Source organism: Gasterosteus aculeatus, chromosome 2, assembly GCF_964276395.1.
Source record: "Gasterosteus aculeatus chromosome 2, fGasAcu3.hap1.1, whole genome shotgun sequence".
Classification (NCBI taxonomy): Eukaryota; Metazoa; Chordata; class Actinopteri; order Perciformes; family Gasterosteidae; genus Gasterosteus; species Gasterosteus aculeatus.
The window spans coordinates 845,691-914,371 of NC_135689.1; the positions used below are offsets into that span (position 1 = coordinate 845,691).

At 45.4% G+C, this 68,681-nt stretch overlaps 6 protein-coding genes and 1 long non-coding RNA gene across 20 annotated transcripts in view; 4 read left to right on the forward strand and 3 right to left on the reverse strand.

Annotated features, from left to right (window-relative positions):
- Window positions 1-19,606: 19,606 nt before the first annotated feature.
- Window positions 19,607-24,205, reverse strand: mrgbp (MRG/MORF4L binding protein). 2 transcript variants are annotated; one of them, XM_078081471.1, is made up of 5 exons: window positions 23,924-24,205; window positions 22,453-22,574; window positions 22,288-22,369; window positions 21,021-21,095; window positions 19,607-20,871 (listed from the first exon to the last, which is right to left on the reverse strand). In XM_078081471.1, exons 1-5 carry the CDS (start codon window positions 24,063-24,065, stop codon window positions 20,651-20,653), a joined length of 642 nt encoding a protein of 213 aa, XP_077937597.1. In that variant the 5' UTR covers window positions 24,066-24,205; the 3' UTR covers window positions 19,607-20,650. The 2 variants fall into 2 exon arrangements, with proteins under 2 accessions (XP_077937597.1, XP_077937586.1); XM_078081460.1 differs by having other exon boundaries at window positions 22,288-22,375.
- Window positions 24,206-24,818: 613 nt separating this feature from the next.
- hm13 (histocompatibility (minor) 13) lies at window positions 24,819-34,593 on the reverse strand. Of its 4 annotated transcripts, none has more exons than XM_040194118.2 (13): window positions 34,252-34,480; window positions 33,676-34,123; window positions 32,398-32,433; window positions 29,759-29,857; window positions 29,590-29,672; window positions 29,134-29,222; window positions 28,891-28,976; window positions 28,608-28,733; window positions 27,848-27,905; window positions 27,638-27,758; window positions 27,456-27,558; window positions 27,289-27,374; window positions 24,819-26,159 (listed from the first exon to the last, which is right to left on the reverse strand). In XM_040194118.2, exons 2-13 carry the CDS (start codon window positions 33,907-33,909, stop codon window positions 26,090-26,092), a joined length of 1,191 nt encoding a protein of 396 aa, XP_040050052.1. In that variant the 5' UTR covers window positions 33,910-34,123; window positions 34,252-34,480; the 3' UTR covers window positions 24,819-26,089. The 4 variants fall into 4 exon arrangements, with proteins under 4 accessions (XP_040050052.1, XP_040050054.1, XP_040050053.1 ...); XM_040194120.2 differs by having other exon boundaries at window positions 28,608-28,778; XM_040194119.2 differs by lacking the exon at window positions 32,398-32,433 and having other exon boundaries at window positions 34,252-34,593.
- A 3,394-nt stretch (window positions 34,594-37,987) lies between these two features.
- Window positions 37,988-46,064, forward strand: LOC120829751 (deoxyribonuclease gamma). Of its 6 annotated transcripts, none has more exons than XM_040194128.2 (10): window positions 38,000-38,201; window positions 39,321-39,483; window positions 39,713-39,795; window positions 40,990-41,001; window positions 43,210-43,296; window positions 43,454-43,551; window positions 43,843-43,955; window positions 44,156-44,313; window positions 44,396-44,492; window positions 45,264-46,064. In XM_040194128.2, exons 2-10 carry the CDS (start codon window positions 39,328-39,330, stop codon window positions 45,375-45,377), a joined length of 918 nt encoding a protein of 305 aa, XP_040050062.1. In that variant the 5' UTR covers window positions 38,000-38,201; window positions 39,321-39,327; the 3' UTR covers window positions 45,378-46,064. The 6 variants fall into 6 exon arrangements, with proteins under 6 accessions (XP_040050066.1, XP_040050062.1, XP_077937535.1 ...); XM_078081409.1 differs by having other exon boundaries at window positions 38,188-38,242; XM_040194129.2 differs by lacking the exon at window positions 38,000-38,201 and adding an exon at window positions 39,059-39,180.
- LOC144383551 (uncharacterized) lies at window positions 40,259-40,653 on the forward strand. Its single transcript, XR_013450997.1, has 3 exons — window positions 40,259-40,377; window positions 40,416-40,484; window positions 40,515-40,653. It is a non-coding gene; the product is annotated as an uncharacterized LOC144383551 (long non-coding RNA).
- Window positions 46,065-47,293: 1,229 nt separating the features above from the next.
- LOC120829648 (putative C-type lectin domain family 20 member A) lies at window positions 47,294-50,090 on the forward strand. The gene is made up of 6 exons (XM_040193943.2): window positions 47,294-47,466; window positions 47,679-47,866; window positions 48,291-48,504; window positions 48,794-49,126; window positions 49,240-49,340; window positions 49,491-50,090. Exons 1-6 carry the CDS (start codon window positions 47,427-47,429, stop codon window positions 49,629-49,631), a joined length of 1,017 nt encoding a protein of 338 aa, XP_040049877.2. The 5' UTR covers window positions 47,294-47,426; the 3' UTR covers window positions 49,632-50,090.
- Window positions 50,091-51,860: 1,770 nt separating this feature from the next.
- Window positions 51,861-57,451, forward strand: snx21 (sorting nexin family member 21). Of its 4 annotated transcripts, none has more exons than XM_040194039.2 (7): window positions 51,861-51,995; window positions 52,626-52,803; window positions 52,878-53,158; window positions 53,256-53,467; window positions 53,866-54,007; window positions 54,081-54,246; window positions 55,710-57,451. In XM_040194039.2, the coding sequence occupies exons 3-7, from the start codon at window positions 52,885-52,887 to the stop codon at window positions 56,173-56,175; spliced, it is 1,260 nt and encodes a 419-aa protein (XP_040049973.2). In that variant the 5' UTR covers window positions 51,861-51,995; window positions 52,626-52,803; window positions 52,878-52,884; the 3' UTR covers window positions 56,176-57,451. The 4 variants fall into 4 exon arrangements, with proteins under 4 accessions (XP_040049973.2, XP_077937504.1, XP_040049974.2 ...); XM_040194040.2 differs by having other exon boundaries at window positions 51,929-52,062; XM_078081385.1 differs by lacking the exon at window positions 51,861-51,995 and adding an exon at window positions 52,111-52,252.
- Window positions 57,452-59,430: 1,979 nt separating this feature from the next.
- Window positions 59,431-68,681, reverse strand: part of LOC120829633 (uncharacterized) — an 11,665-nt gene continuing 2,414 nt past the window's right edge. Inside the window, exons 2-6 of one of the 2 annotated variants that reach the window (XM_040193929.2) lie at window positions 64,226-64,452; window positions 63,595-63,781; window positions 63,419-63,514; window positions 62,840-63,338; window positions 59,431-62,238 (exon numbers count right to left, since the gene is read on the reverse strand). In XM_040193929.2, the coding sequence (XP_040049863.2) occupies window positions 61,298-62,238; window positions 62,840-63,338; window positions 63,419-63,514; window positions 63,595-63,781; window positions 64,226-64,452 (1,950 nt within the window). In that variant the 3' untranslated portion in view covers window positions 59,431-61,297. Of the gene's footprint in view, window positions 62,239-62,839; window positions 63,339-63,418; window positions 63,515-63,594; window positions 63,782-64,225; window positions 64,453-68,681 lie in introns of those variants that run through there. The other variant, XM_078081356.1, reaches the window with a different exon arrangement.

Here is a 68,681-nt window from a genome sequence, read left to right on the forward strand (position 1 = left end):
AGAACGGTCATTGTACAATCTACACGCTCAATGTACTTTTTAACTTGGCCAAAAGAGGAAATAATCGGGATTTTGAGGATGTTACTCGGTTAACACGTCGTTCACCGACAGGGTTGCAAAATATTATGGGCGTGTCAAGGAAACTTGGAAAATCCACTCGGCGCATGCCCAATACTACAAAGAAGCAGTTCTCGACAAGTAGCACAAAATGATAGAGCGCCGGCAGATCGGAGCGACACCGGGGGGGAAAAGTGGTCGGTGGAAAGTTAGTATTTAGCGACACGGAGCCTCCTCCTCTTCCTCCTCCTCTTCCTCACGCAGAGTCCATGTAACGTTAGAGGAGTCTCTTCATGACCGTGGGTTTGTCCTAAATGTTTTATTGAGAGTCTGGCACAACACAGCGACTTGCAAGCGGCGTATTAAATAAAGTGATGTGTGTCTTAATGCGGCTTTGGAAATGAACACAAAGGGATTCTGTATTTGCTCATGAAGCCTGAACATACTGGTTAACCAATTGCTTTGTTGAAAAGTGTGATTAGTTGTACACTGTTTCACTAAAGAGATTATGTGTTCATTGCTGGATTACATGTTGCTCTCATAGGCAATTATTTGGATCATGGTAAAAGTATTTCAGTATCTTAGGCCTGCAGTGCAAAGAGTACTATGATTTGTAATGCTCACCGCATTGTTGGATCTATGTTCAGTGATGTTTTATAGCCATCAGTACGTGACGTTAACTCTTCTGCAGGCTGCATAATGAACGTGCCAACTAGAAAATTCTGACAAGATATGTTGAGCTTTGCATCCTAACTGCACCTGAAGCCAAGAAGGAAGAAAATAAAGAGCTGCAGCTGTAATTAAACAGAGAAAAAAAGAGAAAAAGCCAGGCAAACAATCGTGGACCGACTGAATGCGAAAGGATGTAAAAACATGTACTTGCCAGGAAAGTTGTAGACTGTTTTATTGGCTTTTAATATGATTTTGCTATGTGTTGGTGTTATATATGTGTTTATGTGCTAACTGTGCTGGTTTTGTTTGTATAACAGTGTGTGTAGTATTTACAGTATAACAGTGTGTGCAGTATTTACAGTATTTTCACTATAACAGTGTGTGTAGTATTTACACTATAACAGTGTGTGTAGTATTTACAGTATTTACACTATAACAGTGCGTGTAGTATTTACAGTATTTACACTATAACTGTGCACAGTAAATTTGCCAGTGTCAAAAAGGCAGTGTCAAACTATTTTAATTCCTCCGGAGTTCTTCCAGCAATGGACAGAGTAAAATTGAACCAGAAAACTTCCAATGTTGGTGAAAATAATCACAGTTAACAGAGGTTTTACTCTGTCAGTGTTATTGACTCTCTCAGGCCCAGATTCAACACTGATTAGAGCAAGATACCTTCCAGAGTATCACAAAAAATACTCTGGAGAGCCCCGCCCACCAACTTTCCCGGTCAAACTGAGAATGTGGATTCTGGCATCGCCATCTTCCTCGCATCGAAATACTGTGGTAAGTCTTTCTAGATAAACTATTCCCGTTGTTTTTTCTTTATTCGAGTAGAATCTGTATAAGAATAAAGGGACGTATTCATTCACCACACTAGTCAATGTTGGGTTTGTGTCTTCAAATACTGAATTTCAAATGGCTAACGTGATTATCGGGTCGGCGGTTAGCTTAAATGTAGCAGCCACATGTCTGACCACGCAACACCAAACTGAACAAAAACGACACGAGGTAACGTTAATGTCGACGAGGACGAGCTGTCGTGGTGTGTTATGTGTCATGCTTGCACATTTATTACAGTAAAATCACGACAAAAATTCGTTGAAGCAGTCATATTTATTATTTCTATTTGAGCCGGAGCAAATCGCTTTAGCGTCACGTCACAATTTGGTCGAGCATAGCGGGACATGTCGCGGACATGCGGACGTGCTCATAGGACCCGCTAGTTCACCGGCAGACGGCGGAATGCACCGAGTCGACCCAGTTAACGTGAACGGAGCCGCGGCTCCGAGAGGCTCGGTTCACGTTAGCTGCTGCTGTAGCCATAGATATATAAAGAGTAGACGCTGCATTGGCTGCTGAGGCGCAAACAAATATTTATTATTATATTATATACCAGAATATTATTACTGTTACAACTACTATGAATATTAAAATACGCCGAATCATGTTTTCGGTGTCATGCCTACAAAATCCCGTGAACATCCGCTTTTGTATTCAGCGAGTGACGCGCTGACACTTCGTTGCGCCAGCTGGCACTGAGTGGAGCGGGTGACCGGTCCAAGCTGGCGGCCCCGCGGCTCGTCAGCACCACTAGGCAGCAGCGGTCGATGTCTATTCTTTATGTCTATGGCTGTAGCTGCTGTAAGCTTAATTTATGCTTCCACGTTACGGCGGCGGCGGGTGTGGCTGTGTGTTTCTGCGGGTGCCGAATCCTTGGTGAGCCGAAGCTCATATTGAAGCGCAGGCTACGGAGAAGCGTGAATTTACAACACTGGTTCACCCACTGAGGGACCTGGACGAGCAAGTGCACTTTCGATACTTTCGAATGTCAGCAACTGCCGCAAATTACGTTCTGAGCGGACCAATCACAGCACTTGCGGTCCACGTCAACTCGACTCGCAGTTTGATCTTTTCGGAGGTGCACGTCAGGCTACGGCGGAGGGGTCTACGTAGTTACGTAGTTACTTAATATGTATATTTTCTTTTTTCTTTCAGATTGTTCTTTAATGTACTGTGGTGCTCTGGTGATAAGTAATAAGTTGATGTACTTGACCGAAAATGTAGTTGTGTTTGTGATTTTTAAAGCTGAAATAGGGTATTTTCAGGTTGTCAGCTTGTATGGGGTTGTAGACCATAATGTTGATTTCAGTTTGCTGTCTTTGCAGATACCATCATGTTGATCAAAACATTCCTGTCATCCAGCACCAACCAAGATCTTTGCCACTGTGATAAGATGTGAGCTTTACATGTTTTAGGTTTACTTTTGATGCCAATATTTCATGTTTACTTGGAATAAATATGTATTACAGTATGGATACAATTGTCTGTGTGTTTTTCCCCCTGCATAGATATGCAACACTGGTAGGAGTTGGTTAAAAATCAACACTCTTTGGAGTGATTTCATAATCAACATAGTGTAAAGTAGGTTTAACACTGGAAAGGTTATTTCTTTTATAACTATTTAGTGTTACATGTGAATAACACTATGGGTGTTACTTCTTACATAGTGTAAAACTTGATTGACACTTCTTAGAGTTAATATTATTACACTACACTGCACCTAGTGTCACATTTTAACTCTTACCAGAGTAAAATTGACTCTGGAAATTTAACTCTGTGTTCAGTGTACATTTTACACTCTGTGTCGATAGGGACCATATGTTCACTGAGGTAGTGTTAAAATTGACTCTTTAAGTGTTGTATTGACACTGGCAATTTTGCCGCTGCCTTTGTAAAGTGTTTACACCTGATTGGCATGTTTACCATCACACACCCGACCCGGTTTGATCAATGTGTTCATGTGCGGCTATTTTCAAGGCAGCGTCTAAAAAAGGCAATAAAGTGACATAATTCAAAATGTCTGTGTCTAATGTAGAAAAGTGTGTGTAGTATTTACACTATAACAGTGTGTGTAGTATTTACAGTATTTACACTATAACAGTGTGTGTAGTATTTACACTATAACAGTGTGTGTAGTATTTACAGTGTTTACACTATAACAGTGTGTGTAGTATTTACACTATAACAGTGTGTGTAGTATTTACAGTATTTACACTATAACAGTGTGTGTAGTATTTACACTATAACAGTGTGTGTAGTATTTACAGTATTTACACTATAACAGTGTGTGTAGTATTTGCTGCTCTTTGCACGTCAGGCTCAAATACACTTGAGACCCGGGTTTAGCGCAAGACAATGTTTTAACATATTTTACCATTACATGCATCTCACAACATCAAACACAATCACCCATTTACACAGAATATGTGGAGTGTCTTGTGGAAATCTTCTTTGATGTGACACATTCTTCTGGGGCCAGGGAAGGTAATAAAGATGGACTTCAGCGCCAAACACACACTTCTGACAGTACGGCAAATAGTGCCTTTATTTACAGGTTCGGCATATAAAGACATGCCGCGCCATACGGAGCATGTGTAAGGGATGGTGAGGTGCTTCATGCTGGTCTGATCTGTATCACTCAATATCAGTGCTTCTTCATCCAAAACGTGGTTCAGAAATGGGCATCACGGTGCAGGAAGAAACAGAGGTGAATGAGACTTTATATATCGGCATCATCACGTTGTGTATGTATAAAAACCACACAAAGTGAGTTTTGTTGTATTTTGCATTCCGTTGTCAGGGAAACGCAGCCCGTGTCATAGAGTGGACTCCATTCCGTTGTTATGGAGTCCACTCTATGACACGGGCTGCGTTGTCAGGGAAACGCAGTCCGTGTCATAGAGTGGACTCCATTCCGTTGTTATGGAGTCCACTCTATGACACGGGCTGCGTTGTCAGGGAAACGCAGCCCGTGTCATAGAGTGGACTCCAAATTGTGACATCATCAACAACTCCTTTGATGTGTCTCGGAACACTAGATCATTGCGTTTCTGGTTCCAGAAGAGTGCAGTTGGATATTTTCCCTTGAAAGTATCTGCGATATTTGTCCTTTACAGACTTAAGTAGTTTTTTGGAAGATTCATCACCATCTTTCAGAGGTTACATCGAGTCATTTAGCGACAAATAAAACAAGTCTTTTTCAAGACTACACCCCTTTTCAGGGCTGACCAACAGTCTTTTTCAAGACTACACAAGTGTCATTTAACATGTACCGTAGAAACAACCAGAGAATTGGAGCTGGCGCTTCACTTCTCGGGACTCCTCCCACCGGATACAATGTGAACATTGCACTTTCTCATGCACGGAATGAAGTGCACTGCCTGAAAAGGCAAGTGAGCGAACTCACCGCTCACACTGAAACTGTGAAGTTCGAATTGACCAACATGTTAAAAGGCAAAGATCTTGCCTATGAGCAGATGGTTGACAAGAACAGAAAGAGGTTTTCAGACCTTATCAGGGAGAACGAGGGTTTATCTCTGAAGGTCACCGAGACCACAAAACAACTTTCTGTCAAAAGTGCTGAACTCACGGTCAACAACCAGACCTGGAAGCAGAAATATGAAGATCTGGAGAAAAAGACAACCAAGAAACTGGATGACCAACAACAGTCATTGGAGTCTAAAGTAACAGGGTTACTCTCCACCAACATTTCTCTTCAAGAGAAGCTGCACAAGCAGCAGGCCAACAACCAACAGTTGGAAGCAGAACACAAACTGCTGAAGATCAAGACAGAGGCTCTGGATGAGACTATCAGAGAGAACGAGGGTTTATCTCTGAAGCTCACCGAGACCACAAAAGAACTTTCTGTCAAAAGTGCTGAACTCACGGTCAACAACCAGACCTGGCAGCAGAAATATGAAGATCTGGAGAAAAAGACAACCAAGAAACTGGATGACCAACAACAGTCATTGGAGTCTAAAGTAACAGGGTTACTCTCCACCAACATTTCTCTTCAAGAGAAGCTGCACAAGCAGCAGGCCAACAACCAACAGTTGGAAGCAGAACACAAACTGCTGAAGATCAAGACAGAGGCTCTGGATGAGACTATCAGAGAGAACGAGGGTTTATCTCTGAAGCTCACCGAGACCACAAAACAACTTTCTGTCAAAAGTGCTGAACTCACGGTCAACAACCAGACCTGGCAGCAGAAATATGAAGATCTGGAGAAAAAGACAACCAAGAAACTGGATGACCAACAACAGTCATTGGAGTCTAAAGTAACAGGGTTACTCTCCACCAACATTTCTCTTCAAGAGAAGCTGCACAAGCAGCAGGCCAACAACCAACAGTTGGAAGCAGAACACAAACTGCTGAAGATCAAGACAGAGGCTCTGGATGAGACTATCAGGGAGAACGAGGGTTTATCTCTGAAGCTCACAGAGACCACAAAACAACTTTCTGTCAAAAGTGCTGAACTCACGGTCAACAACCAGACCTGGCAGCAGAAATATGAAGATCTGGAGAAAAAGACAACCAAGAAACTGGATGACCAACAACAGTCATTGGAGTCTAAAGTAACAGGGTTACTCTCCACCAACATTTCTCTTCAAGAGAAGCTGCACAAGCAGCAGGCCAACAACCAACAGTTGGAAGCAGAACACAAACTGCTGAAGATCAAGACAGAGGCTCTGGATGAGACTATCAGAGAGAACGAGGGTTTATCTCTGAAGCTCACCGAGACCACAAAAGAACTTTCTGTCAAAAGTGCTGAACTCACGGTCAACAACCAGACCTGGCAGCAGAAATATGAAGATCTGGAGAAAAAGACAACCAAGAAACTGGATGACCAACAACAGTCATTGGAGTCTAAAGTAACAGGGTTACTCTCCACCAACATTTCTCTTCAAGAAAAGCTGCACAAGCAGCAGGCCAACAACCAACAGTTGGAAGCAGAACACAAACTGCTGAAGATCAAGACAGAGGCTCTGGATGAGACTATCAGGGAGAACAAGGGTTTATCTCTGAAGCTCACCGAGACCACAAAAGAACTTTCTGTCAAAAGTGCTGAACTCACGGTCAACAACGAGACCTGGCAGCAGTTGGAAGCAGAACACAAACTGCTGAAGACACAGAGGGATTCTCTGGCTGCTTTAATAAAGAGCCAAGAGGAGACCCACCACGAGATGGTCACAATCAGTGATTTCACTGAGTTGTGCCTGATCTCTAGGATCCAACAACTGGAGGATACCATCTCCAAAGAACATCAGATCCTTATCACCAGGATCCAAGAATTAGAGGACGACAAAACAGTCCTTGAAAACATCTGCCTCGACTTAAAAAAAAAAAAAAGAGGCATCTTTGGGAGACGGATGCAAGACCGGCAGACGGAGATGGACAAAATGAGGCGCAAGATGCAGGACAAGGAGACAAAGAAATAGGAGAGAGAAGAGAAGAAAAAGGAGACCATCTAGGACCTGTAAGAACACCTTCCTACACCTCCCACTCCATCCTACCTTATCCATCTACCCCCGCTCCCCTTCCACCTGCGCTTCACAGCGCTAAATACCCCCACCCCGGGCATGGACCGCCTCCTCATTCATTGGTAAATATCATTGCCATTGTATATTTTATTTCCTTTGCTCCAGGAAGTGTTTTTTTCCACCTTCATGGACTGGACAGTAGCACGGCACGGCCTCTGAGGAATGAGGAATCTTTTTCATCTCATCCATTTCCTTCTTTGGTTAATGCAAGGCTGCAGATGAAGATGAGGGGATTTCTGTATCTGCGCATATACCCTGAACCCGGCCATTTGGCCGATGTTTGGATGAACTACCACGGCTGGGTTGACGAATCAACAGTGACAACTTGTGAAGGTAGACCGATAGTTTCATTCGTCTGTCGTTGGAAATTGGGATCTCGGTTTGATTTTTCAAGTTATGCATTAGGAAAGGTTGACACACATGTCCCCCTCTATAGTTTCAATGATGCCATGCCAATATATAGAACATATTTTCATACTTCATATTTGTAATATCATAGATAATAACAAGATAATATAGGACTAATATCATATAGCATTATGTAGGACTAATATAACAAACATAGTATTATACTTCATATTTGTAATATCATAGAAGATTATATAGGACTAATCTCATATAACATAATATAGGACTAATATAACAAACATGGCATCATACTTAGTATTTCTAATATTATATAACTTAATATCATATACAGTGTTTTCCATAGCGCCCCAACACCCACGCCCCCCTCCGGTACGTCCGCCCCCCCAAAGTTGGAAACCTAGGGGAAACACTGATATGACATAATATAGTAGAACTAATATAGGAGACATGGCTTTATACTTTATCTTTCCAATATCATAGGACATAATATCGTAGAACGAATATCATAAAATAGCATCGTATTCCATAGTTCTAATATAATTTAACTTAATACCGTAGAACTAAAATAAAATAGCATCGCATTCCATAGTTCTAATATAATTTAACTTAATATCGTAGAACTAATATCATAAAATAGCATCGTATTCCATAGTTCGAATATAATTTAACTTAATACCGTAGAACTAAAATAAAATAGCATCGCATTCCATAGTTCTAATATAATGTAACTTAATACCGTAGAACTAAAATAAAATAGCATCGTATTCCATAGTTCTAATATAATTTAACTTAATATCGTAGAACTAATATCATAAAATAGCATCGTCTTCCATAGTTCTAATATAATTTAACTTAATAGCGTAGAACTAAAATAAAATAGCATCGTCTTCCATAGTTCTAATATAATTTAACTTAATACCGTAGAACTAAAATAAAATAGCATCGTATTCCATATTTCTAATATAATTTAACTTAATATCGTAGAACTAATATCATAAAATAGCATCGTATTCCATAGTTCTAATATAATTTAACTTAATATCGTAGAACTAATATCATAAAATAGCATCGTCTTCCATAGTTCTAATATAATTTAACTTAATACCGTAGAACTAAAATAAAATAGCATCGTATTCCATAGTTCTAATATAATTTAACTTAATATCGTAGAACTAATATCATAAAATAGCATCGTATTCCATAGTTCTAATATAATTTAACTTAATATCGTAGAACTAATATCATAAAATAGCATCGTCTTCCATAGTTCTAATATAATTTAACTTAATACCGTAGAACTAAAATAAAATAGCATCGTATTCCATATTTCTAATATAATTTAACTTAATATCGTAGAACTAATATCATAAAATAGCATCGTATTCATAGTTCTAATATAATTTAACTTAATATTGTAGAACTAAAATCAAATAGCATCATATTCCATATTTCTAATACCATTTAACATGACATAGAACTAATATCATAAATATAGCATTATAGTTTAATATAGAACATAATATCTTATTAAAATATCATAAATATAATTTAACAGATGCTATTTTTTACCACTAGCCATGCCTTTAATACAAAGTATAGAGGGGGACATGTATGTCTACCTTGCCTAATGCATAACTTGAAAAATCAAACCGAGATCTCAATTTCCAACGACAGACGAATGAAACTATCGGCCTACCTTCACAAGTTGTTACTATTGATTTGTCAAACCGGCTGTGTTAGGTTATCCGAACATCGTCCAAATGACCGGGTTCAGGGTATATGCGCAGATACAGAAATCCGCTCATCTTCATTTGCAGCCTTGCATTTCGCCAAAGAAAGAAATGGATGAGATGAAAAAGATTCCTCATTCCTCAGGCGCTGTGCTCCGCTACTTTCCAGTCAATGAAGTGGGAAAAGAACACTTAACGGAGCACTGGGAATAAAATATACTCATTTTCATGATTACAGATTGAATGAGGAGTTTGGTCCTCACATGCCAAAAAGTTATATTTTCTTTTTTTCTTTTAAAAAGTTGTATTTTCTTTCTTTTTCTTTTTCATTTAAAAAAATAATATTTTATTTTTTTATTTTAAAAAGTTATATTTTATTTTAAAAAAGTTATTCTTTTATTTTATTTTTAAAAGTTTTGTTTTATTTTTATTTTATTTTAAAAAGTTATATTTTATTTCATTTTTATTTTATTTTAAAAAGTTATATTTTCTTTCTTTTTCTTTTTCATTTAATTTTTTTTATTTTATTTTAAAAAGTTATATTTTATTTGTATTTTATTTAAAAAAGTTATTCTTTTATTTTATTTTAAAAAGTTACATTTTATTTTTTTATTTAAAAAAAACGCAAATCCCGCCCCCCCCAATTTCGGCCCATTATAAAATAAATAACATTTTTGGGTTCAACTGTGGGTTTTCCCTCCATCTATGGGTTTCCCACATAAAAAAAAAAAATCTCCTCCGCGAATCGCCACCTTAACGTGGTGGAGGAGTTTGAGTGGCTCAGTGATCCTGTGATCTGTGTTGTCTGTGGCACAAGCACCTTGTGCGATGGACAACAGGTCTCAGGGGAGAGTCCAGACTAAGAGCGATTCAAAAACCCTAATGTTTAATCAAACAATAATACAATGGCTTTACAGCCTAATATCTATATAGTGTTAAAAAAAGACACCAGCCACAAGACAGCCTAAAAGGTTCTTAAATGACTTTACTTACTTTACTTAATTACTTAAGCTATCAACTATTCTTTATTAAATCGGTTATACCAAATTAAAAAAGGATGCCCTTGATACATGCCCCTTAAATGAGATGTCGGCCAGAGGTCAGGCGGATGGTCTGCTTCTTCAGGCAGCGCTTCTGGTGGCCATCACTTGAGAGGGACACGGAAGGGTTTGTGGCCGCTTGTCCAGTTTGCACCCAGAACAAGGCCTCCCTCCAGCGACCGTCAGTTACCACACCCCCCCTCCGGCGCCTCGACGGCCTTCTTCATACATATACTTACGTATATTTATGTGTATCAGTGGCGGCTGGTGGGTTTTCTTTTTGCCAGCCAATCAGTTTCAATAAACATCCCTGTATGATTCAATGCAAAAAAGGGTGTCAAATACACATCATTACTTTGCAGTTAAATAAACATGTAAAATAGAACATGTGTATATATACGTATATATTTAGATGCACCTATGAACCTAGTTTGTTGGGGAAACATCAGTGTGTTGAGGAGAGACCAACTCAAAAGCCACACAGAACTTCACACAATGAACTATTTTGGTTCAAATGTGCCTCTTTTCATCCACGTCCTGGTTGTGTGTCCTCACCGCGGTCCGGTGTGCGTCGCAGCTGGGCAGTGATGTTAACTTTAGCACGGTGACGTCATGCGGACCGGCGCCGTTAGCACGTAGCTAACTAGCTAGCTAACCCTCCCGGCGTAGAAGTCTCTACAGAAGCCTCGGCTTCCCTTTCACACCGGTCCGTTGTCTGGTCGTGAGGTCCGGCTGGTCCCGGTCCACCTCTTTCACCTCGAGTTTCTCCCCGAAAGTTATTCCGTCAAACGGCTCTTTGAGGAGAGAACGTACCGAGTCCGGGTTTGGTCCTGTCGGAGGGACAATGCTCGCCGTTGTCATGGCGCTACATGGGCGCGTCGCGAGACTCTTGACGGGCGCAGCGTAGGGCGGGAAAGTGCTGGCCCCAAATCTCAAAGTATTTTAGGCAGAGGTGTCAAGTAACCAAGTACAAATACTTGGTTACTGTACTTACGTAGAAACTTTACTGGAGTGTTTATTTTTCAGACGACTTCTACTCCTGACATTTTAAAAACAGTCTCGTTACTTCCGGCTTCTCCAGATAAACGGCGCTATGCGGACAGTGAATGTGATTGGATGAGAAGTATAAACATTGAGCATCCAGACACTCGATTATTATAAAAAGTTCAGGGGTAGCAGATTTTGATAGCACAATAACACCCTATCAAATATTGCTCCCACTACTCATTGCAGGATAATACAACAGAGTAGACGGAGGCGAGGATCCACAGTCCATGCAATTATTTAATATTTCATTTCAAGAGAACGGTCATTGTACAATCTACACGCTCAATGTACTTTTTAACTTGGCCAAAAGAGGAAATAATCGGGATTTTGAGGATGTTACTCGGTTAACACGTCGTTCACCGACAGGGTTGCAAAATATTATGGGCGTGTCAAGGAAACTTGGAAAATCCACTCGGCGCATGCCCAATACTACAAAGAAGCAGTTCTCGACAAGTAGCACAAAATGATAGAGCGCCGGCAGATCGGAGCGACACCGGGGGGGAAAAGTGGTCGGTGGAAAGTTAGTATTTAGCGACACGGAGCCTCCTCCTCTTCCTCCTCCTCTTCCTCACCCCATAACAGTAACAGTGTCGCTAGTAACAGTAACTATAACAGTGTGTGTATTATTTACACTGTAACAGTGTGTGTAGTATTTACAGTATTTACACTATAACAGTGTGTGTAGTATTTACAGTATTTACACTGTGACATAATTCAAAATGTCTGTGTCTAATGTAGAATGCAGGTGTAAACACTTTACAAAGGCAGCGGCTGTTATAGTGTAAACACTGTAAATACTACATACACTGTTATAGTGTAAATACTGTAAATAATACACACACTGTTACAGTGTAAATACTACACACACTGTTACAGTGTAAATACTGTGAATACTACACACACTGTTGTAGTGTAAATAATACACACACTGTTATAGTGTAAATAATACACACACTGTTGTAGTGTAAATACTACACACACTGTTACAGTGTAAATACTGTAAATACTACACACACTGTTATAGTGTAAATACTGTAAATACTACACACACTGTTGTAGTGTAAATAATACACACACTGTTATAGTGTAAATAATACACACACTGTTGTAGTGTAAATAATACACACACTGTTATAGTGTAAATACTGTAAATACTACACACACTGTTGTAGTGTAAATAATACACACACTGTTATAGTGTAAATAATACACACACTGTTGTAGTGTAAATAATACACACACTGTTATAGTGTAAATACTGTAAATACTACACACACTGTTGTAGTGTAAATAATACACACACTGTTATAGTGTAAATAATACACACACTGTTGTAGTGTAAATAATACACACACTGTTATAGTGTAAATACTGTAAATACTACACACACTGTTATAGTGTAAATACTACACGCACTTTTCTACATTAGACACAGACATTTTGAATTATGTCACTTTATTGCCTTTTTTAGACGCTGCCTTGAAAATAGCCGCACATGAACACATTGATCAAACCGGGTCGGGTGTGTGATGGTAAACATGCCAATCAGGTGTAAACACTTTACAAAGGCAGCGGCTGCATGATACAAAATGTTAGTTAGCTGGTTAGCACAAAACCAGCACAGTTAGCACATAAACACATATATAACACCAACACATAGCAAAATCATATTAAAAGCCAATAAAACAGTCTACAACTTTCCTGGCAAGTACATGTTTTTACATCCTTTCGCATTCAGTCGGTCCACGATTGTTTGCCTGGCTTTTTCTCTTTTTTTCTCTGTTTAATTACAGCTGCAGCTCTTTATTTTCTTCCTTCTTGGCTTCAGGTGCAGTTAGGATGCAAAGCTCAACATATCTTGTCAGAATTTTCTAGTTGGCACGTTCATTATGCAGCCTGCAGAAGAGTTAACGTCACGTACTGATGGCTATAAAACATCACTGAACATAGATCCAACAATGCGGTGAGCATTACAAATCATAGTACTCTTCGCACTTTTTTGTTGTTTGTGTTGTTGAACGACAACAAGCCAGAAGTAACGAGACTCTTTTTAAAATGTAAGGAGTAGAAGTAAAAAGTCGTCTGAAACTAAATACTCCAGTAAAGTATAGATACCCAAAAATTCTACTTAAGTACAGTGACGAAGTATCTGTCCTTCGTTACTTGACACCTCTGCTACTAACCCATAGCATTAGCATTTTATTTTATTTTATTCCTCGCGCACTGTTGTGTTGATGTCCATTGTCGTACTGTCGGATGTCGCGCACATTCCCTGTATGTGACACATTATGGTGATAAATGTTTCCTCATCCTGATATTTACGCATTTCTTCCCACTAAAGCTGTTATTAAAACAAAGAATGTTTACGAGAGAACGGATCAGATTGAAACGTCTCTTTGAAAACGCAACCCAACTGGCGATGCGATTCAGAGGTCAGCAAACAGGGGGGGGGCATCAAACTTGTTGGTCTGTTTGCTGACCTCTGACCCATTGCATCTTAATCTACATTTAAATAACAAACAATATATTAGCATAAAAGGACCGCGAGACGCAGGGGACCGATCAACACTATGTCCCCGAAAGGGTCGAGGACAAAACACAAACACACACGGACACACACAGACACACATGGACGCACACCATCCCCTGCGCTGACAACCTGTTGCCATGAGTTACTGCTCGTGAGTCCGCCGGAGGAGGTGGGGAGTGATGGGATGGGGGGGAGGAAGGGGGGAGGAGGGGGGGAGTGATGGGATGGGGGGGAGGAGGTGGGGAGTGATGGGATGGGGGGGAGGAAGGGGGGAGGAGGGGGGGAGTGATGGGATGGGGGGAGGAGGTGGGGAGTGATGGGATGGGGGGAGGAGGTGGGGAGTGATGGGATGGGGGGGAGGAAGGGGGGAGGAGGGGGGGAGTGATGGGATGGGGGGAGGAGGTGGGGAGTGATGGGATGGGGGGAGGAGGTGGGGAGTGATGGGATGGGGGGAGGAGGTGGGGAGTGATGGGATGGGGGGGAGGAAGGGGGGAGGAGGGGGGGAGTGATGGGATGGGGGGGAGGAGGTGGGGAGTGATGGGATGGGGGGGAGGAAGGGGGGAGGAGGGGGGGAGTGATGGGATGGGGGGAGGAGGTGGGGAGTGATGGGATGGGGGGAGGAGGTGGGGAGTGATGGGATGGGGGGAGGAGGTGGGGAGTGATGGGATGGGGGGCTTGGATTGGTGGGCTGACGGACGGGGTCACCATGACAACACAAAGAGCCGCTGAGGTTCAGCCCCCTGAGATCACGCCGGCTCCTCTTTAAGAGGATTAAGGGATCGGTCCATGATGGGGCTAATAGTGCTAACGGGGGGGGGGGGCAGTTATTCATTGGTTCCCAGGTGGTAATAAATAGATTCATCCTCAGGAGACCACGAGCACACGCGTGAATAGTCACATCATGTGACATTATAAACTCATCGTGATGTGTTCACAGGAAACTGTAAAATGTGGTCCTGCTTCTCGGTGTCATGAGACAATATCGTGTGATTGAGGTAACGGCTTAATGGACAGAATGATGCATTGTGGGAAATCAATCTGATCAGCAAACTCAATTATAACACAAAGTAACCAGAGCTAAGGAAATCAAACAGAGACAGACAGGGACAGACAGAGACGGGGGGAAGAGGACAGGGACAGACAGAGACGTGGAGAAGAGGACAGGGACAGACAGAGACGTGGAGAAGAGGACAGAGACAGGGAGAAGAAGACAGGGACAGACAGAGACGGGGGGAAGAGGACAGGGACAGACAGAGACAGGGAGAAGAGGACAGGGACAGACAGGGAGAAGAGGACAGGGACAGACAGAGACGGGGAGAAGAGGACAGGGACAGACAGAGACGGGGGGAAGAGGACCGGGACAGACAGAGACGTGGAGAAGAGGACAGGGACAGACAGAGACAGGGAGAAGAGGACAGGGACAGAGACGGGGGGAAGAGGACAGGGACAGACAGGGAGAAGAGGACCGGGACAGACAGGGAGAAGAGGACAGGGACAGACAGAGACGGGAGAAGAGGACAGGGACAGACAGAGACGGGGAGAAGAGGACAGGGACAGACAGAGACGGGGGGAAGAGGACAGACGTGGGTCTGAATAATAAATGAGTTGTTTATGGTCTTAAGCTCTGAACACACAAACCTCCTTTCACTTAAATCTGTCTGAAAAACAAGCAAACAAATCAACCTCACACACACTGACACACACACACGCACTCACTGACACACACACAGACACACACACACGCACTCACTGACACACACACACACACACACACATCTTGTGTGTTTGCTCTGATACCAATAGTCATTGATGAGGTTTATACAAAGACCAGGTTTTGTCTCGTCAGATGGAGACAGTGTGTCTGTTTGTGTGTCTCCATGAGTGTGACATAGATTGTATTCGTCTTGTCCCAATTAGTCTCCCAGTGACACTCCGGGTTCGATCATGTAAATGAGTCTTTAATAATAAAAAACTAAACATCATCCATTAAAGCCTTTTCTTCTGTTTCCAGGACGGACAGAATTGTCTCCTCTTTGTTTCTCACAGACAGAGAGACAGAGAGCTCAGCTCCCAGCAGCAGCGTCTCCTCCTCCTCTCTGGAGACCCAGAAGGTGGTGCTGGACCCTCTGGAGGGAAGGGAGGCCCAGGAGAACCGGGACCAGCACTGAGAGGACACACCACCACTTTAGTCCACACGGCGCGACGACAAGTTGTCTGTAGGACCCTGAAGAAAACTCCTCTTCACGTCCTCAGAGACGACACACAGACGTCTTTCAAGTTAGAAATTCAGAAATGAACTTGTCCAAAGTTCAGCGTCAAACCGGAGCGACTGAGTCCTCAGCTCCTAAAGCTCGCTAGTCATTAGCATTTGAGCTCCACAGACACAAGTCTGTCTTTGTACTCATCGTATGCTACACAACAGGAGGCCTGGGACCCCGAGTCTGTGTGTGTGTGTGTGTGTGTGTGTGTGTGTGTGTGTGTGTGTGTGTGTGTGTGTGTGTGTGAGTCTGAAGTGTGATTAAAAAGCCCTTTTGTGGTTTTGAGATGCTAATCTTTCTATTATCAGCAGGATAAAAGGGGAGTTTAGCTGCTAAAGACAAACAAATGACTTCTGGCACACACACACACACACACACACACACACACACCAATGGGGGCTTTGTGTGTGGGTTTTTTGACAGAGGCGATATCTAAATTATTCTGCGCTCTCATTTGGCCCGCTGAGTGTGTTTTTCACATTAAAAGCCCAGCGAGTTGACGAAATACACAAAGAGTGCTTTTATTGTGAAACATGAGCAGGAACTCTGGGGCTACTGGAGACTTTAACCGACATTAACACACGGTTTATGGACGTCCTCACCGTCTCCTTCACATTCAGTTCAGTCTCCGTCGTCCTCGCTCTCGGCTGTGACTGCGTCTCCACCTCAAGGAGACTGAAGGACGTCTGCAGGAAGCATCTGATGACGTCACAAGGTCGGCCGAGCCCAAAGGTCAGCGAGGCTTTCAAAGGGCCTCGCTGACCCAAACCACCACAACAGCTGTTTACCGATCCTGTGTTGTTGATCAGGGGTCTCAAACTCCGGCCCGCGGGCCACATCCGGTCCGCCGGGGAGTCCGGTGCGGCCCGCTGCCGCCGTTATGTCGTCTCCCTAAAGGTTATTAATATAGAGAACCAATAAATCTAGCAAATACTTACATTCGCTGTTAAATGTAACAAACACGTCCTTTCTTCTGCTGGTGATTAATGATGATGACTAATACGTGTCTTGATTTACTAAACTAACAAGTGTCATTATTACTAAACACTGACCTGAACTCATTCGTCTTAAACCTCAAAGTAAGCTTTCATTATTCAACTACAGAGGCAGGTTTTCATCAAGGACACATTCGTCCCGTATTTTCCTCCACGACTTTGTCCCCCTCGTTGGTGGAGATCTCCCTCCATGAATCAGAGGCCATCCGGCGTCCTCATAGTCCGCCAATGACGGCTTGTACAAGCGCTCATATTTAAAAGCTCTTCAATCTGATCCGTTCTCTCGTAAACGTTCTTCCTTTTAATAACGGCCGTATTGTGCTGTGAAAACGGAGACGTGAGACTCCGTAAAGGACGTAGTCAGAGACCAATCACAGCCTGGTGCTGCAGGACGCTGCAAAGCTTTACACGCTAGTCGAGAGAAATGGGGACACGCACACAAGGAGGTGTGAAAAGACACGCAAGAGACACGCAAGAGACACGCAAGGGACTCTTGCGTCTCTGAAAAGGCGGAAGCATAAACTAGGCTTAAGTCTGTTCTTCATAAAACAAAGTGCAGGAAAACCTTCATTATCATCTGGCTGTGGGGGAACTTACGGCGATGCGGAGTGTTGGTCACAGATTTCTACTTTACATCTTTAACACAACCGATCGGCGCAGATACTTAATATTTAGAACAGCACCAGAGCTCCTCGAACGAGATTTTAAAGTTCGATAAAGCTCTCATGACAGACCAAACATGAGACCCGTTTCCCGTTTGCTCGGTGGTCCACTGTTGGTGGGTTAATGTGTCACACACACACACGGGTGTGGGAACGGTTGTCAGTTGATGAATATTCATGCAGAGTTCGCTGGTTTTCCTCTCAGTCGCCCTGACGGCTCTCAGACTCCCGATTGACACTCGTCCCACTAAGCTGCTCTCCTCCCCCCGTTTATTGTCCCCTAAACCGGCCGGGTTGAGGCGAGCCGTCGCTCGGCCTGGAGAGGACGAGGTCGGGCTGTGGTGACCGGGGTCAGAGGTCAGACCTTTATTCAGGAAGTCATAGGATTATTTACATCCTGTCTGACCTGATTAATAGACGGTTTACTACTGTTACCACACTACAGTTTGTAATTATTTCCTCAAAAAATATCTACCTGAATTTTTTTTTATTGATTTGAGATTTTATACATAACACCTATATAGTAGGGCTGTCAATAGATAAAATGTTACCAATAGCACATATTGAAATTCGTTTATCTCAACTAACGGCAATTAATGAATAATGTTGTTACAATGTTGTTTATAATAAATGTTTGTCTTCTAAAGACTAAATCTTAATAGTAAGAAGTAATGACTTTAGAAAGCATGTATTTTAGACACAGTTGTTTAACTGTTCGTGTTGGAGGCAGAATTCCTCCTGGTGGAACACGTGGAACCTGCGTCTCTTCCTGTCGTCCTCGTGCACTTTGCTCTCAACTCTCCATCATTTAACGTGTTTAAAGTGCCAACATGTCCCACATTCAGCAGGACGTTTTAAACCACGTCTTTTGGGGACAAAGTGGTCCATATATATATATATATAAATCATATTTCATCCTATATATATATATATAGGATGAAATATGATTTTGAAATGAAAAGAGCCTTTTCCATGTAGAATTTGCCAACGCATAAGTCTCTGTTACTTTATTAAGAAAGTATTTTTTTAATAATGTAATGTTCTTAAATATATGGAATAGATAAGACAAGAAACAATATATATGTTGTGTCATTTTAAATTAAATGTATAGAACAATCCGTTTTGTGGGACCGGTATTAATATTCTTATAAGTAAAAAAAATGTTGATGCTGAATAAAAAAAAAGCGTCTGTCAAAAAGAATAAACGATATCAAGACCTGAAGCTGCAGGAGGACGTCGCCCCCTGCTGTTCACATGGACACACTGCAACTTGACCGAAAGACAACCTTCACAATAAAGGTCCACTGAGCGGTGTTATCTTCAGCTGTTTATACATATTCCATTTACATCCATTCCGCAAATAAATAAATAGATCTTACTCGTTCTCTCTCTAACCAATAGAAGTAGTAAACTCTTGAAAAAGAAACTGATCATTTTAATCATTTTGCAAAAAATTCAAAGCTTTTCATTTAGAAAAATACAAAAACGTTTTAGAGTTTTTCTAATTTATATTTTTGGAATGTTATTTTGTTGGAAATAAAATATGATGAAATAAAACTTTTTTCACAAAAACATTCCAAATATCAGAAGTGAAGAGAGACATATTAGTACATTAAAAAGATACATCGATAAAACCGTTAATAACTACTTTAGAAACATTTTATTTTATTAGTAAATAAAAATTGTCTTTTTAATAATGGTAGATTTTCAATTTCAAATATGTATCTGTCAAGTTACTTAAGCTGTCAAAACAGTGTAATGAAGAACTTGGAGGTAAAGGAGTAAAGTACAAGTACCTCAAAATGGTGTCACAAATACTTTACTTTCCACGTTTAAGTCTGTTGAGGAACAAGAGGAGACAAATCCAATCTGAATTCATCTTTAATGACACAAACAGCCTCAAACATCAATAAATTAACACAGAAAAATTAAAAAGGAACACTTTATTTTGGCGGGTTGAAGATGATACCGCTCTGCAGTCAGGTGACTGATGACCTCAAACTGCACGCAATGAGACGTAAAGAAACGCACAGAATAAACTTACCAAATCCATTGAGGAGAAATAATCAAACACGACGGGAGATTTTATTGCATTAAGTTCAAAAGTCAAAGAAAAAAATGAAATAAAACCTCTTTAAAACTAGAAAATCTGAATGACTTCAACACAACCGCGTCGGCCGCTAATAAAAACACAACTTTCGTGCCCGTTTCACGCTCAGGGGGAGGAGTCAAGTCGTCGGCACGAAGCCACAGCGGCAAAGTACCAGGATGTAGAGCAGCTCGCCAGCACTAGCAATGTTAGCATCGGCACTAGCAACGTTAGCATCAGCACTAGCAACGTTAGCATCAGCGCTAATGAAAGTTCAGTCACACGATGATGTGGGAGTAAATTAGAACGTTTCAATTAGTAAGAATACAATATTTGATTTCCTAAATATTTGATTTATGTTTATTATTTTTATAAAGTAAAAAAATGTACTGAAACAAAGAAAGAAAGAACATTTAAGGGTTTACCAAAAAATAACATTTTCTGCCTCTCAACTAACCAGGAAAACGTAACTAACCTCTGCAGTGGGCAGATTGTCTAGCGGCCGTGTTGCATTGTGGGTGATGTAGGCGCCTGCTTCGAAGGAGACGACCTCTGTTGTTGGGTTACATCGGTTTGATCCTCACAGCTGGAAAACTACGAGTGAACAACAATGAAAAGAACGAGGAGACACCAAGCTCCTCCTCTTCCTCTTCTTCATCATCATCATCATCATCCGGCCGGTGGGCAGCACGCGATGAGGCGGTCTCGTGACGCTCAGCATGAAGGTTTGACTCCTGTGACGGCAGATTCTTCTTCTCCTGTCGCTCTGGCGGCGGCTGTCCGTCTCTCCTCTGAAACTGTCTCTCCCTGTCCACCTCTCAGGTGCGTCTCCTCTTGGCCCCCCCCGGGCTCGCCGGGTTGGAGGACGACAGCAGCTTCTCGGCCGCTCGACTCCTCTTCCTCTTCTCCGCCTCCTTCGCCCCTCCTCCTCCTCCTCCCCCAGTTCCTCCTTCACTTCCTGCTTTGTCCTTGTCTCGCTCTCTCTCCTTGTCGCGACCGCTGCTCGCTCGCTCCGACGCCTTCAGCGACGAGTTGCTGCCTGGGGACCGAAAGGACAGACAGGAAGTGACATCATAACAAAACGTCTTGAGGGAAGTTTAAATAACAAAAGTCCGACTGTCAGTTCGCCTTCGAATCAAACAAAGTAAACAAACTAATGTTTACGTAAACAGGATGTCCTAGATGTACCTTCTTCGTGTGTAGCTGGAGGTTCTCTCTCCATCCTGAACTCCTCCTTGGTCTCCTCCTCCAAGCACAGCTTCCCTGAACAGACAGAAACCTTTTGAGGCCTCAAGTTCACGATACCGCCGCCAGCATGTTTTTTTAAACCACCACGGAAAAGGAAGTGACCATATTAGGATGTAGAGACGCTGTTTACGCGCAGAATACGTATACCTGTCAGTGTGTAGCCCCGCCCTAAAGCGTCCCCCTGCTTCATGGTCTGTTTGACTCTAAACGGACCATCATCTACTAAATGAACATCATCTGTGTTGAAGAAGACTTGAAACTAGAGACTGAGACATAAACTCATGTTTACAATGTTTACTGAGGGAATAAATCAAGAGAGAAGTAGAGTCATTTCCTCATAGACGTCTATGGGAGCAGAGGAGTCGCCCCCTGCTGGTCACTACAGAGAAGTAGAGTCATTTCCTCATAGACGTCTATGGGAGCAGAGGAGTCGCCCCCTGCTGGTCACTACAGAGAAGTAGAGTCATTTCCTCATAGACGTCTATGGGAGCAGAGGAGTCGCCCCCTGCTGGTCACTACAGAGAAGTAGAGTCATTTCCTCATAGACGTCTATGGGAGCAGAGGAGTCGCCCCCTGCTGGTCACTACAGAGAAGTAGAGTCATTTCCTCATAGACGTCTATGGGAGCAGAGGAGTCGCCCCCTGCTGGTCACTACAGAGAAGTAGAGTCATTTCCTCATAGACGTCTATGGGAGCAGAGGAGTCGCCCCCTGCTGGTCACTACAGAGAAGTAGAGTCATTTCCTCATAGACGTCTATGGGAGCAGAGGAGTCGCCCCCTGCTGGTCACTACAGAGAAGTAGAGTCATTTCCTCATCGACGTCTATGGGAGCAGAGGAGTCGCCCCCTGCTGGTCACTACAGAGAAGTAGAGTCATTTCCTCATAGACGTCTATGGGAGCAGAGGAGTCGCCCCCTGCTGGTCACTACAGAGAAGTAGAGTCATTTCCTCATCGACGTCTATGGGAGCAGAGGAGTCGCCCCCTGCTGGTCACTACAGAGAAGTAGAGTCATTTCCTCATAGACGTCTATGGGAGCAGAGGAGTCGCCCCCTGCTGGTCACTACAGAGAAGTAGAGTCATTTCCTCATAGACGTCTATGGGAGCAGAGGAGTCGCCCCCTGCTGGTCACTGCACAGAACACATCACACGCGCTTCATTTCCCCTATTTGCATCAAGTCTTAATAAAAACATGTCAGCTGTTGTCTCACCTTCTTTAACTTCCTGGATGATGTCATCAGGCAGAGAGAAGCTCTTCTCGGTGTTTGGAAACGGCAGGATCTCAGACTCGTGCTGCATCTCTCACACACACAGACAGACACACAGTCAGCTCATGCTCAGACTCACGTAGTGTGTGTGGTTGTGTGTGTCCTCACCAGGGCCTGCATGTCGTACATGGTACCCAGATGGTCCCAGATGACGGACGAGGAAACCTGCCGTCCGATGTTCTGACTGAACTTGTCTCTGATGCAGATCATGTGGAAGTGACGGTTCACTCCTGTAGACAGTAACACACACAGAACCTGAGATGTAACATATCAAGCGTCAAATTAGCAACTAATTCTATCATGTCATCTATCCGGCGGTCCTTGAACACATCTGTTCTGTAAAAAAAATAATTTTAACTTGTGATATTTCATGGGAAACATTTTATTCTTCATGACTTTATTTTGAAAAAATTCAGTTAAATACATTAAGTTCTGATCTCCTCAGGGAAACTATGACGTCTGTGGCTGAATTGGAATTGTCCTTTCTTCTTAGGAAGGTTCCTCACTGAGTGAAGTGAAGTGGCTCCAGGATGAGAGAACGGTTCTATTCTCTATATTCTCTAATGATAAGGAAAGGAGCTTGAATGCTTCCTTACCTAGATCCTTTAGCATATAAACCACTGAACCATCCTTCACCATAGGAAAGGAGATCATTCCGTCCCACAATTCCTTGTGGCGGGATATTTAAATAGTGACGTATCGTTGGTCAGTTTACGAGAAATAACGATGATGACGTCGAGACGCAGATCATGTGAGTTTGCATCACTTGTGATGTTAATAAAGTTTCCCTTTGAACCGGGTTGTTTGTGTGTCTGCACGACTCACACTAACAACACATGAAGCATCTGAGACGCTGCAGACTGACGTCCCCAACAAGCGTCTCCGTCCATCACAACAAGCAGCGCAGTGGAAGAGTCCATTCACTAAACACCACCTTGTCCTTTCCTAACTCCTCATCAACTCTCCTAACCATCTTTCCTTTGACCACACGTTTTCCACAGAGGTCAATGAATTGTGTTTAGGAAGTGAACACAGAGAAGGCCGGATGAAGCAATAACAATTACCTGTATGTGTGTGTGTATTCCTACATGTGTAGCATGTGTGACACTTCAGATGTATTATCATTGTGCAATGACGGAATATATTTATCATACAACCCTTCGATGGGAACCAATCTGCATCACTTTACTGTGATATTAGTACATTTAGTTACTACTTCCAGCACTTGAATTCAGTACTAGTAGTGGCAAAGTACGTTTGGTAATAACTGGTAACTTTAGCTGTAATCTTTTATTTTATCTTTATTCCAGTGCCATCGGTTATTGTTGTGGTCGTCGTGGTTTTCATTAGGCTCATTTCTGTTGTTATTGTTCCTTGGGGAGATACTTCCGGTTTGTAATCCCTTAAAAAAAAAAGATGACGTCACAACAATCCAAACTACACCAACACGTAACAATTCCTGGACCCTGCGGGACTCCGAGGAGCCCGCGACCCGCGGTTTGAGAAACGCTGCGGGTTTAAACGGGCCGTTAACGGCCACAGAAGCTAACGTGCTAGCAGCGTTAGCTCCCCCTCTTACCGACGGGCTTGTGTCCGATCATCGCGTGGAACAGACAGACCTCCACCTCGTGGCTCCAGACCACCGAGTCTTCCCCGGGAACCAACCCGGAGTCCGGGGGCTTCTCGTCGGGCTGGTTCAGCGTCACGTCGGCCTCCCCCATGTTCGACCGGAGAAAGGGGCTCTCGAGAAAAGGAGACGGGAGGACGAGCGAACGCTGCTACCAGCTAGCAGAGTCTGCGCTTTAGCTCCGCCCTCCGCCGGCGGCCGGAAACACTTCCACATCCGGCTGTCGGTTTATTTCATTTCCAGAATAAATGTCTTCGGGGAAGGAAATCTGTGAGGTGCTTTAATTTTGGCATCAACAAATCTTATGTTGTAAACAATATTAAGAAAATACAAATTAGTTGACTAATGTTTAAAGTGAAAATCTAAGATTTAATAGATATAGAATCTGTGCGGCGATATATTAGTCTGATATGAAAGACTCCACCACTACTACGTAACATATTATGAGGTGGAGGTTAGAAACAATGACGTCACAAAGCAACGAGAGAGAACTATATGAGCACTTTGCCACATTCCTAATAATTAAAAAACAAATTGAAATGGTAACACTGACTTCCTTTTCAACAGTCTCATGTCACCATTCTGACAGAAAATCTTAGCAAGAAAAAGTTATCATCCAAATAACAAGTGTTGTTTATTGTCAGATTACCTCTCCACTACACATCTAGTTAAAAACATGGCAGTGTGGGGAAGAATGTGAGAAGGGTTAAATGTAAACTTTCTACCAATTATTTGCATTTTTCTTCAATTAGAATGACAGATTTTAGCAGTCTGATAAATAATTAATATAATAAGATGACTTTGGATCTGAAGAGGAAGCGAAACAAAGAACCAGACGGACGCAGAGTTATGCTTCTCTATACGGAGATCAAAACACCCCAAAAAGGTTTATTGCAAATAAAATATATTCAGGGCCATAAAAACGACCTCCTGCACAAATCTAACCAGAGAAAGACAAAATGTTTGATACGTCATTTAAAACGATGATGCGCTACTGAACGACACGGAGCGAAGGATGTGGATTTCCTCTCATGTTTTTACATCAAAGTACAAAAACTGTGCATCTCTTTATAAAGCGACATTGATCAACATCGAGAACAATAACCAGGCCGATCACGTCCAGTCGGAAGCTTTAAATAAAACTACTTCTTCAAATTATAGATTATATATTCATTTGACAAAGTAATACAAATGGGAAATTAGAGACTTTACTTTAAATTTCAGATTGAGACGCAAAACCGCTTTAAGAAAATGACTGTTGATGGTTCCAGTAGGTTTTTGGCACTTGAGATGAATTAAAGACAAACATTCACGATCTCTCGTGCTCTGATGCTTCCATTTGGATCCTTTGGAGTTTGACGCGTCAAAGTCAGACTTTTTACTAAAACCTGTACTTATTCAGACTTGGATCTTTGAAGCGTCACCAAAAAGGAATTCAGATCAGACGCTGAAGAACCAGAACTAGTTCAGACTAAGAACAGAACATCCGCCATTGAGCTTCTTAAAATTCTGACCTTCAACAAGAAACAATAAAACTAAGTAAAGCGAGACTGAAAACACTGGCGAGAGGCGTGTGTGTGTGTGTGTGTGTGTGAAACAAAGAAAAAGCAGCGCTTGTTTTACTGTCGTTTGAGGCCGTTTAAAGCAAACAGCGGTTCAGACCAAACGCAAAGGAGACACTTTGTGGCATCGTCTGTGGACCCGAAGCCCCGCCTCCCAGCTGCTGGGGACCTGTCAATCACCGTGCAGCCAGTGTGGGAATGCAGCTTTAACACGGGAAGCTCTGACTTCACGTTAGACGAGAAGCAGCGAGAGGAATATTTGCACTAAGTTCAGAAACATCTTTGCGTTTGGTCTGAACGGTTTCTGGTCCATCTGAGCTGCAAACACAGAAGTTCAGGACTTCGAGAGGAGTCGCAACGAGGCTCCGAGTCGCAGTCTACCCAAACGACCTTTACAATACAAATCTACCGTTGCCACGGAGACCGGCGGGGCCTTCACGCGGTATCAGACAACACTCAGCGGCAGACAGGAAGCTGGAGGCGGGCTTCAGTGAAATGTGGTGGCAGCAGGCTGGATGGAGAAGGCTTGAGGAAGGGGGCGGGGCAGCGATGGATGCTATTGGTCCTTCTTCTCGGTTTCGGAGTCTTCTTTGACATCTGTATCCTCAGGAGGGGTCTCCTCGTACCTGGAGACCAGGACGAAGAAACAAAAGCATCAGGATCATTGTCTCCATTTCCATCATCAGCAGAACTTCACTTCATTATTTTCAAATTGTTGAAAAATAGAAAAAGAAACTAAATAGAAAGCATGAAATCTCAAATAGTTTTATATGAGAATGCGTTTATTAAGGATTCATTCCGTTCGCTGAATATATTTGGTATATTTAAGTGTGAAGAGAGTTCCAGAGGATTCATCTCAGAATTAGTTACGTCTCCTCATAGTCCAGATAAACTAAAGATAAAACACGAGCCTCTGATGTCGTGAGGTGAGCGCAGACTTTTATCTCTATTTATTTCTATTACTCTGCTGTAAACTTCCACCTGTTCACTTCGGACAAGATTGTTGTCTGAAATGGACGATTTGAAAATGTGATTTTTGCAGATTTCTTCATAAAAAAAAGAAAATTGCATTAATCAACGGTCTGATTACCTGCCCCGGAGACAGGTGTGTGTAGTGGTGGGGGAGGAGTTTAAAGAGGCGGGGCCTCTACATGGGGGTTGGCTGTAAACACCGGTGACGGGGGGAGGAGCCTGTTGCCATGGAGAAGGCATCCATGGAGCTAGCCAGGCTGGCGGGCGAGCCGCTGACTGTTGGGAAGGAAGTGAGCCGGGGGGAGCAGGGGAGGAGCTCCTCTGATGACTCATAGCTAACCACGGGGGGGCGGCGGAGAGGAGGAAGAAAGGGGAAGAAAATTTAAGAGAGGGGAGGGAATGTATAAGTTTATATCTTAAACTGAAGTTTAAAGCGACTAAAGAAATCTGCTGCTAAAGTTTTTGAGACAGAGGGACAGAGGAGAGGAAGACAAAGGAGACGAGGGAGGACAGGGCGCAGGTCAGAGGAGAGAACCGAACGAGACGATTTTGGTCAGCGAGTACTTCCGTCTGATGGAAACGCGTCCGGCTTCCTTCACTACTGCGTCCATGCGGTCTGACACTTCAAATACTTGTGACAGACGCAGTCATTTATTCTGCCGTCCAATCACAGAGCAGAAAGGATTCAAAAAACACTAAAGCAGCCAATCAGCTGTGAGATGTCCACAGAGACGAGGGAAAAACACTTGTAAAGGAGGTTCTTAGATATTAAAGAAGCCTCACCTGAACAACTCGGTGAGTTCTCCTCTGATCAGAGCGACGACGACGGGGAAGCCCACGCAGGCCGGGACCAGGTACAGCAGAGCGGGCTGCAACAAATATACATGCATAGATACATTTTGTATGTGTAGAGGTTCAGTACAGACGACCTCTGACCCCTGACCTCATACCTGTGCGTGTTTGAAGGTGTGCATGACGAAGATGGTGAGGCCCAGTCCGAAGATGTAGGCCAGGAAGCTGGAGTAGAAATAGGTCCTGCTGTTCTTCTTCAGGCTGCAGGAGGACAAGAGATATTAAGACTTTCCTCGGGAAGACGAGGAGGAGTAGAAGAGGAAGCAGAAGGTGGCGTTACCTGACGTCAAAGCGCAGCAGCAGGGCGATGAAGATCCCGGGGATGACGATGTCCCCCAGACCCAACATGGCAAAGTTACTGGCATCAAGTCCTCGCTCCAACAAGTCCTGAGGAAACACCACTGCGGACAAAGGAGACGAGGAGAGAAGAGACGACTGACCACGTGAGCGCTTAACCCTCAGCGACCCGCCGCCTATCTGGTGTACTCACGTTTGATCGGCGCCTCGAAGGACCTGGCGACTGTTACCATGACGTTGGTCCCGAACACCTGCAGGGACACGGAATCAGAACACAGGTTGCTGCTGGTTACTGTTGCCATTCATCAAGTTATGGGCTCAGAAAACCTTTAAAAGGGCATTTTGGGGACTTAAATGAAAGTAAAACGCCATCACTAATAAACGTTTGTATGTGATTACATTTTGTCTCATAATACTCAGCAGCACGCGCCTCTTGTTCAGTGTTTTACCTTTCAAATAAAAGTCCCACTAGGGCGGTCACGATATCACATTTCTGTTGTGCGAGTATTGCACCAACATTTATTGCGATATGTGATATTATTGCAATTTTCAGACCATTTTATGCCACTGATAACATAAGTACGCTATTTCAAAGTACAAAGAAGGTTTTATTTGTCTGAATCGTTAGACATTAGAATCCTATCCTATATAAAATTAAACAAAACAATACGTGCGAGGGACACGGAGCGGGCGAAGCATCGGGCTGCAGGGAGAGACGGAGCGGCTCGGAGCCGCTAACAACCGGCCGGCCTGAAGCAGGCGACTTCAGAGAGAGCGATGTGTCATTTTATCGCATGTTGCGACCGGCCCGCGTCCCACACACGGTAAACGGCCCCCAGGGGGAACGTAAACTTACTCATTTGGCAAAAAGGAAAAATGGTTTACCATGATCACAAAACCCACGGATAAACCGTTTGTTTTAAATTAATCTGTTAAAATAAAAATCCACTCACCCAGAAGACGTCGTAGACAAACAGCCCCCCCAGCAGGATGCAGCCGGTACTGACGTTGTTCAGGTGGAGCAGCTCCACTCCGTTGAGGGCGAACGCCAAACCAAACAGGTTATTGGCTATCCAGTGCTGTGATGTCACCAAGCACAGAGACAGGTTATTGGCTATCCAGTGCTGTGATGTCACATGATCCATCATTCGAGTCTGTGACTGGCTGCCTGGTATAGTGACGTCATGGAAACGATGCTTTTGGAACCAACCATCAGGAGATAGTAGTCAGGCTTACCTTTTTCAACAGGTACCAGACTCCCACCACGGTGCTGATGAGCAAGCACACCAGGTTCTTGGTGTCAAACTCATAGTTCACTATTTCTGCAGAGAGACGGCGTGAAGAAGGTTACTGTCAGATTTAAATCTGAAGTGAAGAAAGGGCGGGTTGATGGGAAACTAGCTTCTCTTTAAACAGCCTGGTATGGACTGTACGCGTGTTGTCATGGTGGACTGTACGAGGTGCTGAGAGGCCTCCTACCTTCTTTGGTCTCTTCGGAGCCCTGAGTGAAGAGCAGCTGGAACTGTTTGTTTGAGAAGGAATCAGGGAAGATTCTGGACATCAGGGGACTGCGGGACAGAGACAAGGACAGGTTAGTCGCAGGCATCAATGCAATATGATGTAATCATCATTTACAGCCAGAAGATCTAAAAATATAAAGAAAAAGGTCACCTGATTAAAAATAATGGTACTGTCATAATTTGTTTAAATGTGTCATTTAAAATCTAGTCACAATTGTGGAGATTCATTTCATACTTTTCACTCCCATTCGACCGTCTTTCCGGCTCTTTTCTCATATGCTAATTTGAAACTATGTAATGAAGAGAAAATATTTTTGGAATCACTCCACACTAAATGCTCGTTCTAGTTCTCTACATGACGGCTCTAGTTTCCGAAGAGGCTCAGAACTTTTGTTGGAGCATCGCTGTGCTTTACCTCATGGTGTGAGACAGAGCCAGGACGCCCAGGCCAAAGAAGTAGACGGACAGCAGCAGGTTGATGTACTCTTGGGAGAATACCTGCATGGGAACAGTCACACGTTACTCCCAAAGAAGAGAAAACGCTACCTGAGGCCCCTGCAGTAGGGGCGAGGAAACCCCGTTACCTTAAAGAAGAGGTAGAGCCCAAACAGAGTGCAGCTGGCGATGATGGGAAACCTGGCTGCGTCTCGACTGGTGATCGTCTCAGGCATGTCTGATGCATTCTGGGAGCAGAAAGACAAATAAGAGCTGGGCGTGTCGCTCTATAGCAGGGTTGCAGTGTGTATGTGTAAAAAAAAACAAAAAAAAAAACATACAAAAGCCATGAGAGTCGGTTAAGAAACAAAGTCCACCCGTGGTAGAAGCACAAACTATCCCTCAGGTTCTATAGATTGAAGTGAAAGCTTCATGAGGTGAAGCTGCGTTCTCTCTGGTGACCACCAGGGCGTCTAGAACAACGGTCCCCAACCACAGCACCGGTACCGGGCCGCACAGAAAGAATACAGAACTTATTTTCTTCCTCTCCTGACTTTTCGGAACAATGTTTTATTTTGAAAAATTAAAAAACACATTCTCCCCCGATTACATGCGCTTGTCCTTCCTGACACGTTTCAGGACACTTGTCTCGGTCACGTGACAATTACCTCAACGCTTATGGCCACAGGCCAGCGAAAATCAGACAAAGAGCCGACAACTCAGTCGGTTACAAGATGATCGGAAGTGTCAAACTCATTTCAGGTTGGGGTCTGATACTGTCCACGTCGACCGAACGCGGGCCAGACCTTTAAAATCATCGGGCGGGGAGGCGCTGACGATCCGCCCGGGGAACGGTGCGAGGTGGCGGCGCCGACAGGACGCCAAAGTCGTCCACACTCCGGATAAGCGGGCCGCGTGTTTGAGCGCCATGGATCAGGTAGAACCGCAGTGTCTCCCCGGGTTTACTTCATGGTTATAATGGTGGGAAACACTGAACCGGGAGCGTCGGTCATCGAAACATCGGCCAAATGACCCGTTTTAGACTTCATGAGCAAACACAGAATCCCTTTGTGTTCGTTTCTAAAGCCGCATAAAGACACACGTCACTTTATTTAGGACGCTGTGGGCCAGATTCTCAAAGAATAAAGAATAAAAACATTAACGGCAAACCCACGGCCATGAAGATACGCATTCAACGTCACGTGGAATCTGCGTGAGGAGGAGGAGGAGGACGGTTGGTGTCGCTAAACCAGTAACCAGGCCGTGAGGATTGAAAGGTTGGGGATCACCGCCATAGACGTCTATGAGAAAATTACTACTTCTCTGTAGTGACCAGCAGGGGGCGACTCCTCTGCTCCCATAGACGTCTATGAGGAAATGACTACTTCTCTGTAGTGACCAGCAGGGGGCGACTCCTCTGCTCCCATAGACGTCTATGAGGAAATGACTCTACTTCTCTGTAGTGACCAGCAGGGGGCGACTCCTCTGCTCCCATAGACGTCTATGAGGAAATGACTCTACTTCTCTGTAGTGACCAGCAGGGGGCGACTCCTCTGCTCCCATAGACGTCTATGAGGAAATGACTCTACTTCTCTGTAGTGACCAGCAGGGGGCGACTCCTCTGCTCCCATAGACGTCTATGAGGAAATGACTACTTCTCTGCAGTGACCAGCAGGGGGCGACTCCTCTGCTCCCATAGACGTCTATGAGGAAATGACTCTACTTCTCTGTAGTGACCAGCAGGGGGCGACTCCTCTGCTCCCATAGACGTCTATGAGGAAATGACTCTACTTCTCTGTAGTGACCAGCAGGGGGCGACTCCTCTGCTCCCATAGACGTCTATGAGGAAATGACTACTTCTCTGCAGTGACCAGCAGGGGGCGACTCCTCTGCTCCCATAGACGTCTATGAGGAAATGACTACTTCTCTGCAGTGACCAGCAGGGGGCGACTCCTCTGCTCCCATAGACGTCTATGAGGAAATGACTCTACTTCTCTGTAGTGACCAGCAGGGGGCGACTCCTCTGCTCCCATAGACGTCTATGAGGAAATGACTCTACTTCTCTGTAGTGACCAGCAGGGGGCGACTCCTCTGCTCCCATAGACGTCTATGAGGAAATGACTCTACTTCTCTGTAGTGACCAGCAGGGGGCGACTCCTCTGCTCCCATAGACGTCTATGAGGAAATGACTCTACTTCTCTGTAGTGACCAGCAGGGGGCGACTCCTCTGCTCCCATAGACGTCTATGAGGAAATGACTCTACTTCTCTGTAGTGACCAGCAGGGGGCGACTCCTCTGCTCCCATAGACGTCTATGAGGAAATTACTCTACTTCTCTCTGGATTTATTCCCTCAGTAAACATTGTAAACATGAGTTTATCGTCTCAGTCTCTAGTTTCAAGTCTTCTTCAACACAGCATGATGTTCATTTACAAAACCACTAACTTAAGGCTTCATAACGTCCACAAACCAACGGGGGTCACCATGACAATGTCCACCTATAAACAAAGTTTGCCTCGCCGTCCAGTGGACGATTCACCTATTGATCAGTAAACCAAGGTAATCAATGAAAACAGCTGGGTAGAATTCACTGAAGATCCAGACTCCTCCTTCCGTGCTTTAACTCTCTGATGCTGAGACACCAACAGGCGGACACCAGTCTCCATGTATGAGTGGAGTACCTGAGCAGGTGTCGATCAGAGGAGCACTGCCCCTCCTGTAAGGTTAGTAAACACGTCCGTGTCCATGCTCATGTGTTGGTGCTGTGAACAAGCGGCTCTCATACTCACTCTGAACCCCGAATCGTAATCATTTTCCCCAAGTTCCTACGGACAGACGGGATGGATGGACAGACAGGTGTGCACAGACAGACAGACAGGGAGAAAGCGGTCAGATCGGCAGAAAAGGGGGAGGGGCAGGAAGCAGGGCCCGAAAGAGACAGTCAGGATACCGCCTTGGAAAAGGCTGAGCAGAACCGTTTGAGTGATTAAAGGGGTTTTGTGACCTCATTTTAAAGATGGCCGACAGACGAGAGGGAGACCGAACCGGTGAGAGAAGATGACCTGCCACAAAATACCTGTTAAACACCAGGTAAAGCGCTCCGAGCGTCCTCGTGGTAGTTCACCGTGACCACGGCCGTCTTTATGTCTCACGTCACCGTGACAACAGACGTCTTTATGTCTCACGTCACCGTGACAACAGACATCTTTATGTCTCACGTCACCGTGACAACAGACATCTTTATGTCTCACGTCACCGTGACAACAGACATCTTTATGTCTCACGTCACCGTGACAACAGACATCTTTATGTCTCACGTCACCGTGACAACAGACATCTTTATGTCTCACGTCACCGTGACAACAGACATCTTTATGTCTCACGTCACCGTGACAACAGACATCTTTATGTCTCACTTCACTGTGGACACAAAAACAGCATCGCTGACAGCGACTAAGAGCGTGCTGTTAATTCGTAGTAGAGAAGAAGAAGTAACGACTCAACTAGTGACGTTACGAGTTTACTTCCAACCCCTTCGACCAAACAGGGAATCGTGCATGAAGCACAAAAAGAGTGCAAATAAACCCACTCTAGTACACGTCACACACACACACACACACACACACACACACACACACACACACACACACACACACACACACACACAATGTGGCAACAGAGGGTAAATAAACGAGACGAGCCACTAAAGACAATAAGGACGCGTAGATATTTAAACGTTGTTTTGGTGGTTAAAATGCTGACAGCTGTCACGTCAGTTCGGCCTTTTTCATGCTCACTTCAGAACAAATGATCGATTGTGACGAATGAAAAACATTTAGAAGCCCGAGCCGAGGACGGAACGTGCGAGGAGGTTATTATTTAACGTTAAGACGTTTCAGACGGAATCCAGCCGTTAGCCCCGCTAGTTAGCCGTTAGCCCCGCTAGTTAGCCGTCAACCGAACCGACGTTAGTTAAGCGGCTAGCTCAAGCAGCTAACCGTTACTAGCCGGCGGAAGCTACCGGCTGGGCCGACGTGACACCGCGTCGCCGCGGGAACGACCGTTACCTTGGATTTGGAGCAGTGGACGGAGCGAAGGGCTCCGAAGAAGATGGGCAGCAGCGCCATGAACACCAGGCTGCCGTACGCCAGCGCGGTGCCCTCCGGTGAGGCGACGAACTTTGCCGTAGCGTTGAGCGCCTCGGTCCCGTTAGCGTCCGTCGCGTTCAGGGCGTCCAGGACCGCGGCGGCGGCGGCGGCGGCCTCCGGCGCCGAGGCCCGGGCTTGTTCCGTGTCAGCCATGGTAGTTGGTTCAGCGGCGGGCTTCGAAGGGGCAGCGGGGTGGAACGCGGGCTGAGCGGCGGGCGGGCGGAGGCGGCGGTGTGCGTCGCCTTCATACAACCGGGACGCTGCGTTAAGGCCACGTTTCCTAAAACACGGAGCAGAGAGGCGGAGGCGCAGAGGAGGTCTCACTCTGCGGCGGTTTACGGGAACCAGAGACGTCACGGACGTGCTTCTAAGAACAAACCAAAGACATACGACATAGAACATATGAGGATGTATAATACATGACTACAATATAATGTGGGTGTCTACATACACACAACATTATTACGTAGTCGGGTCGCCTGCTACTTTACTTACACTACAGACAAAATGAAGTGCCTGTATAGAAAGCGAGTGGGGAACCTCTTCACTAGTATACACGATGTTCGCAGGGAGGAAAACCAACATGTCTTCTTTGTTGGTGGAACCGGTTGTCGTGAGACGCTCCAATATGAAGGCAAATCAGCTGCATGCGCGCGCGGAAATCAAATATCCGCGAGATATTTGCTGGTTGTGAAACCGGTTTTCTGTTGGTCTTCCAGGCAGTAAGGGGGCGGGGCCAGCCACCGGTACCTCTACCTGGTCCACATCTACAGACCGACCTGACCTTCTTAAGTTATGCTTCACAGAACTATAGAAGCCCATTTCAAAACATCGTCCCGGGCGCACGTCCAAACAGAAGGACATAGTACCTGAACCGGCAGTAAATATACATACATATAGAATCATAACTTCAACATGCCCTTTTATATTGGAGTTGTGACCAAAATATGTTTTCACATGATATTTTATCTGACCAGGCATCAACCTTTGAGTCTGCAAAATAAAGTCAAGTCTTTATGTGTTAAAGCTGCATTCTCTGTAGTGTCCGTCAGGGGGCGACTCCTTTGGTCCTATCGAAGTATGAGAGAATGACTCAGTAAACACTGTGAACATGAGTTTATGGTCTCAATCCCAAAAATAACAAAGATGGTGAAAAAAAAAGGAGATGGGGGCTTTTAAAAACCAAGATGACAAGGACCTTAAACAAAGTCCTTTCGTTCCTTGAACCTCACTGTGTGGTTTCCCTGAGGGGCGTACAGGTAAATCCTCCTCACCTGTGTTGGGTGTTGACGGGACGGACTCCGAGGCAGCGTTGTTAAATGTATTCAGCCAAGGTGAATTAAAGTAACTTGTACATGAAATAACTAGTATCGGGAATCGGGAAACATTTATTGCCATAATATGTCAGACATACAAGGAATTCAACATGGCGGCTGGTGCATAACAGCAGACAGTACGACAATAGACGACAAGACAACATGGTGCAAGAGGAGAAAAATAAAATATAATGCTATGGGTTAGTAATATATAGTAGTTAGTTTACGTTTAAGTGTATAGTTTAAAAATAAAGGAATACAAGTTAAAGTTAAACATTTAAAAATATTTAGAAATTTGAAATAAACCAGCGCCAGCGAACAGAAAGTGGCGTGTGAAAGTGTGAAAGAAATTAATTTAAATAATAAAGAATTCACTGAGTGAGGATTGAAAATAGAATCAAACTTATCATGTAAGTTGCATTTTGATGTTCTAGCCAGTTGAGAATTTCTAAAACAATGATTCATATCTCATAAGCTCATGACAAATTGAATATTTAAATCTAGAAAAGGAAAACTAAGTACACTCTAACAAATAAATGTTCTTACCTGGACCACGGACGGTTCTTTGGTTCTAACAGAAGAACCCTCTTGTGGTGTTGCTAAAGATTTCTACTTTAAACGAATAATGACGAGTTTCACACCCAAAGGTTCCACACACAACGGTTCACCCTAAATGTTCTCTGGAGGTTCTATGCAGGACATTGCCACCTTCTAAGGGTACAAACAAGATCCCTGGGTTTCCACCAAGAACCCTTTTGTACCGCAAAAGTTCCATCTAGAACTCACTACGGGTTCTTTATGAGGTTTATAAACGCCGGGTGCAGCGTCATTTTGCCACTTGTGCGTTTAATAACCTTTGAAGGACAAGGTTCTAGCGCAGATGAATGGTAGACCTCCTTCAGGTAGAACCTGTTTGGAACCATTCATTCCAAGAGTATAGAAGCTATAGCTGACGGATGAATGTAGCGGAGACAACACCGGTGAAGCAGATGAAGGGTCTCATGTCCTGACAGTGGGAGACCTGCCATTGTCCATCGGCACTGAAATTTGCTGCCACACAAGTCTCTTCAGAAAGTTTCGGTTCACCTTGTTTCCAGTTTGTAAATGAGGAGTGAGTTCCGTGAGACCACTTCCATCCATCTCTGAATAGACCGATCCAGACTATTCCTTGTGAGGGAACCAGATCCTGTATCTTCTGGTTCTCTGCCAGGTTCCTCACGCTGGCCAGGTCTGTGTGGTTGTCTCTGCAGTAGGTCTGGGCCTCTGTCCACTTCATGGGCTCATGCAAAATTCTGGGAACAATTATTTGACTAGTGTTTGTGATGATGTATTTATGTTTGTGAAACAAGCCTCTGTTACCTGCGCGGTTTCTTTGAACTCAAATAAAGCAAGTGATCCTTTGGAATGGGAAGAGATGCATTTAAGAAGTCCCCACATCTGATGCTACTTTTTTTATAATATTCATTATAATTATAATGGCCAGCTCTGCAGCCAGAGACATCAGAGTTATGTTACATCCACGTGTAACGTGCCACAGAATCCCACACAAAGATGCGATGAGACGCAGCAACGCGATTCTCGCGTTTCTCCAGTTCAGGAGAAGTTGCGTCAAACGTTCAAGTTGTAATACAGCATAGTCTCAGATATGAATAAAAAAGTGAGTTGTCCATTTGAGGATTTCACACGAATAGCGTGTTTATAGCGGGTTCTCATAGCATGTTCTCATAGCGCGTTCTCATATCTCGTTCTCATAGCGCGTTCTCATATCTCGTTCTCATAGCATCTCTCGATTAGACACCAGCACCTCAACGCTGATTAGCTTTCACAAACCAAAGCTGAAATATAACCTTTCACTTCACTTCACTTTGCATGGAATCTACTCGCTCGAATAATTAGCTTTGCTTTTGGTGTGAACGCAGCATTAATGTGCTTTTCCTGAGACAACTACATGACTCTGGAAATTGTGTAATGTAAATAGTCCACAGCTTCCTTTCTCTACTATGCTGCAGTAGACAACACTTTAATATGAGGAGCCGTTTAGGACTTAACTACTGAGACACTCTCACGTGTACTAATGAAACGTACGAATGAAACACTGAGCATCTCACTAGTGAACGTAAGAGCATCTCACTAGTGAACGTAAGAGCATCTCACTAGTGAACGTAAGAGCATCTCACTAGTGAATGTAAGAGCATCTCACTAGTGAACGTAAGAGCATCTCACTAGTGAACGTAAGAGCATTTCACTAGTGAACGTAAGAGCATCTCACTAGTGAACGTAAGAGCATCTCACTAGTGAACGTAAGAGCATCTCACTAGTGAACATAAGAGCATCTCACTAGTGAACGTAAGAGCATCTCACTAGTGAACATAAGAGCATCTCACTATGTATGAATGAAATCTCACTGGCTTACGGAAGCATCTCAGTTACACAGGAAGACGGAAGCAAAGAGGGCAGATTTTGAACAGCGAAAAGCGCCAAACTTACGTAAACTTTACTACCACAATACAATAAATACCACCACATTCAAGTGACAGAATGTAATTTTAGGACTTTTTCAGACGAGAAGCTGGTTGTTTAAGCAACAGTTTGCTCCGAGGATGTCGGAGATGTGAGGTGTAGGACCGTCTGACTTCTCCAGCACCGGGCGGTCAGCCTCATCTCAGAACATGGCCTATGAAAACCGCATCAGCTGGTCTTGCTAAAAACATTTAATTACAGTTGTTGACTGTAGTATTTTACTATCAAACCTTTGTTTCTTTTCATAAAATGTTGTAGTCCTGATCCTCTATGTGAACCAGTCTCACTGTAGTCCTGATCCTCCAAGTGGACAAATTAACTGTACTTGTACTTGTATTTGTATTTTGAACCCTTGAAAGAAATATACGTTATATTTATGTGATTCATTGATTTAGTTGTTGATTCAGGTGATCAATCTGACGGGTTTGTGGCAGCACTTGTTCAGACCGGAGCAGCACACTCCTTCTTTCCCACGGGCCCTGAAGGCAGCAGCCCGGGAGGGCGTGGCCAGCCTGGTAAGTCAGGAAAGGTGTTCCCGTCGTGAGGAGACGCAGCAGATTCAAAGCCTCCACCCGGAAGCAGAAGCAGCAGAAGGACTCACCTGAACAGGTAAGGAGAGCAGCAGACCCGGTACTGGATCCGCTCAGACCGTGAGGGACTCACTGCAAGTGTGTGTGTGTGTGTGTGTGTGTGTGTGTGTGTGTGTGTGTGTGCGCCAGCCAATGGGCGACTCACGTGACGGTGTGTTGGTTTGTGTTAAAGTGCTTGTGTGGTTTTCATATATTTATTCTCCCATTCACGCTTTTTAAATGTACATTTGGATAAATTTATCAGTTCACTACTGACCCGCTTCATCAGTGTGTCAAGGCCTCGACACTGTACATGTCTTTTTTTTTAGTTTAAGTTTACTATAATAAAGTTCTGTAGAGTTTTACATTATGAATTGATCTACGATCGCTTTTGCTCTTGTCTGATTAACCGTTTGTTCTATGAAAAGTCTGAATTGTGAGAATTGATCCTCACCTGTGATTCTCAAAGTGAAGTCAGAGCTTCATGTGTTAAAGCTGCCTTCTCTGTAGTGACCAGCAGGGGGCGACTCCTCTGGTCACGTGGAAGTCTACGAGTAAATGACTGTTTCCCTCTTGATTTACTCCCCCCAGTAAACATGAGTTCATGGTCTCAATCTCTGGTTTCAAGTATTTCTACAGTAGCCCCCAGGGGACACACTTCCACATTGAAGACCTGAAGACCACCGTAGTTCTCCAACACACCTGGAAATGGTGGATTCTTGTTGTTCTCTTCCCAACATTTGATTCAGTAATCTCTTTCTTTGGATACGACTCGGCTTGTTCACCAGCAGGTCTGAGCTCGCTCCCACTGCTCCTCCGTCAGACCGGTCAGACCAGTCGGACCAGCACCAGTGGGACGCTGTCAGGGTGTCTCCGCCCAGCTGCGAAGCGCCAAGTCGCTCGTGACCACTTCAGTTCCCCCTCAATTCAAACTTTCAACAAACATTTTTTTTTAAGAGGAAGTGAAACTAAACACTAAACGTGTGTGTGTGTGTGTGAGAGAGAGATATTATAATCCGGTAAATGTTTAACTTTTACGCTACATCTATTTCTATAAATTCAGATGAAAGCAAAGTGTTGAATTTATGACTTTTACTTGTAGTTTTGCTGCTGTTTTTCACTTTTCTTGCCTAAATTATGTCCTTTGTCTTCTTCACAGTCGCACCATGGGGTCCAGCTCTCCTCGTCTTCCTCCCTTCTCATTCTTCATCCTGTTGCTGGAGGTAGTAACAGCTTCAGAGTTCACGATCTGCGCCTACAATGCGGAAAGATTTGACGAGGCAAAAGCATCTGACTTCAGATTGTTACACACAGTGAATCGGGTAGGACGCACACACACACACACACACACACACACACACACACACACACACACACACAAGCAAACAAACACGGAGACATTTTTTGTAGCTGTGATGATAATATTTTAGCACACAAAAGGTAAATGCACATTTGAGAGACTGCTGGGGTGGGGGAGGGTGTCTCCATGGGGGACAAAGTGTGGACACAGTTGGTTGAATGCATTGTTCTGTCTGTCTCCTGTCTGTGTAGATTGTGTCTCGCTGTGATATTTGCCTCCTGCAGGATGTGGTGGATTCTAAAGCCATCGAGACTTTGCTGGAGTCTCTCAACAGGTAAAGAGAAACTTGGTCCTCCTCTCTGGTACGGGTGGCTCTGTGGCTCTGTAGTATGTGGTCTTTGGTCTGTGGTCTTAACTCTGTAGTTTGTTGTATTTGGTATGTTGTCTTTGGGTACGTAGTCTGCAAATACTATGGTCTATAGTCGGTAACAAATATGTCTGGTCTGTGAATCTGTTGGTCTAGAGGTCAATAACCTCTTTGTCTGCATTACGTTAATTGGCTGGTCTAGTTTGTAAAAGTCTGTAGGTCAATAGGTCTGTTTGTCTTAAGGTCTGTATTATGGTGGTTTCTGAGTTTTCACGTCTATAGTCTGTGGTTCCCGAGGTCTCTAAATCTAGTACATAATTTGGAGGTCTATGGTTCTTATAATCAGGAGGTCTGGAAATATGGAGATCAGTACTCTAGGTCAATGGTCTGTAGTCTTCAGGGTCTCTAGGTCTGAAGGCTTTAAGTCCGGAGGTCTGGAGTCTGGAGGTCTGTAGTCTAGGTCCAGGGGTCTGGAGTCTGGACCTAAAAGACTCTAGTCTTTAGGTCCAGAGGTCTGGAGTCTGGAGGTCTCTAGGTCTGGAGTCTGGAGTCTTTAGGTCTGTAGTCTCTAGGTCTAGAGTCTAAAGGTCTGTAGTCTCTAGGTCTAGAGTCTAAAGGTCTGTAGTCTTTAGGTCTCTCGGTCTCTGGGTCTGAAGGTCTGGAGGTCGATAGTCTGGAGTCTTTAGGTCTGGAGGTCTATAGTCTGGGGTCTAGTCTAATGAATCTTTTATTCTTTAACACGTTGTTGTTTGACTGCTTTGCACAAACCGAAGTCCTTTACACAAGTTGGTTCATATTCAAAATTATTAATTTATTAACCATTTAGGATGTAAACCCGTTAAAAAGAGCCTCATTCATGAGAAAGTGTTACCGACACTGATCAGTAGTTCCAGTAATTACAAATCTCTCAAAAACAATATAATACACAACATGTGAGTTTACCAATTTAACGAGCCAGAAAAGGAGAAAGCGTTAGTGGCGGGATAGTAAGGATGAAAGTAGTCAAAACAGATTTTATAAACTGCTTCTTTATCCAAAACCAAAAGCGTTAAACGTCCACCAGTAGACTAAAGGATTTATAGGAGGTACCCGACTAATAACACTGCTGTAACCGCACTGTGTGTATTAATACATGTGGTCATCATTGTGTGTCTCCCACAGGGAAAGTGACAGGTACCGTGGACCTCATGAGCATGTATAACATCCTCTGATCATTAACCATCAGTCCCCGTTATCTACCCTCTTCACTAACACTAATGCCGGGCATGTTGGACTGCTGAGAGGATGCTGTTTCTATCCCAAAAATAAGTCCTGTGGCAAAAAAGTATTTATGCTACTTATAAGTTTTGTTCTGCAAGTTTGTTTAAGCGTCTACAGCATCTTCAGACGTAAGAAGCTAATTAAAAACCGAGAAAAACAAAATGGTGAAAGGCAACAAAGAACAATCAACCACTGATTAAAGGGTCTTAATTTGTGTTTGGGGTAAGGAAATTACAAGACGTCGCTATGATCTGGGTGTGTGGTAGATATATGTATATTATATATATATATATATATTCTGGTAGTATACACATACATCTGTATCTAGATGTAAACCAGTTGAGCAGTTTTTCTTTGCTCTTTAGATGCTGATTTCAGGGTCTCATTTGTGCAGCACTTTATTTCTGGTAGTTGCTCTTATAATAATTCTGCAATACGTGTTCAAACAGAAGAGACTGGACAACAGTCAACTGAGCAGATTTACCAAAATAAAGTGTCACACCTCATGAAAGGGTTAAATTGGGATTTCTGTTTTTGAATTAGCCAACACGTATTAATACGAACCAGTTTACAAACTTCCCACCTAATTCAGTTAATTTATTTGAATATGACTCAATCGTAGCAATGTATATTATCTTTAAAATCAATTCATAAGTTATATTCTTTAAATCAAGTTGTATGTTATTGTAAAGAATATGTTCAACAGCTGAGAACATAAATATTGTGTTGTCGGACAAACACTGAACATGTTTGTCATATTTCTCAAGACTTTTTCTTACTGGATCTACTTTAATAAAGTAGTGGACCGGGAACAAAGCCTTGAGGGACACCACATCCAGGACAGGTAGACCGTGAAATAGATCAATATAAAGAAGTGACATTAGACCAGAACCCAGGTGGATCAAAAAGAATATTTGAATTGAACCAACATCTCTCACAGTAGGAAAGGACGGGGGATTAGAAAGTGTTCTACCTTTTTGTTTGTGGATAAACACTTTTTATTATAACATGTTAGGAATATCCGCAATATGCACAATATTTCTATGTACTCGCTACACATTGATGGAAGTAATCTTCTGCTGGAGTTATATTTAACTTGTACTTCCATTTATGTTTGTGTGAAATGACCCAATTTAACCCCCATTACACGACTGGAAGGTGGTTTTCTTTTCTCGGCATGCAGCTGCTTTCCTTCTGGTGATTAAAACAATCCCACTTGGTCTCTCTTTGATTTGTTGGGCTATCATTTATTTACTATCTCAGGTGGCAGGTTCCCGTCTGCTCAAAGATTTTAGCTAGTAGCCTGAGCTAACGGGCAGGCGGAATTTCCCATCGCTTGCCTCACCGAACAAATGAATGTCTGGTTCCCCTCGGACCGTTGTGAAGGTAAAAGCCATTGAACACATGGAAAGCACCATGAGATGCTTCCAGAGGTTGCTGTGCAGGCGTGGATCCATGGGGAGCTTCTGGTCCTCTCAATGGAAAACCTGCTAATGCTAACTAGCATTAGGAAGCTAAAGAGGTGGAAGAAGTACTCTGATTAAATATAAATGTGCTGTTAGGTGGTTGATGTTGAAGCATCACTGATACCGATCCAGATGGTTTAAATACTTTAAATACAGTTTAGTCCAGTTGGTACAAAGTGTCGTCATATCTGACGCAGAGCTCGCAAGATGATTAAACGCAGAGACGAACAACAAAGTTGGACTTTGGTCTGAATGTTTCTAAAAATACGTATTATTTTCGTATTGCTAAAACAAGTAAATGCTAGAGGTTTATTGGGAGAAACGTTTCTTTGGAGGAACATCTCAGACGTTTCAATTATTACCGCCACCTTTTGCAATTGAATACAAGCAGTTTTTAAAATGTTACTTTCCCCTCCAAAGTAACTCCAATCTGTCGGATTCATGTAGTGCGGTAAAAAAAGTACAAAACTCCTTCTGCCAGATGGCTGCTCAACTCCGCTACTGTGATTCAGAGTGATATTTTCATATCAAAAGCTCCGTTTTCACAGGTTAATGGCCTCGCCTTTGATATCTCAGGTGGGGGTTATGCCCTGTGGGGGCTTTCTGCATCGTTTCAGTAATTCACAGTTCCTCTTTGTCCATGTGTTGTGTTGAGGTACGACAGCTACGGCTACCAGTCGGTGTCCAGTGAGAGTCTGGGAAATTCACCCGACGACATGCAGAAGTACGTTTTCATCTACAGGTGAGGCGCCGTGCTGGTGGAGGAGAGAACACACCTGTGCACATCTGGACAGTCCGCCCACCCGTGGGATGAATCACGAAACTGTGAAAAGACATTTAAGCCCTTCCTGTGCTGATCCGGTGATTTAGGACTTCTTCTTGTTCTTCTGGCCACACAGGGAGCAGAATGTGAATGTGACGGGGAAGCATCAGTACCAGAACAAAACCGCCTTCCTCAGAGCGCCGTTCGCCGTTCAGTTCCAAAGCGAAAAAACTGGTCAGTCGACACCAAACGCGTTTTTCAGCCAAACGTCTTTAGCTGTGACAAGTTTAGAGTTCAATAATAGAACTGTAGTAGGCGGGAAACACGTCCTTCTTCCTTCAGGGACAAAAAACATTTTAAATTTACAAGAAACATGAATCAAATGTATTCTGTTTTTATCTGTTGTGTTATTATTGAAGCAAAGGAGACAAACAAACACTTTACAGGTGAGACCAACTTTCCTGTGTAAATAACTGACTCCTTCCTCTCTCTTCCTGTTCTTGCTTCCTTCCTCATGTCCTGCAGCGATCGGGTCCTTTGTCCTGGTTCCTCTGCACTCGGACGCCCTTCAGGCCGTGCAGGAGATCGACCGCCTCTACGACGTCTTTGAAGAAGTCACCGAGAAGTGGAACAACACTGTGAGAATGGGGTTTAAAACACAGAACGATAGAATCATCCGTTTTTAGCCGCTAGCCAGAAGCATGGAGCAGCCTGGCAGAATCACTACACCCAAACCTTCACCTCACCCAGAACATGGCCCTGTAGGTTTGTGGTGGGAACAGCGCGGTGGTGGTGAGCTTCATAAGGTGTGTGTGTGTGTGTGTGTGTGTGTGTGTAGAATGTCATGTTCCTGGGAGACTTCCACGCCAGCTGTGCCTACGTGACCCGAGCCGACAAGAAGAACATCCGGCTGATCACCAACTCCTCTTTTAGCTGGCTGATCGGAGACAAAGTGGACACCACCATCTCCTCTGACACCAACTGCGCCTTTGACCGGTAGGTGTGTGTGTTTGTGTCTAGGTTTTTCGGTCATGTATTTGTTCTTGTAAGCACCAGATTTGTGTGTGCTTGCTTGTAGGATCGTGGTTCATGGAGAACCCTTCCTGAAGACCATCAGTCCGTTCTCTGCTAAAGTCTTCAACTATATGAAGGACTTCAAACTACCCAAGAGAGAGGTCTGTGTGTCTCCCCTCTGTGATAAAGAGCTGTTCATTGTCCCCTCAAGATGAACCATGGTAAAAGAGTCTCCATGTAGCGCTCCCATCAGCTCCACGCAACTTTGGTTCAGCACCAAAGGACGTTTCTCCTGTAAAATACTGACTAGATCTGATTCCCTGGCGTCAGCACCTTAGTCGGTCTTTCCACGCCGGACGCGTCTAATGATGAAATACCAGCCGGTGAGTCGAGGGCTTTTATTGTGAAGGAACAGAAGCAGTGGATCTGGTCGGCACCGCCATGGAGAAAGTTGAAAGGAGGAATGAAGTTTGCCTTCAAGGGTCTTTCTAAGGAGCCTCTGTGAAGTTGTTTGGTTCAAGTAGAAGTCGCTTACAACATCTTCAGGGTGTGAAGCAAATCAACCACGTTTAGAATAAAAAAACACCTCTTTTGTTCTGTGTCAAAGCATCAACGACATCAACGTCAAATTAGAAAAATATAATTAAGTGCAGAACAACCACTGAGTCTTGGTCACTAGTATTAGTAACTGAGTGCAGAGCTGTGATTGGTTGGATGAATCTCTGGTGAAACACTCGATGAGCTCAGCACCTGTTCTGAATTTCAGAGGTGAATCAGGTTCTGTTCTCCTATGAACCGACATGCAAAGGGAAGATCAGCAAGCCGACAAACTAATTAATTATTTAAGTGTCATTTTGTCTCCAGTTCTGCAAGTCCTGTCCAAGCAAGTGGGCGTCGTTGACTCTGAGCTCTGTTGCTTCTGTCTGCTGCAGGCGCTGCAGGTGAGCAACCACTTACCTGTGGAGGTGCGGCTAAAGAGCTCCGCCCTTCTCCTCCAGGCCACGCCCCTCCTGATCCTGGCCCAGTCCTTCCTGTCCGCTCTGTGATCGACTGCTTCGGTCTCGAAGGCCTTTTTTTAAATGTTTCTCCTCTCAGGGATCTGCCAACATGGCTGACGGTAACAAAGTCATTCACCTGGATGAATGTGTCATGTGACCCAAGCCAACCAACGGGTGAATGAGAAGCAACCGGCTGTTTTTCAATGTTTACGCTCTAATTATTATTCATTCACATTGTTAAGAGACAGACGCTGAATGTCTGCAGACCAAGAAGATACACTTCACATCTTCAGATGATGCCATCATCAACAGATTATTGCTGCATTGTTATGAATTATAGCATTAAAGACAACGTATAAATGATTTAGACCTTTGTCTGATAAAAAGCACCAAATTTACACTTTTTGAGTAAAACCTGCTTCTGGTTTAGAAGAGAACAAATAATATTAAAGTTTGTGGATTTAACAGTATTAATAGGCATGAAATCTACATTCATCTGTGTTCTATTGATTATTGGGAAGAACTGAACAATGATCACATTATTGATCCGCTGTAGTGCATTCCTGGTTTAAAGGACTTTCAATGGATGTAAATGTTGTACACGTTTTAAGGACGCATCATGTGACCGTTTCCTGTTTCCGCCTCCGGTCTGGTCCTCTTGTACGGAAACTGGAATATTCTACTGTAATGTTTATTTGTTTTTAAATCATTTTAGTAAAGTTATCGAAAAGCTGATTATCTTGTCAACGCTTCATAATGTATCAGAAGGTGTAACATTTTTTAAGAAATGAAATGATTATTGCTGCGGAACATTAACCAGCAGGTGGAAACATGAAGCCAAAAACCATGAGCCGTATATTTGATCTTCAAAACGAGATGGTGCTTCATTCATTTGGTCACAAAGGAAGATCAGCTGCTGCTTCTTACTGCTGCTGTCAATCACATATTCAAATAAACTTCATTAGGAATGTTAATGAATGATCAATAATGTTCCCCTATTGATCTAAATGTTAATTAGAACTGACATAAAATTGCTTCACAATCTTGGTCGTCTTTTGCATTAAATTATTTGTAAAAACCCATCAATGGACATAATTGATTTATTGATATGAGTCACGTTCACCCGTCTTCAACAAGTCAGGGTCTCATTTAAGAAGACTGGGACAGTCCACAGACAGAGACATTTCCAAGATGTCCAACCAGCAAAGGAGAGACGTCCTTCTCAGAGGACAGGAGCACAGACGACAGAGCACATATACCCGATTATTCTGGAACCTTCCGTCTCAACTCGAGTTTGCATGTAAACCTCAACGATATCTTGGTATCAGGGTGGTGGCTGACCTCTGACCTTTCAATTGACACTCAACTTGAAGCAATAGGAGCTGTCGTAATTCTGTCCACTGCCTACAATGGAAGGAAGGCACCTGTCCTCAAGTGAACGTGGACTTCTGCGTCTGTCCCCAAAAGGGCTTTTTTGATACTTGACAGAAGTGAAATAATGATCCTCTGGGAAAACAACCTACCCCCCCCCCCCAAAAAAAATATATAAGTATTTATGTATAAAATACTTAAAATAGATTCATGGGGCAAGAGGTCACGGTCCAGATGCATTACTATTTAAACTAATATCCATGTAAAGATTCTAAGGTACAAAGCAGGACGGCCTGCTCTAAGACATTGTTGAAGCTCCATCATAAGACTTGTGAGTTGACGTGTAGGCTGCTTCATGCAAGCTGCTTATTCTGAGTCTAGAATGAGAACTCTTGGTAGTACTAGTGATGAAATGAATGCCATTTAAGAGCGAGGTTGGATTTACATGGATGACATTGGATGAGCCCGTGTTTCAACTGGAGAACAAAAGGAAAGTATCTTGGCTCTGTGCTCTAAACCCAGTCAAATCTAAAGATCTTTTCAGTCAAAGCACCGGCCCCAGAAGGGAAATCCGATCTAATTGGCAACCAGCATTCTATTTCCATGACATTTCCGTGATGACGTCTACACACAGAGTGTTGTTGGGTGCTGTCCAGTGGTGGACTGCGTACATTTAACGCGCTGAGCCAGCGTCCACCGGTAGCCTGGACCAGAGAAGAGACGAGGATGATGGACAAACTTCTTCTGAGCATTTTCGTCCTGTCAGGTAAGACTTATACATGTTTTTATTGATTTCTCATTTAACATGATAACATTGTTAAATAAATTAATTGACCTTCCTCTTCTTTCTTCCTTGTTTCTTACTTCAATGTAGAATAATATATATAATTATTTATTTAAACCTCTATTTAACCAGGAAAGTCCCATAGCATAAATTATTAATACCAAACGTGATAAATATTCTGTTTGTCGCCCCAGGGCTGTGTCCCGTCTCATCCCACCGCCCTGTACGTCGCTACGATTTTGTTTACGAGCCAAAGACCATGATTGAAGCACAGCGTCACTGCAGAGAGAAGTACACGGACTTGGTGACCATCCGCCACGCGGAGGACGTGAAGACCCTGAACCAGATGGTGGACTCAAGCAAGATGGCCGACTACGACCATGTGAGTGTTCTGATGTCAGAGACAGAAGGTCTGAAGGTTTCACCTTCTCACAGGGAGGGAAGCGTGTACTTGTACTGGAGTGTCATTGATTCAATGCCTTCTCATGATACGTTTCAGAGGGTTGTTGGTGTGACAGAGTAGGATTTTACCAAGATAATATTATTTTACAGAATATACTGCAAATATCATCAAACAATTATTCCATATTCCATGTAAAGATATGAGTAATGTCACCAGTTCTGTGGCACCACGTTAAGAGACGCTCCATCGTGAACATGAGGAGTGATTACAGAGAGTCGTTCATCTGTCAATGTTCATATCACCACCTGAATCGAGGTTTTGTAAATCTAACTGATTTATAAACTGTAGATGGGAAAGAAACATTCATAATGGTCCTTCTGTCACAATGAAACATTGCTTCTAGGTAGCCTGGATAGGACTGTATAATGATGTGGCCAGCTGGAGGTGGTCACTGTCAAACGCGAGTTTCTACCGACCCGGGGAGGCGCAGTTCAGACGATGGGGTCCTGGCGAAGGGTCCAACAACTATAAATACTACACATGTATGTATGCAGATGGGTCCTGGATGGACTACCCGCCTGAGGCTTCCTTTAGGTCCGTCTGCTTCGATGCTGGAGGTGAGATTAAAACTAGAAACGTTCATCTAGTGGTGATTCTGGCACCCCCTGTAGACAAAGGTGGTAGTGTCCCCCTCTCACCAGGGTCCCTCTAGAAACCTCTTCTTACTGCAGCGGGGTCTGATTGTCCTGGTTCTGGTTCTCCTGGGCCTCCCTAAACTGAGACTGGTTCATATAAAATATCAGGACTAAACTGAGACTGGTTCATATAAAATATCAGGACTTAACTGAGACAAGTGTGAATCTGTTTTGTCTGTTGTCACAGCTCTTCTCTCTGGTCTCTTCTCAGGTCTTAATGAGACATTTATCTTCATTAACATCTCCATGAAGTGGACTGAGGCCCAGACCTACTGCAGAGACAACCACACAGACCTGGCCAGCGTGAGGAACCTGGCAGAGAACCAGAAGATACAGGATCTGGTTCCCTCACAAGGAATAGTCTGGATCGGTCTATTCAGAGATGGATGGAAGTGGTCTCACGGGACTCACTCCTCATTTACAAACTGGAAACAAGGTGAACCGAAACTTTCTGAAGAGACTTGTGTGGCAGCAAATTTCAGTGCCGATGGACAATGGCAGGTCTCCCACTGTCAGGACATGAGACCCTTCATCTGCTACACCGGTAAGATACCATTCACTTATTCTTTACATGTTGATTTCAGTTTAATTCATCCATAAATACAGTTTAAGGAATACAGAAAAGCATCTGCTGAGATTGTTCCTTTGATTTTTTAGATGTGCCTGTTTCAAAGCAAGTGATCAAGGTGAGGCTGCAGAAGAGCAGCTCCTCTGTGGACCTCAATGACCCTGTGGTGATGGAGAACATGTTGGAGAAGGTACATCTCTCTTGTGTCCAAACAACAAAGCTGTTAAAGAGGGAACCAGAGTGGTTGTGAACCAGAGCTTCCACATGAGGACATTGAGAGAAAGGACGTGAAAGAACAGCAGCATCTAGTGAAGAGTTCCTCTCTGTTTTTGTGTCTCAGCTCAAACAGAGGCTGAAGGACCAGGGGCTGGACGACCACATCCAACTGAGCTGGAAGAAGCAGCCGGATGGAAAAGTCTTCCACAAGGAGGAGAAGAAGACACAGGACGAGAAGATGTGTCCAGAGAAAGATGAGCTTTAATGTTGTTTCAGTCCACCGGGCTCAGAGGCTTCCTTTGTCCTCCTCTTCTTCTTCCTTTTCCTCCTTCAGAGGTTATTGAAAGCACAGGTGGTGAAAAGCCAGAAACAGGACCATTGCTGCACCACGTCAGCGTCGGTTCTTTACCAGCCTCTTGAGGAACGCATAGTGAGAACTTATGGAACCCTTGGGGTACGAGTGTAACATCCCGTTCATGTTTCCTGTTTCTCTTTCACCTGCCCCTGTTTCCCCCCGACCCACTTATCTACCCCCCTGCCCTCCTTGTCTGGCTGCTTGTCTTTGTCTTACTCTGTGTCGGGGTTTTCTTCGGTGGTTTATGACGCTTCGCTACTCGGCTTAATCAGCAATAATGATCTAATAGCAAGCTGTTTATTATATTAAAGCTCTATGAATAGTTTATTCTTCGTGGTTTCTTCATTAAAATAAAGTCACATTTCTCTGGTCTGTTTCTCATTGTTTCGGCATCAAGAACAAAACGTCCCGCGTTCCTTTCGAGAGTGAAAGCAGGTTTACCACAGAGCCGAGATCAGTTCAATCCAATTCATTTTATCGTGCATAGCCCCAAATCCCAAATTACAGAGTGGTCTTACACTCTGTGCACAGGCAACGTCCTCTGCCCCCCACAGGACCCCCCAAAACAAAAAAGGAAAACCCTTCCATGGGGGAAAAGGCAGAACGTCAGAGGAGGATCCTCGCTCGGTGGCCAGACTGCGATGGATGTCGCCGGGTTCACTTCCTCCGTCCAAACCTCCGGAGCCCAACTGGGAAACAGGCCGTCAGACCGCCCAGCACCGGGACCAGAGGCGGGCCGGCCATCGGGGGTACCGGCCGCCCCCATCACCACCCGTCCCTCCCTCTGCCAGCGCCGACTATATTCAGACTCTTACAGAACGTTAAATCTAAAATCACTGACTGACATTTATACTCCTCCCTGTTTTCAGACTCATGGTTTCCATCTTCTTTACTCATCTGATCTCTTCTGTCCGTCTAACTTTGCTTTAGCTGTTGTTAAATGTCAATCCCTCCACCACAAACATGTCAAATATCACGTGTCCATCATAACTCCTGTCTTGTTATTTGGAGCGTGAGACGACAGCATGGCAGAAAACCTAAATCCTTTAAACTGAAAGCAGAGGGAGAAAAAGAAGAGCTGTCCGGAGGAACCTGAAGAACAACAGCCCTCCATTAAACGTTCACCTCAGTAACGTTTATATCCTTCTGGTCCCATTTCCTCCTCCTTTCCTCCCCCTTCTCCTCCTTCTCTCCCTCCTCCTTCTCCTTTCCTCCCCCTTCTCCTCCTTCAACTCCTTCTCTCCCTCCTCCTTTCCTCCCCCTTCTCCTCCTTCAACTCCTTCTCTCCCTCCTCCTTCTCCTTTTCTTCCCCTTCTCCTCCTTCAACTCCTTCTCTCCCTCCTCCTTTCCTCCCCCTTCTCCTCCTTCAACTCCTTCTCTCCTTTCCTCCCCCTTCTCCTCCTTCAACTCCTTCTCTCCCTCCTCCTTCTCCTTTCCTCCCCCTTCTCCTCCTTCACCTCCTTCTCTCCCTCCTCCTTTCCTCCCCCTTCTCCTCCTTCAACTCCTTCTCTCCCTCCTCCTTCTCCTTTCCTCCCCCTTCAACTCCTTCTCTCCCTCCTCCTTTCCTCCCCCTTCTCCTCCTTCAACTCCTTCTCTCCCTCCTCCTTCTCCTTTCCTCCCCCTTCAACTCCTTCTCTCCCTCCTCCTTTCCTCCCCCTTCTCCTCCTTCAACTCCTTCTCTCCCTCCTCCTTCTCCTTTCCTCCCCCTTCAACTCCTTCTCTCCCTCCTCCTTCTCCTTTTCTTCCCCTTCTCCTCCTTCAACTCCTTCTCTCCCTCCTCCTTTCCTCCCCCTTCTCCTCCTTCAACTCCTTCTCTCCTTCTCCTTTCCTCCCCCTTCTCCTCCTTCAACTCCTTCTCTCCTTCTCCTTTCCTCCCCCTTCTCCTCCTTCAACTCCTTCTCTCCCTCCTCCTTCTCCTTTCCTCCCCCTTCTCCTCCTTCAACTCCTTCTCTCCCTCCTCCTTCTCCTTTCCTCCCCCTTCTCCTCCTTCAACTCCTTCTCTCCCTCCTCCTTCTCCTTTCCTCCCCCTTCTCCTCCTTCAACTCCTTCTCCTTTCCTCCCCCTTCTCCTCCTTCAACTCCTTCTCTCCCTCCTCCTCATCCTTTTCTCCTCTTTCTCCTCCTTCTCCTTAAACTCCTCCCTCTCTTCCCTCTCGTCCAGCCGGCGGATGGATTCAGGAATGAGGATCCGGTCGTCTGAGCGTGTGAGTGCGGACACTTCACGACCGAACACCGGGATTTCTCCTCCCGCGTTCCGTTACCGAGCCGACGTGCGGTGAGTTCACGAGCTCCGGAGAGTCATCAAATTAGTCGGTGATCGATCGGTTATCGGCACAGTGGCTGTAAGAAAACTTCTTGCTAGGAAGTTCTCAGCTTGTTTGCTAACTTTCTGGGCACTAGCTAAAGTGTTTCCGCCGTTAGCGCCTCCGACGGTCCGTTTGACCCACAAACTGTCCGTTAAGTTGAGTCATTTATGAACGTGTCACTGTAACCGGGATTTACGGGATTAACGGGAGCCGTTGGGCCTCAACGGTAGTTGTTATAGAACCTGCGGGGCGCTAACTTCATCTGACGTTCGAACACACAGGGATTAGCTCGATGCTAACGTTAGCATCCACTGCTCCTTTATTAACGCTGATGAGCTCATCCGTTCACATTATTATCTCCTGATCATCACAGCACTTTAGCTGTTATTGATCAGTATTTTCTATTTATTTATTTATTAATCTGTGGTTTTGCTCTGTGATCAAAAAAATGAAACCAGCTTTAAAAATATGAATTATGAATTATTTAATAAACCATAATCTATAACATTGTACAAGTATAAACTATGTTTGCAGGATATGGAGTAAAACCCTATTTGATCGGGGTGCCGCGGCTCAGGAATCCTCTTTTGTTCCCACAGGTGAGATAAACTGCCCCGCCCCCCCCGCAGGTGTTGGTCTTCCCAATTGGACACCCGCTGCGCTGTAAATCCGACATGGTGCGACATGGTTTGCATTGGGAGGCCCCCCCCCCTCCTGGCTGTGTAACCGGAGCTCCTAAAGTGACCTCGATGTCCCGTTGAGCTTCGCCATCAGCAGGTATGGAAGGTGGAGGAAAGCCACCGTAGTCACAGTCAGTCAAGCAGTCAGATACAAATGGCATTTCCCCCCAGTGGCGTCATGGCGTCCCGGCTGCTCTACCGTCTGAAGCGCTCGTTGTTTAAAGATGGTCAAGGGGCGGGACCTGAGCAGGAGTCCGCGTGCGGACAGGAAGTGGAGGACGGCTGGGAGGCAGAGCTTGAAGAGGAGGAGGAGGAACGGGTGACCGATCGGTTGGGCGGGACGCTGTCCTTCGACGCTGGAGGAGGCGAAGGAGTTGAGGACGGGAGCGAGGAGCTGGACAGCGATTCTGACTACCTGGGAGAGTCGATGGAGGAGGGGCTTAGCAGCACAGGTGGGATTTACGCGTGGGTTCAGATTAGCTTCTTCTTCCTGTTTGGATGCCGGTTGGATGTGGTTGCGATGACCTCTGAATCCCTGTACCCCCGCAGACACCAGTCCGGTGGGCGTGTCCCCGGTGGGCGTGGCCCCGCTGGCCCCTCCCGCGTCCTTCCTGCTGACTCGGCAGCTTCAGGAGAGCTGGAGGACCCTGCGTGGACTCGGCGGAGGAAGCCCCGCCTCCACCGGGAGGCAGCCGACAGACGACTTGCTGTTTGAGGTGACGGACGCCAGTGTGGTGCAGGACGCCTCCTCTAAATACGTGGTGAGTTCAAAGGGGGGGGGGGGTACTTTATCTAACTCATTTAAAATCCTGCCCCAAATAAAACGTCTCCTTTTAATCAGATTCTGTTAAAAACATTAAATTCTGAGCTCCTCAGAAAAACTACGACGGCACCACTGATTCATCTGAGACCAACAGTCATGTGACCATTAATCAGATGCTTTTTACTTTCGTCAAATGAAACCGCAAGTATTTGTTCTGCCTGTTGAGTTACAAACAGACTACAATTCGATTAGAACCATAAATGATCCGTCAAGTCGTTGAAGGAACAAACACAATGGAGATAAAAGTATTGATATATATTTACAATGTGTAAGATGATGAAGTGGAGTCTGAATGAACCCCTGGATCCTCCCTGAGTCGCCTCCGTCTTCCTGCAGCTCTACACCATCCACGTCGTCCAGTGCGCCGGCAGCGACAAGACGCCGGCTGTCATCACCTGCCGCTACTCCGACTTCCAGCGGCTTCACGCCGCGCTGCGCCGCGACCACGGAGATCAGATGGGGCGCGTCTGCTTCCCGCGTGAGTAGAACGCCGTCTCCCCTCGCCCACCCCTGAGAGCCTCGCCAGTAAAAGCCGCCTCTCGTGCGTGCAGGAAAGAAGCTGCGCAGGAACTACACGGCGGAGACAATCGGCAAGCGGAGCCGGGCGTTTGAGCAGTACCTGTCTCACCTGTGCTCCCTGTCGGGCCCGCGGGGGGCGCCCTGCGTCCGACACTTCTTCTACCTGGCCGACCTGCAGGCCGGACAGCTGCTCATCAGGTGGGTGGCGCGCCGCTCATATCGACCCCTTCTGCGGGAATCTAAACAGGAGGTTGACGGTTGTGTAGCAACGTCCCGCCCCTGCCTGGATTTGATTTGTTTTGGAAGCAACCAGCCGGAAACATGTATTTCAAAGCTTCACGTGTTGCAGCTCATTGGCATGTTTAAAGCCTCGTGACCTTTCTTAAGTTCCCTTAAGTGCCCAATAAATAAAAGCACTGATTAATATTCAGGGTCCTGTATGCTGCAGGTAATAGACAATCAGTAACTCAATTAGAAAGAAAAGTTGTTATACGAAGATAAAGTTCACGTAACGAGGCATTAAGAGACTCAACTCACCCTTTCACCGTACTTTACTTATTTTACTGTATAACAATTAACAATTAAAGAGTTGATAAGAATTTAAGAGTTTGAATTGAAGACCACATCTGCTTCTTTAAAGTCGAAGCCTGTGTGTTAAAGCTGCATTCTGTGCAGTGACCAGCAGGGGGCGACTCCTCTGCTCCCATAGACGTCTATGAGGAAATGACTCTACTTCCCTGTAGTGACCAGCAGGGGGGGACTCCTCTGCTCCCATAGACGTCTATGAGGAAATGACTCTACTTCTCTGTAGTGACCAGCAGGGGGCGACTCCTCTGCTCCCATAGACGTCTATGAGGAAATGACTCTACTTCTCTGTAGTGACCAGCAGGGGGCGACTCCTCTGCTCCCATAGACGTCTATGAGGAAATGACTCTACTTCTCTGTAGTGACCAGCAGGGGGAGACTCCTCTGCTCCCATAGACGTCTATGAGGAAATGACTCTACTTCTCTGTAGTGACCAGCAGGGGGCGACTCCTCTGCTCCCATAGACGTCTATGAGGAAATGACTCTACTTCTCTGTAGTGACCAGCAGGGGGCGACTCCTCTGCTCCCATAGACGTCTATGAGGAAATGACTCTACTTCTCTGTAGTGACCAGCAGGGGGCGACTCCTCTGCTCCCATAGACGTCTATGAGGAAATGACTCTACTTCTCTGTAGTGACCAGCAGGGGGCGACTCCTCTGCTCCCATAGACGTCTATGAGGAAATGACTCTACTTCTCTGTAGTGACCAGCAGGGGGCGACTCCTCTGCTCCCATAGACGTCTATGAGGAAATGACTCTACTTCTCTCTTGATTTATTCCCTCAGTAAACATTGTAAACATGAGTTTATGTCTCAGTCTCTAGTTTCAAGTCTTCAATACAGCATGATGTTAATTTAGTGACTGATGGTCCATTTAGTGTCAAACAGACCATAAAGCAGGGGACGCTTTAGGGCGGGGCTACACGCTGATTGACGGGTGTCCATCAGAGACATATACACCGTCTCCATGTCCTCCTCAGTGCTTGGATGGTGACTAAGTTAAGAGGAGACTAGTAAGTAATCAGTCAGGATAACCGTCACTATTCCAGCATGGAAACGTTTTGTGTTCTTTCTTGAGGGTGGGACGTTTCCAGGAGGCTTTGGGTCCGCTGCTCAACGCCAAGAGGCTGCAACAGAAACTGGGCTGGGCAACTTACTATGACCGTCGTGCTCCGCCCCCTGCCTCCTCCCATTGGCTCTTCACCCTGGTGGGTCTGTTGAGCTGCTTTCAGGAAGTGGACCAGCTGGAGGAAGCTCGAGATCATTGTGACGACGCCCTCCGCGTCTTGAGCCCTGAGGCGGATGACGCCCCCCCCCCACTCAGAGACAAGCCCCTCCCACAGACTGCCAGGCCACACCCCCTCCTGTTGCCGTTGTTACGGGTTGTGGTTCGGCTGTCGTGGCAGACGGGGAAGGACAAGCGGCAGTGGGAGGAGCTTCTGCAGAAGCTGGAGGAGCAGAGGGCGGGGCTAGTAGACAATCAGCCAACCATTAAAGAGTTCCTGGTCAAACACAACCTGGAGGAGAGCGAGGGGGAGGGGTAACAACAACAACAACAACACAAACTGCAGGGGATAATCACTACGCTGCCGCACGAGATTCAGATTCAACTACGTCGAATGTTTGGGGAAAGAAATTGTAATTTGATGTTGTGAGCAAAAACTTGTGACAGGAGAAGGTTAGATATATCAGATAATAGAATGGGGTCTCTTTATTTTTTAATGATGATTTGAGAAAGAAGCCATAACATTCCCACAAAGTGCTGAAAGTAAGCTGAATCAATTCAAGAGAAAAAACATTTATTTCATAGAAAAAGTCCTATTTTGACTTTCTCTTGTTATGAATTCCAACGTATATCCCACAAATATTTATATACATATACGTTGTTGAGTGGAGGTAAAACTACGATCATTCTTGTATTCAATCACACTCAAAAAGCCTTTAAGCAGCTCTGTGACGTTCAGGTTTCTCTTCCTTCAGTCGTCCTAGAAAACAAACAAAAAGCCCCGGAGACGCATTCAAGTGATTAAACAGCTGTTGTGATGAGCCTAGTTAGGGCGGGGCTACGCGCTGATTGACAGGTCTTGGTCCGTACGTGGTGACTTTCGCTACACTGGTTGTAAAAAAGGAAGATGGCGTCCGTAATGCACTCGAGGCGTCACAACTTGTTGTGATAAAAACATTGGAGTCATGTGACGTTTACTTAACGTCAATAGTTGATTCACGTGAGACAGTTGTCATGAATTACAGAATCAAGCTCTGCCTGAGTATTTCTCTAATGTTTCTATTCACTGGTTGTAAAGTGTTATTTACATATTCAGATTTGAGGACCCTTTTAAGTCATCTTGCTGGATGTTGTGAACGCGTCGTCCGTGTGAAATATTGATCCGTGGAAGAGGCATTAAATCCGATGACATCATCCCTGTCTGGATTAAAACAGGGAACGATGTGGAATCGTTTTAAAAGGGATGAAGCACATGATTCATAAACCATGAATTACCTGGAATGTAATTCCGACGTGAAGCGTCTTTTACACACGTTTTGGGGGGAAAACTAGAAATGTTCCTTTTAAAGCCTCTTTGAAGTGTTTTCACTTCACCAATGATTTTAAAAAAGGGAAGTTTGGTTTCTTTTTTAAAGCTTCTTTGTAGCTCCCATTCCGACTAAAGCGGCTTCTCCTTTTCTATTGGAGACGCTTGTGTGTTCGGCTGCATTTGCACTGTGAACCAAACTTAAAGAGTTTTTAGTGTTGATTCGGCAGAACGTCCTCACTCAGAGAAACTAAAGTACCTTATGGAATAAATTCAGTTTCAAATCCCAGACTTCTCCTTCGTCGTTCCTCAGTGTTGGGCGGTGCCGATGGGTCATCTCCTTCCCTTTGCTATGGAGACGGGACAGAGCTGGTTGTTGCTGCTAAATCTAACCTGTCTAACCTTATATTACTAACCCATAGCATTATATTTTATTGTATTCCTCGTGCACTGTCTTGTACCGTCTGCTGTTGCGCACCAAGTCACGTTCCTTGTATGTGACATATGATGGTGATAAACGTTTCCTGATCGGGTGAACAGGTCCCGTTCATTAGGGCTCAATAATGACACCGCGTGACTCACTCTCAACCAATCAGAATGCCCGTATTATAACCGCATTAGCATATTTAAAACACAAACTGGACACTTGGGATCACGGTGGGTGAGTGGGGAGCGCGACCGTCCTCCAATCAGAGGGTTGGCGGTTTGATCCCAAGCCCGCCCAACCCGCTTGTCCATGTGTCCTTGGGCAAGGCACTGAAGCCCATCGATGCTCCTGTAGCTGTGAGTGTTGGTTACTGGTGGCAGGTGGCTCTATGTGTGCTCCTCCTGTCATCGGTGTGAACGGAATTGAGCGATCGGAAGACTAGAAAAGCTCAGCCCATTCACCACGTTGGGGTGGAACATGTTGGACTAGCGACTCTTCCTGCTGTCCCTGCACTTTACGTTCCGTGATTTAACGTGTTTGAAGCCAACAATCTCCTCACATTTAGTTGTCCCCTGCAGGGTAGATGTTGAGATGGAAGTAGCCTAGCAGCTAGCGTAGCCTGGCAGTGCATGCAGTGGTCCGTCTGCCGCTCACCCCCCTCCGGTTTGACACGTGGAGGAATTCCTCTGCTCAGTTCTGTCGGTTCCTCTCGGCTGCACCTTCCCGTCCCTCCTCCGTCTGCAGAGGGCGCCCTGCCTCAGCTCACGGCGCCGCTGACGCAGTTGCCGGACGTGCCGGTGGAGCAGCGCGCGGATCCACCGGGTGAAGCCCCCACCACGTCCGAAGCAGATCTCAGATCCCACATTGCTGCTGCTGTGAGCTGTAAATAAGGCCCGTCATCCTCCACAGAAACATCACCATGGCGACAAGGCCAAGAGCTGAGAGATCAGCTGACGTATAGACACCAGTTGCCACGGCAACTGTCGCGGAGGTAAGACTGAAGAGCCAACATGGCTGACGGAGGGAAACGTTCTTGTGAGTTTTCCAGCAAAAACAAACGGAAAACTCAACAAGTGGATTCAGGACTTTAAGCATCATTGAATGTGGTTTTCTACTCTAATGTGCCCTTCAAACACACCCCCCGCGGTCTGTAGAGGGAACGTCACGAGCCGCCCTGAGAATCCTAGAACGAGTCAATAACAACATTTAATGGTGACTCTGCAGGAAAAACTGTTTAGTTATAAAACCTGCACATTATTTAACGGCTTAAAATGGACTAAATGAATGTAATTATTATTAATATATTATTTAATATATTATATATACATTTAGACCAAGGGCGGCACGGTGGCGTGGTGGTCAGCACTGTCGCCTCACAGGAAGAAGGTCCTGGGTTTGACTTTCTGTGTGCAGTCTGCATGTTCTCCCCGTGTCCCCGCGTGCAGATGGATGGACGGACATTTAGACCGTAAAGAAGGGGATGCTTTAGGGCGGGGCTACATGCTGATTGACAGGTCTCTAACAGAGAGGTATGCTGTCTCTACATCCTCCTCTGTCCAAATAGTCACTTCCTGTTTGATATTATAAAAACAAGATGGCTTATGTCACCATGACAACTACCACTTCTTATATTCATATTATAGATTATAAAGACGTTAAACAGTGAGCTTTAGGTTTGTAGTGTGTAAACAGATCTAGGCTAGCTCCTTCCTCTGGTTTCCAGTCTTTATGCTAAGCTAGGCTAACCTTGTCCAGGCACCAGTTCCCCACACACACACAAACGTGTGCTTCACAAAAATGTTCACATTCATGAAATGACAATAAACTACCACTTACACTGGTTTTCATCTGTTTAATTCAACAAATCAGGTTATAAACGGTTTCAGAGTATCGCTTGCTGTCAAAAAAATAAAACACTTTAGCACAAAATTAGCATTTCAGTTTTTGCCTAATCGGGAGTTCGCATGCTTTAGGTTTAGACTGCAATGATGAAGCTGATGCTAACAGACGTCTACGCGCGCTAGCATAGCAGGACGTTGGTGAGAAGCAGAAGTGATCTACCGAAGGCAAAGTATGAGGATAAAGAATATAAAAACTACCATGATTATAAAATATACCTTTACATCATACAGTGGTGCTTCTTCTAGATTGTCCACAAACCAAAGTTACACAATAATCTTTGGCCAAACTTCATATTTTTTCTCTTGCATCAATGCGCACACACACACACACACACACACACACACACACACACACACGGTTTAGAAAAACAACCCCTCAAATATATTCAACTTGGTGACATGAAAACCGTCTTCTGGATTTTCGTTTCCACCTGAACCTCGACAGGATACGAAAATAAAAATACATTTTATCATCTTTGACAAAATTGCATTGAACAGTTTAATTGTTTAACACGTTATTTCATCGTAACATTTAACCCTGATCAGCGAGTCACAGATTATTCCTCCCACGTATGTTCTCAGCATGTTTGTGAGGAGACGAGAGATGTTTGTTTCCGGTGTGATGGACCTCAACTTCGAAATAAGAGACAACCTGAAGATCCGACATGCTGGATGAAAGTCTCATTTAGTGAGTAGAAGATGAAAGAGCTCCATCATTGGATTCTCTGCTGATGTTTTGTTTGCAACCAAAGAACAACTTTGTTTATTCCGTGACTTAATCATGACCTCTATTTGTCAAACTATTCCTTTAAAACGGCTGCTTTTGATTCCCTTTCAGACGCCTTTAATCAATAGAAACTCTTCACGCTGTGTGAGATGTAGGTATAAAGCACTCGGGAGACTGAAGATAAACTACGTACGTCGCGTGAGACAGAATTCAGAGCCCGTCTGACCACAAAGGTTCAACTTCCAGCTCTGGTTGCTGGTAGCTGAAGCTACCGGAGACGCTGCAGAGCTGCTGGGACTTATGGACACCCATTTTCCCACCGGTTTCTCCAGCGTTTGGGGTCATCGCTGCTGGTTTCAACCCTTCGGTGCTGAGTTTGTTGGTGTTTTTTCCCCCTGAGTACCAGTTGTTTTTTTAGTTCTTGATTTGTTCAAACTCGCTCACATTACATGACCGAGATCCTCAGTGAGCACCCAATCGACTCGTGTGAGACCATCTATTCATTTTTTGGACTTGTATTGCCTCTGGTCTCACTCGATGTACGTCCCCAACACAGATTACCTTTTCTAGCTAGTTAGCTGATAGGCTAAGTTAGCAATAAACGTGCCAAAATGAGACGTTATTTTACCTGATGTGAACCACCCGATGGTGGAGTGAGAACATCGGGATGCTAAACACATCGTAGCTCCACAGAGGCGTTGGAATGTCGTCTAATTGTGTAATGTTAACTATTTTTCTTTTAACTGGTTTAGGACAATGTGCACCTGATGGATCTTTCAAAGGGACAAACGTGTACCTGTGGCAGACTCCGCCCCCTCGTTACAGCATACTAGCGAGCAGGTATGTGAGCGAACCCCTAACCCTCCGAGCAAGTCTTCCTCCAATGGCTGCAACCACCTGAGCCTTTGACAAGTCCCAAGAGTCCCCACAGTGGTTGTGGGTTTGTGCTTTTGCCGTACAGTGAAACACAAACGTCTTCGGTGTGATGACGCTTCCCTCTTTTCACCACGCTGACCTGTCAGTGACTGAAGTGTGGGACCAGCGGTGACCAACGGGGGGAGCTGTCCTCCCCCCACACACTCAGACAGTAGTAACCGATAGCAGAGGGCTGGGACAGAGCTGACCGTCGCTCTCCACTCGTGTGCCGTGAGTCAGCAGCTCCTCCACCGTGGTCCAGTCGTCCAGCACCTTGCTGTTCCTCAGGCGGTTCTGCTTCATGTGGCTGAGCTCCAGCACCGTCTGAGAGGTCATGGACGCCTGGAGTCCCCCGGCCGGCTCCTCCCCGCCGCAGCCTCTCCGCTCTCTGTGTTGCCGCGACAACGCCAGGTGGCGCCTCCTCTCGGTGCGGCTCCAGTACCGCCCGGCCCACCGTCCGTCTTCCCCTTCCTCCTCGCCATTCCTCTCGCCGCCTCCTCGCACCTCCTCGTCCGTCGTGACCTCGCTGCGCTCCCTGGCCAGCCGGTAGGCTCGCGCCCTGAGCAGCTGGTTCCTGACCGACTTTTGATTGGACGCTCTGGAGCGGGGCGAAGGCGGGGAGCGGGTCGGGTTGTGTTGCGGCGCTCCCAGCGTGCTGTAGCAGGGCCCTGGGGAGCCTTTGGAGACGCGGGGGCGATTCCCCAGGGTCTGAAAGCCACGCCAGTCCGACGCGCCGCTGGATCCAGAGCCGGGACTCTTGGGAAGGGCGTCTTCCTCTCGGCTCCAGCTGTTTCTCGGTGCGTTCTGGTGACTGTTCAGACTGGTTCGGTCCATGCCCAGGTGACCGGGGTGCTGACAGTTACTGGGGTAACTGGCCCTGCTCCTCGGCCCCAGCTTGTTACTGGGTTTCCCCGGCCGGCTGTCTTGGAGGCCGCTTCGCAGGGCGTTGGGGTCGGCCGCGTTGGGGTGGCTGGCCCGGCGGGGACGCTGCCCTTCGCTCAGGTCCGTTAGTGTTCGACTCCGACCCGGGGCCTCAATCGTGCCTCCACCTCCGTGTTGCTGCTCCAACCACAGCGCCCTCCGCTGACAGGGCTCGGTACGGCAACCTGTAGAACAGAGGGAAGAAATCCGCTGCTACAGTAAAAGTCAATATAGCCACTGAATAACCATCCAACTGCTGGACCACCTTGGTTCCAAAAGGTTTCCTCCCCCTGTGTCATCAGTGTCTCAACAAGGGACCTGTGGTACAAATTCCTTGTATGTCTATTTCCTGAAACTGTTTGCTTTAAACTTGTTAACTAAACTTTATAGTGATTGTGTTCCTTCATCCCCCTGAAGTCTCAACAACCTTCCAGGTCTCTTAAGATGTGTCATGTTGTTATCACGTTTCAGATGACCTCCCCTTGGCTTCTCCTCTGCTGTATAACTGAAACACCAGCAGGAAAGTAGGTCAGGTGGCTCTTGTTGCAGCCCAGGTGGAGATATTTTGAACAATAGACAACATAAAGGGGCTAAAGTGTTTGCCTGGTAACACGTGAGTGGGACTCAAACTGCTGAGCTGCATCTTGTTGCATCTCACCTTTTGGATCCAGTGTGATCGTTGGTGTGAAGAGTATTCGTTTTCACGATGGCTTAATCTCCACCCTCAGGACTGCTGGATAAACAATCACGTTTCTGTAGAACATGTCACTAGAGAGCTTTACTCACCAGTGGAAGGGGAAGGAGGCGAGCGATGGCGAGGTAAGGTGGGACTCCTCTCGGCTCTGTGGAAGTGAACCGTCGTAGTGGTGCTGTTACCCACAGTGCAGCGGGACGCCTGCGGCGCCCCAGAGTGGATCATCGGAGTCGTCTCAGGGATGGACTCCAAATCCCAGCGTCCTCTCTGCTCCCGGGGGGAGCGAGGGTGGTGCGTCTGGCGGTGGGCGTGGCTCCCGGGAATCTTGTGAAGTCGGCGGTGCTCCCCGGTGCTGACGCTGTGGAACCCGGAGTCGCTGGGTTCGGAGGAGATCAGGGACTCTGAGGAGGAGGAGGAGCCCTGGGAGGAAGGGGTGTGCCCCGGCAGTGACGACATGGCGTCCGTCTCGCCCTCGGAGAGTGCCGTTTGGTGATGCGGGCTGTCAGGGCCGCAGCCCAGCCCGCTGTCCAGCTCGCTGAGGGGAAGGTACCCGAGGAAACGATCCGACCGCCAGGGGGGGTGATAGTCCGACTGGAGGGTTAGACGGCGTTACATTTAACAAAATGATGGCACAAAGAAGCAAGTGGTGCAGATCAAAGGAAACTACCGACCTCTCGGTGGAAATCCTTTGGCTCCATCTGTTCCGTGCTGTAGCAGCCGATCAGACAGCTCTCGGAGTTTGGCTGGTAGGGCAACATTTCTGGTCCCTGGAATATAGAATGAAACCCGTCAGAATCAATTAAAGTCACACGTAAATATGAAAGCAGACAAGAATAGAACCGATCACCTGGTAGTCCAGTCTGTCCAGGTGATCGAGGCTGTAGGAGACGCTGGGCAGGTAGTTGTCCCCCGGGTGCTGCTCATTGGACGATCTGGCCAGGTAGCCGTTGGTTGGGTAGGCATTGGGCGGCATCATCATGGCATCATCATTGGAGTACAGGTCGGGCGACGCGGTCATGTGACCATAATAAGATCTGCAAAGGGAGAGAGTGTAGAGGTCTTTAGGGAAACAGAAGCATCGGGGATATGTGAATGAAGCTATAAAACATGTTGCCTTCATCCGCTTGTCTGATCATAGCGAGTACCGCCTCGGTAAAACAACGCTCCACCGGTGAAAATTTATGACGTGACCGCCTTGACTTCATACTGAACTCTGGAGTGCAGAGAACCCTTTGAATCCTCGATGGAGAGAAGTACAACTTTCTTTTAAATACCCTTCAGTTCAGTCCGTTGACTCCAAAAGTCTTGCCCTTGTCCCTCAAGTTATTTCACCAAATCCAGAACTTTTACACCTGTTGAAAATTTCCAAAATGTCTCACTAATCAAACTTTTGACAGAACTTTTAACCGTTCGCCCGTTTCTAACAAATCTAGAACTCTTGACCCCTTCATAGCCTCCCAGGACGCCGGCCTACCCACCCCGCACCGTAGGCGTCTCTCTGGCTTCTCTCTCCCTCCATCAGGCCCATGGCTCTCAGGGCCTCCCAGTGCCTCTCCGTTGGGACGTTACAGTCGACCGCGCAGTGAGACCGCCTCCTCCTGTGTCCACGCCCCCTTCTGGCCTCCACGGCAATTGGCTGGCCGTACTCGTCCACATATTGCACCTCCTCCCGGTGGCGCTGATGAGAAGGTTCTTGAGTCTTGCCCTGGTGAATAACATTGTGCACATATTACATTATAGATACAAATGCAGACTGTTTTAAATACCGTTTAGCTGGTAAGAAGAAAGAGGCCGGCTGGGTTCGTCAATCGGCGTTTAGCCTGCGATGCTCGGTCACTGCGACGGTAAATGGACTGTACTTGTACGGCGCTTTTCTAGTCTTCCAACCACTCAACACTACATGACATCTTTCACCCATTCACACCCATTCATACACTGATAACAGGATCTACCATACACAGTGTTGTGCGATTATTGCACCAACATAACAATATAGCAATATGCAATATTATTGCAATTTTCAGACCATTTTACGCCATTGACAACATAATGACAATAGCAGAATAATACAAGTACGCTCTTTCAAAGAACAAAGGGCGGTTTATTTGTCAGAATAGTTAGACATTATAATGGGAATGTGAAAAAATATCCCAATTAAAACAACAACAAAATAATAAGTGCGAAGGACACGGAGCGGGTGAAGCATCGGGCTCAGTGCGACGTGGTCGGGTTCCAGAAAATGTGTCCGGCGGAAAAACGCGTCGCTTTCCACAAGCAAAAGGGACAACTTAAATGTTGATGACGTTCATTTATATGTCAAATTAATCAAAATCACCAAAAATGATTGCACGCGATTTCAGTGTGTGTGATATGTCATTTGATCGCATATTGCGACCGGCTCAGTGACACCTGCCCATCAGTCACTAACATCCACACACTGTAGTCGCAGCTACAGGAGCAATGTTGGGTTAAGTGTCTCGCCCAAGGACACATGGACATGCGGGTGTCCAACCCTCTGATTGGAGTAGGACTGTGGTCCCCGCTCACCCAACAGTCGCCCTTCACCCGTCCTTATGTAAAGAGATCAAAGATGGAGCCTTTCAGTTCAAGGAGAACAGCAGCATTCTGTTTAACTGCTGAGAAGCAGCTACACAGTTTCAAAAGTGCAGGATTATTGTGCTGAAGTCGGTCGTCGTGGCGCAGTAGAAGAGCGGCAGCGCCGGGAACCGCATGGTTGGCGGTTCAGGCCCCAGCTGCTCCATGTTCTATGTCCAAGTGTCCCTGAGCAAGACACCCAACCCCTAATTGCTCCCCGGGCAAAAATGTAAAAGCCAGGTGTTAAAAATGCAAGTCGCTTTGGACAAAAAGTAATAAAGTCAATTTTGGTGGACAATTTGTAATAAAATAAAATGTGCTTATCGAAGCCAATGCATTAAAATGATTGCATATTAAATATGATAATATTGTATGATTAATATAGTATTAAATACACATAATTAAAGACATTTTATTACACTTTAGTAAAGCAACTACTCCCTTCCCGCGGCCCCACAGTTGTCCTGATGAAATGTCCCTTACTAACAACCCCGAGGTCTCATCTGATAAGCCGAGGTACGTTTACATCAGTGTTTGAAACGTAGAAGATGCAGATGCGTCGGCTCGGGACAGTAAAGGACGGCCAAGGCCCTGCAGGACGTTTTCAGTCGTCATGACGACGTCACTTATTGTAAGTCGCTTTGGATAAAAGCGTCAGCTAAGTGACATGTGATGTAATGTTGCAGTACGACAGCAGCGCTTTTGTGTTGTAACGTCACGTGTGAGAGTCAAGGCATAGGCGCGATGTAGGTCAGCCATCGCAGCACCAGAACCAGAGTCTTCACAGTGCACCGCCTGGTGCCCCCCCACACACACACACCAGTACATACATGTGGAAACCTGCCACGCACAAAGCCACACATGTACTAACACGCAGCAGTCAGAGTGAGAGTGATGAACCCTGGAGATGTGTGTGGCGCTCCGCTGCACTTTGACAGTAACACAGACTGATCTCTCTCTCTCTCTCTCTCTCTCTCTCTCTCTCTCTCACATTTTCTTTTTTCCAAAAAGCGTTTGACTCTATTTTCATTTTAAGTGGAGAATGCATAATAAAACTGTATCACAGTTTGATTTGATCTTGTGAGTTTTAGTCGCCTCCGTTTAGAGAATTTAAAAGTCAGAGCTTTGTGTGTTAAAGCTGCGTTCTCTGTAGTGACCAGCAGGGGGCGACTCCTCTGCTCCCATAGACGTCTATGAGGAAATGACTCTACTTCTCTGTAGTGACCAGCAGGGGGCGACTCCTCTGCTCCCATAGACGTCTATGAGGAAATGACTCTACTTCTCTGTAGTGACCAGCAGGGGGCGACTCCTCTGCTCCCATAGACGTCTATGAGGAAATGACTCTACTTCTCTGTAGTGACCAGCAGGGGGCGACTCCTCTGCTCCCATAGACGTCTATGAGGAAATGACTCTACTTCTCTGTAGTGACCAGCAGGGGGCGACTCCTCTGCTCCCATAGACGTCTATGAGGAAATGACTCTACTTCTCTGTAGTGACCAGCAGGGGGCGACTCCTCTGCTCCCATAGACGTCTATGAGGAAATGACTCTACTTCTCTGTAGTGACCAGCAGGGGGCGACTCCTCTGCTCCCATAGACGTCTATGAGGAAATGACTCTACTTCTCTCTTGATTTATTCCCTCAGTAAACACTGTAAACATGAGTTTATGGTCTCAGTCTCTAGTTTCAAGTCTTCTTCAATACAGCATGATCTTCATTTAGTAGATGATGGTCCATTTAGAGTCAAACAGGCCGTAAAGAAGGGGACGCTTTAGGGCGGGGCTACATGCTGATTGACATGTCCATGGCGTCTCTACACTGTCCAGTCCTTTTATGGTCACTTCTTGTTCACTGGTTGCAAAAAACAAGATGGCGACGGACAAAAATACCAACTTAATGCTTCATAACATCCACAAACAAGCAACGTCACCATGACAACATCCATTGTGTATATATATATACATATATATATATATATATATATATATATATATAATGTATATATTCAGTCTATACCGTCTTTTTAACTCTCGTCCTTTTGAGCCGCCGAATGCAACATATTTTAAAATAATCTATTTTAGAGCCTATTTAACAAAGTTGTGATGCCTTCTCTGACGTTCGATCCCTGACGGCGAGTCGAGTGTGAGCTTGTGTTCTTCCTGTGAGCATCGAACATTCAGACGCATTCAGCCATCAGGAGGAAATGGATTGTTTTGAGCCGAGTGATTCGAGTGAAGTGGAAAATGAGTCACACTTTCTTTTGTACATACCGAGAGCGTCAGTCTTTCACTGTGAAATGTTCTGGTTCGCGGGTGATTAAAAACGTCAATGGTTGCTTTATTTTAAAGCCCTTGTCCTTGTTTTCATTGTCTCAGAACGATAATTGGATCTAATTTAATCAGTCTCATTATTTAAGATATGATTGTTAGACAATATGAATCATAATGGTGTGAAAATAGGTTTTCTTTATTTTCATGGTATTGTTTAAACGCTGGTCTTTGATTCAACAATGATTTGTTCATGCACAGGAAACCAGAATAACTCATCACAACCTCCTGTTGTGGCTCCTTCCAAGTTCCTTCAGCAGCTCCGTGACCATGTGAAGGTCTCACGGTCTCCACAGGCCATGAGACCAGTTACTCCAGGACCAGCGGCCATTTCTGTCAATAAATCCACCGTGACATCACATCCTGCTCTGACATCATGGACCAACGAGCCGCGCGTTGTTATCCTGCTCAAACAGCCGGCCTCAGCAGCCACGGCGGGATCCCTCGATGCCCCCCCCCCCCCGAGAAACCAACCCTTCACCTCTCCCGGCCTTTAGCCTTCGCAGTATATTAATGACGCTTTATTTGTGAGCGTTTCCTCTCTTCAGATGGGCCACAAGTGAGACGGACTAAAGCTGAAGCGCCTGTCTAGTCCCGCCCTGCTGTGGTTGGCGAGAGCGTTCTTCTTTTCCTTAATCCTGCGATGCCCTTGTGTTTCCTAAACCCGAGTCGATTTTTGACGAGCTGGCTAGCGAAGTAGCATCAACATCAGGTCAAGAAACCTTGGGGTGACATTCTGTCGGGGGTGGACGCTACGGCCGACGGGAGGGCGAGTAACCAACACGGCTCGGACCGGAGTCCGGTTTCTTAGCGTGAGGAATCGGATGTGTGGCGGGAGAGCGTGACCGAAATGTGTGACACGTGAGAGCCCTGCAACACACAGATGAGGATGCTTTAGCACATTATTTATCTCAGCCTTGGTTTGCACGTGATATTTATCCATAGTAAGAGAAGGATAATAACATAACACAACTTGTGGTCGATTGCGGAAGCCAGAAGTAAAAGTGTGTTTTT

What these genes read in the sequence shown, in the direction of transcription:
- mrgbp (XM_078081460.1), bottom strand. Translation starts at nt 24,065, where the DNA reads ATGGGGGAGGCCGACGTGACGCTGAACCAGCCCGACGAGAAGCCCCCG. An exon ending in GATCGGACACAAGCCCGTCG is followed by an intron (nt 22,575 to 23,923) that starts GTAAGAGGGGGA and finishes TACTGTCTACAG; the next exon opens with GAGTGAACCGTCACTTCCAC. An exon ending in TCCAGCTACACACGAAGAAG is followed by an intron (nt 20,872 to 21,020) that starts GTACATCTAGGA and finishes TTCGGTCCCCAG; the next exon opens with GCAGCAACTCGTCGCTGAAG.
- LOC120829751 (XM_040194128.2), top strand. Translation starts at nt 39,328, where the DNA reads ATGGGGTCCAGCTCTCCTCGTCTTCCTCCCTTCTCATTCTTCATCCTG. An exon ending in CCGAGAAGTGGAACAACACT is followed by an intron (nt 43,956 to 44,155) that starts GTGAGAATGGGG and finishes GTGTGTGTGTAG; the next exon opens with AATGTCATGTTCCTGGGAGA. An exon ending in TCAAACTACCCAAGAGAGAG is followed by an intron (nt 44,493 to 45,263) that starts GTCTGTGTGTCT and finishes TGTCTGCTGCAG; the next exon opens with GCGCTGCAGGTGAGCAACCA.
- hm13 (XM_040194120.2), bottom strand. Translation starts at nt 33,909, where the DNA reads ATGGCTGACACGGAACAAGCCCGGGCCTCGGCGCCGGAGGCCGCCGCC. An exon ending in TCCACTGCTCCAAATCCAAG is followed by an intron (nt 32,434 to 33,675) that starts GTAACGGTCGTT and finishes GTCTGTCCGTAG; the next exon opens with GAACTTGGGGAAAATGATTA. An exon ending in CTCCGAAGAGACCAAAGAAG is followed by an intron (nt 28,977 to 29,133) that starts GTAGGAGGCCTC and finishes GTCTCTCTGCAG; the next exon opens with AAATAGTGAACTATGAGTTT.
- snx21 (XM_078081378.1), top strand. Translation starts at nt 52,861, where the DNA reads ATGGCATTTCCCCCCAGTGGCGTCATGGCGTCCCGGCTGCTCTACCGT. An exon ending in GGAGGGGCTTAGCAGCACAG is followed by an intron (nt 53,159 to 53,255) that starts GTGGGATTTACG and finishes GTACCCCCGCAG; the next exon opens with ACACCAGTCCGGTGGGCGTG. An exon ending in GCCGGACAGCTGCTCATCAG is followed by an intron (nt 54,247 to 55,709) that starts GTGGGTGGCGCG and finishes TTCTTTCTTGAG; the next exon opens with GGTGGGACGTTTCCAGGAGG.
- LOC120829648 (XM_040193943.2), top strand. Translation starts at nt 47,427, where the DNA reads ATGATGGACAAACTTCTTCTGAGCATTTTCGTCCTGTCAG. An exon ending in CGTCTGCTTCGATGCTGGAG is followed by an intron (nt 48,505 to 48,793) that starts GTGAGATTAAAA and finishes GTCTCTTCTCAG; the next exon opens with GTCTTAATGAGACATTTATC. An exon ending in ACCCTTCATCTGCTACACCG is followed by an intron (nt 49,127 to 49,239) that starts GTAAGATACCAT and finishes TTGATTTTTTAG; the next exon opens with ATGTGCCTGTTTCAAAGCAA.